Source organism: Syngnathus typhle, linkage group LG8, assembly GCF_033458585.1.
Source record: "Syngnathus typhle isolate RoL2023-S1 ecotype Sweden linkage group LG8, RoL_Styp_1.0, whole genome shotgun sequence".
NCBI lineage: Eukaryota > Metazoa > Chordata > Actinopteri > Syngnathiformes > Syngnathidae > Syngnathus > Syngnathus typhle.
Window position 1 is genome coordinate 6,132,739 of NC_083745.1, and position 55,619 is coordinate 6,188,357.

A 55,619-nucleotide genomic window follows, 5' to 3' on the forward strand; every position below is an offset into this window, starting at 1 on the left:
TTACCAGGCACTCAGACCTGTTAAATCAACAGACGGCCGTGTCTATTGTCCTACAGCTTGATCTGGAGTGTGTGTGTTGGTTTGGCAGGGCTGGTAGGTCAGGGTAAGGTTTGGACAGCATTGGATCCCAACTAATCCCACAAAAAAGCAAAGATAAAACCAAGTCCAGGACCTCCGGCGCTTTGAGTACACCCTCTTCCACCTGCATACTCACACAGACACCGTGTTGTGATTATCAGACATATTCCAAAATTACGTTTTTTAATTCAACTGACCATGGATTTAAATGAGTTTTTTCTAGAGTTTGGTTTTGCATTGCCTAAGAAAGAGAGGAAGACTGGCGGTGTAGTAGAAAGAAAGTTCCCACTTCAATTTCTCTGCCAGCATTCATAATTCCCGAAACACTGTGAAACGTCTGCACAGTCAACATAAGCTTTGATGAAGCTCCGTGTCTTCTTGACCTTCAACTCCTTCAAACTCCTCTGCGACTATTTCAGAGGAAAGAATTAAGCCGTTGGGCGTGAGTGTAATGCACACCGCCCATGTGAATCGACTTTAAACGGGGAGGGGGACAAAGTCAGAACATGGCAAAAGGTTTTGATTTATGGGGGTAGAACTACATTTGATATTCATTTCCTCAGCGGTGGCCAGCTAAAAAAACAGCCTGTAAATAGACCCGTCCTGACAATGGTGCAGTGTGGAGAGAGAGAACGAGAGAGAGAGACAGAAACTGCATGCGTGCGTCACTCCTATTTTAGGAATGCTTCGGGGCTCTTTCAGTCCAATTCAGGCCAGATGTTTCTGATTCGCTAAACACATATAATAAGTAATTATTGAAAACACCTTTCACTCGCCCAGTGTTGTGCGGTGCTTCATTTTGTGTAATCGAAGCTGCGGTTTCTCAAACAGGCACTGGATCCAAGACTTTATTGAAAGCCAGCTAAACTGCCCTGCAGTCAGAATTTCCTGATTCAAGATGAGAGAAAAGGGAGCTTAAAGACATATTACCAGTCCCGCTTTGGTGAGAAGATGGAGTGAGAGAGGGGCGGTCTGGAGTTGTTGGAGAGAAGAAGAGGGAAAGATCAGCAGATTTCATAGCCATCCAGGTGGAACAAGATGAAAAGATTGCTTCGAGATAGAAATGATGAGGCTGCTCATTCTTGGGAGGCATGCAGAACTGCTACGGAAATATTCACGAGTTACTATATTACAAAAAATACATAGTGGTAACATGGGTTCAGTTACCACTCAGTGATGTGAACGCATCTACCGGAATAGAAAAAAAAAAAAAATCCATGTTCATTCCATGCAAGGTTAAAATATATTTCTGAAAACACTACAGTATGGATCTCTGGTACAAATCGCAATTGTGCGCTATGGTGATCATCACTTGAATTATTTGTTGTGGTACAGCACGACATAAGAATCGTTTTGCTGTTAAATATAATTATAATAGACAATATAATAATATATATTAAAATATAATATATACTAAATATATGATAAAATATTATTTCTCAATGACAACTGCCACGAGTCTTGCCTTCAAAAGAAATGTCTAATTTGAAAATGACAGTTTGTGATGTGGCAATATGGAGTTTGAAATGGTGATCGCCTGCGATGCAAGTGATGGCGGACTCCTCCTACAACATTTCCACACAGAAATTACCCCAGGGGGACAACTTTCTAAAGTGTACCAAAATAAATCATCAAACAACAGTCTTGTTGCCTAAATAAAGCATGTGAATCATCACATGCTTGCTTTCTCATTACTAGTTATTGCTGTGTTCATGCTACAATACATAGAACAGATGAGTCCATACATGTAGTCGGTGGGATGAATTATTCTTGTCTCTCCTTGCACTGTACTTTTGGTTATCCCCCGTACGACTACTTTTACAAGTCGCTGCCGAGCTATGTTTGCACAAGCTTACATTTCTACAAATTGGTGTCTGATTCTGTGGGGGTGTCTGGGTTCCTGTTCTCCATGTGGGTGTTTGTGCACCGTGTGTGCAAGATGGGGAGTGAGGAAGAAAGAAAGAAGGAGATGGGATGGGGGATGACAAGCTGGATCTGATTATGGCTTGGAATGACTGGGAGGCTTTGCGGTGCGGTGCTTTCTCAATAGCACATTCCTGTGAGCAAGCCGAGGCAGGATCCAAAACTCCGGACCAGCCCCTGCCAGAGGGATTGAGGAAAATGAAACGGTCGAAACTTACATTTCAAAAGGCCTAGCTAGATGGAAGGACGGGAGCCGAAATAATGATTAATCAGTGTGCTGTGCTACATCCAGGAGATATTTTTTCTTTGGTCTACATTAAGGTTGGAACAAGGGTTTATTGTTTTGGGGTTATTGGTGGAGTAAACATGGCCGCTTAAATTGCCAACAGTGAGTAGAGCGACATTTGCAAACAGAAAGCAACTTAGCAGAAGCAATGTTGTCATTTTTGGTACGTGTGTGTTTGGCAGTGTGCCAGTCTGCTCAAGTAAGCACTTTGCAGTGACCACTCAGTCCGGAAATGCAAAACACTCATTAGCTCTGAAATAAATTCTTAGTAGACAGGCGCCCATGTGCTCGGCCTAAAAACTAGTGCATCTTCATTTTAGTGTGGGGCAAGTCTAGTTTTGTAATTCTGGCACCACGGTGTGTGCCTTTTTTTTTTTTTTTGCATCTTTGCCATTTTTAAAACTTCTCCTTTTCTGATATTTAGACAAAAAGACAGTTGGAAGTGGCAAGACTACCAAACATATTACTGAGTTACAGAAAAGAAATCAACTGCTCCGATCATTTAGGGGAAGCCCGCAACCGCATCAAAATCTTGTTTGGTTTGATTTAGCGTGTTCCGAGTGCATGCCAATTGGATGTGTGTGTCTAAATTGCGTAACATTATTGGGAGACGGCACTACCAGTTATCTCTGTGTGATGAAATGAACCAGGCACGAGCAAAGGCAGAGCTGAAAGGAGGAATGTCAAAAGTGATATAGTATGACTCCATCTTGGAATTGGCTCAGAGTTTGACCTTATCAGGGGTGTCAAATTCATTTTTATAGCAGGCCACGTAGTTATGGTTTCCCTCGTGGGCTCATTAATACTTTCTTATATTATCGCATACACGCAACAGAATCCAGCATAAAAAAACGTCAACGATTTTCTAATTTGTTTTGAAAGTGGGGTTTTAAATAAATGTTGCAGTACCTCAGTGTTATTAAAATATAAGACCATTTACAACTATTTTAACAAGAAATATGAAGTTGACACACGAGTTGTCTTTGCGGGCCACATAAAATGATGTGGCAGGCCGGATCTGGCCCACGGGCCTTGAGTTTGACATCAGTGCCTTAGTTGATTTAGAGGCTCCAAATTCATATTGCTGAATACACAATAGGTTGTCATCCTTTTTCTTTCTGCTTTTTCAAAAATATTTACACAGGTAGAAAATATCAGTTCTCCTGCAAAATGTAGGTTTCTCACCCATTTTTCAAACACAATGCTTAAAGATGCAAAATCACAAGGCCTCATGCATACACGCATTCCCCGTCGATGGCTTTGGGCATGGGTAGACGGAAAACTGACATACTGACACGAGTCAGTGAAAACCAGACGTCCCGTAAGGAAACCAGATAAGGAGGCCTTCCTCCCACTGCTTACTCATCTCAGTGCCAGGAAATGCATGTGTGGAGGGAGCTGGGGGAAGACCAAAAGGGTTTTCCAGGTCTTTGCACAGCCCTTTGTTCCTTCAACTACTCCCGCCACCATCGCTGCCGACTGTAAACACCTCAACGGACTTACAAAAGAACCCCCCCCTCGACCCGACCCGACCAGTTTACCGGGAAGTCAGTGTGAAAGCAAGCTTTTGATTTACTGCAAGGAGGAAATAACATTGACTTGTCCATGCACTGCTTTTGCCCTTCCCTCCACACTTACTCTTTGTTTAAAGGTTTGTTTACTATTCTCTCTATGGAAAATCCTTCAGGAATGTGGAGGAAGTGGGAGTTTCCTCCCAGTGCAAATTTTAATAGGTTTTGATGGAGGGGAACAAGAGAAGAAGGAGGCAACCTTTTCAATATTTCAAAATGCTTCAGGTAGCCACTGTGTGTGCACATGTGTGTGTTTGGATATGCGACGAGGCAAGCAGTTGCACAATCTGAAACAAGTCAGAGAAGAAAGCTTAGCAGAAAAATATATTTTCATGGATGCTACACTTCAATATTAAGCAGCCCAATAATTCTTGTCAATTTGACACACTTTCAGAACCAAGCAGCTGAAAAAATATTTACTTGGCTCTTTAATTTCACACTTGTTGGGTTGGAAGTGCCCCCCAGAGAACACTATTTGTATATAAGGAATGGATTTTTTTTTTTCCCCCTTTGGACTGGTGATGGTGATGCGCAAGCTCAGACTATTTTTGTCTCCTCTCCCAGAAGAACATTAAGGGTTTGATTTACATATGTGCGTGTGTAAAAACAGGCATAAACTTGATTGCACAACAAAACAGATGTGAAAGTTGATCTATTAAGCAGATGCCACTAGGATTATGTCTGCCAAATGCTTTAATTGGAGTGGCCTTGCAGACACCAATGACCCGCTCATGATAGGACAACTCGGTCCTTTTCTGAAGCTCTTCTTGAACTCACCATGATGATAAAAACCTGACCTTTCTTACCCTGATGCAATTTTATCAACTCTTGCAAACTTGTCTGCAATGCCAAACACCCACTAAAAGCCATTTTAATTTTTTGGTACAAACTCAAGTCTTAACAAAACAAATTTATATGAATAAAAACATGTTTAAACTTAGCAATATTGCATGACTTTGGTTTGTGAGCAATATTTTGTGGTTGATGCAGTCATGCTTGTCCACACACAGAGAATGACCCCTTGAAAAGAGGCTGAATCATCTATTTTAATAAAGAGCCTGTATTTCCATGCCTCTCAAATTCTGACACTGTCTTGACCACTAAAGCACCAAGGCTGCCCATAGAAATGTCCACAGAAAAATGGAGGCCTGCCGACTGAATCAATGCAATAGTGTGTATTTAAAAATGTGACTGGCAAGCAAAAAAAAATATAAATAAATAATAATAAATAAATAAAATAATCCAGACCTCTCCGCTAAAGTGGAGAACAACTTTCAAAACATCTATACACCAATACCTCGCTGCAATTGAAGGACGTCTGGGACCAAGTCAATTTCTTGCCTTCCGTCAGCCATTGTGGGCATGAAAAATCAAAATGTGGTATACCATGCTGATCACGACAGACATGTCAGTGGAACTTGGCTGCAGCACTTTTGCTCTGACCTACCAATTAGTGGATGGAAAAATGCTGACGTTATTGCGGGCGAATTTGAAATTTGAATGGTCAGAGGAACAGTCCAGTCCCATTGCTAATATACTTAAAGGTACACACTTTGAATGTGTTTGTACTGGCCAAAGGTGTGTGTGGGAAAGTTGAATAAAAATGTCTGACTGACGTGTGTGTAGATGTCTATGTTTGCAGGTGATGATTTGATCTTTGCTGTGTTTATGTGTGAATGGGCTCGAGGAATTCCAACTCCCCCCTATCAAGCAATCTGTTCATCTCTCAGCACTCTTGTAGGAGGACATGAAAGTCTCGAGCGGGTGATCATAGGACTGGTTTTTCTTTTTTTTTTTAGAAACAAGCCTATCATACTGGTATGCAGCGTGTCTGTCAACGCTCAGTGGACTAGGATTGTTTTGGACTATTGTTTAGATACTGAGATTCTGCTGCTTCTCCTTGGAGGCTATCTAGTTATAGAGTTATTGCAAAATATGGCAAATAGATATAATTTCTCCCTCTTTTCTTTGAAAATAATAAAATTATAGAAGTTATTCATGTATAACCAATGTACATCTTCAAATTAAGTACACATGACATTGTGATTGGTGACAACTGTACCAAGGAAAATATTATAAAATATATATCTATATATATATCTATAGTATCTGTGCTTTTAAAGTATGCTTGAGGCGCTTTATTCATTTATCCTCTCGTGAGGATGAAAATGGAGTTGCCCTACAGTGAATACAAATTTTTCATTGTTACACACCTTTATGGAATTTTGTGGACAGGTTGGGCAGTGAACTAAAATATTTCCAGGAATTCATTCTGATAGACTGATAAGTATCATCATTTGTTCGTTAGTTCCTTCGTTCATTCTCACCACCGCTTATTCTGTTCACGGCTGTGGGGGCCACCGAAGTCCAACATGATTAAAGGTTCCACTGACCAGAATAAGGGCGCCGGGATACAAATTTTTTTATCTCACAATCACCGCTTGCATGACGTCATCCTTGCACCAGCTGATGGTTGAATGTCAACAAACAAATGCGCTTTTGGAACAACTATGAGTATGTCCGTTTTATTGGCGAGCGACCTCACAATTCCCAAAACGACAAATGGAAGAAATGCGTCAAATCTGTGAACAATGACATATTGCTTTATCTCCACACGAGTGACTCCTGAGGGATTTCAAAGTAAGAATGTTTCTGTAGTAATTATAGACATAAAAAAAAAAAAGGGTGCCGATAACATAGCATGCAAAAGGTCAACATGCTGTAGACTGTATCGCACCTGCCTTTGTCTTTGCTTTCTCAACCGTGAACTGTTGTGTTTGAGTGTGAAGGCTGCCATTCAAGTTTTCTTTAAACCAGCGTCTGCTCCCACAGCATCTCACAATGCAGTGCTGATTGTCAGGGAAACTTTCATGTGCATTTATTGTTTTTCAACTGTGCCGTGTCTACAATAGCTGCCGAGGAGGGAACTTAAGGGGCACTCGGAGCCAGGTCATTTTCTAAGACAAAGAAAAAATGTTTGACTTTCATCACGCAATAACAAGGAAAATATATAACTTTGATCACAATGTTTTTCTTGATCACGTGGACACAAAACAGTAATGTGTCGACGTTAGGTTCAACTTTTGATCGGACTTTGCTAAAAAAAAAAAAATCAACTATATATATAAAAAATATATGTATTCTATAAATATCTGACATTCCATCACGAGTTAGTTTTATCAACACCTCTTGTAAGCATAATAATATCAGCTCAAAATTTTACCCATCTGTTTTCCATACCACTTATCCCAATCAGATTGACGAGTGAGCCTATCTCAGCAGACTTTGCACCAGAGGCAGGTTACACCCTCAACTGGATTGCCAGCCAATTTCAGGGCACATTGTAGGCAAACAACAGTTCAACTCATATTGACATCATCATCATCATCATCATCATAAATTAATTAAGAGTCTTCAACCTTACATGTAGTATGTTTTAGAAATATAGGAGGAAGCCAAGAGAAACTTTCGACAGTGCGTCAAACATGCTAACCAGTCTTCAAAATAAATGACATCCTGCAGTATTGGTAAACGGTGGTAGAGCAGGATATTATTCATCATGTTCTTTCTGCCAACCTCATGCCTCATCACGCTTGTGAATGTCAGTTGATAACCAGTAAAAGCGTGAGATGTGAAAACACGTGGCATCATCAGCCTTCAACTGCTGACTCAAATGTCCCAACTCAACAAGAGAAAATATAAAAGATGCATTTATTGTTCAGATTCACAGCTTCAAAGTATATCGAAATATGATTTGCTGTTGACGTCAGCATTTCCCACCATTTTCCTATTTGAGGCGGCCATTTTTGAAAGGAAATTTGGCACAGGTTTTATGGACGGGTGCCATTCTTGACTCCATACCCATCGTACATATCCATATACATGTTCACTTGATACTATTTCTACTTGTTCTACTCTTTATGTAACTACAATGTGTGTTGGCCGCATATGGTCAGGATGGCTGGAGCCCCAGACTGAAACAAATCATCACGATGACATCAGAGGACAAAGTGTACTCATAATAATGTTGGTTTCCATGTCTACGATTTGCGCCCAAGAGTGTGGCCTTCACCTCCAGCCTGGTCCCATCACACTGGATCAGTTTCATTCTGACCTCCATACTGACTTCAAACTATAATTTGACACTGGTTTCCTTATCTTTGCTTTTGGTTGTCCGTTAACTTGCTTCTCTTCACCCTTATGACTCTTCATTCCTGTCTGTTTCTCTTTTGGTTCACTCTTTGATGACTGTTTTTCTTGGCACACTGGTGGTTTAGTTCCAGTGACAAAGCAAATTTCCCTTCTTTTTTTTCCTTTCCTTACTTCATGAGTTATTCCTGGCCAATGTCTGTGTCCACAGGTGTTTCTCTGAAAAAGTTGCTCCCATTTTATTGACTTTCGTCCTCATTACATCACAGCATCAGAACATATGAATGAGTTTGATGATGTGCCTTTTTTCCATCAATCTGCCGCTTTCCTCAACACATCCTTCTGATTACGTCTACGTGAGTGTGCATCCGGTCAGGAGGTGTGTATCACTCCAGAATCTCTGGATTTAGGAAAGCCTGGCATGGTTTCTAAGGTTCCATGGAGAGAGAGAGGCAAGTGTTATGTAATTAGACCTAGTTCTATCAATGCTGCAGATGTGTGTTTTATCCATGCGTACGTGGGTGGGTGTTATGGTAAGCTATCCATCTCCAGGGCATCTGCTCTCCATTATGGTTTAAATGGATGTCAGATAAGAACATGACAAACAGATTTGGAGAGCCTGAGAGAGGCCGAAGCACACCCACTGGGGGAGCTAGAGACTCATTGCACAAAGGATAAGTCTTCCATTCGTCCTGCTCGTTTTTCAGCAAGGCCACACAAACTCAAATCATTTTGTCGATAATTTGTGGTGCCTGATGGGTTGGATTTGTCTTGAACAATACAATGGGTTGCAGCTGAGACGAAAATCATTAGAGAGTTTGCTTGTTGAACTTTATTCGCCTATTTGGGGTTAGTCTGAAGTCATGGATGCTACCACATGTCGGGAAATTGACTTAATCGCAACTGGATTTAGAGTGGACATGCAGTCAATATTCAGGTTGAGGTCAAAATTTCGGTTTCTGAAACATTTGTAAAAACCTGTTTACATGCGTCCGAGTTGCTCCTTCATTTAAATATCTTGATTCGACTCACGGACGGTTTTTAAAAACCCGATTAAGAGCACATTCAGGCTTTTTCTGCATGTAAATGTATTCCAGAGTCCATATATCAGAGTGAATTTGTGCACATCCATGCATGTAGACCTGTATGCTAACCGTACATTTCCGAGATAACGTATGCCAGATGTGCACAACTCTTCAATCCTCCGAGTCCACTTACTGTAAGTCCGTTAATAGTGCTTGACAAGTCCTGACGTGTAGCTATCGCGGCGGTTTATAAAGCAAGCCGAGGGAAATTTTTTTGCACTGCTCCCATGCAAAACATTGCATGTGTTTACATACTTCAGCTTTACATGTTCTATAATGATGGGTGAAATGAAACCTGTTGCAACATTTCAGTTGTCTTTGATTTATAGGCGTGTTGATTCAGCCAACAAGCAATTAGTGGAAAGCCTATTGGCAACCTCAAGAGGTCTCATAATCTACAGGGAACCATTGCTCATTATGTGAGATGATGAAAAGCATCAGAGCGTGTAAAGACGGACGGGGAAAGTATAATACTTTAACTCTTTGTGTCTGACATATTCTACAATTAAAGCAATAAGATTCAATAGGAATATATTGGTTGTTGACTATATGATGGCTAGCAGTTAACTTTTTTAACTCTTTAAGTGAGCTAATTTCTGTTAAAATTGCAGTTCGCTCAAGTGCTGTTGCTGCACATCAGTTTGCAGCAGGAATAAATAACAAATAATTAAAAAAATATATATAATAAATAATAGAATACATATATAAAATAAAATAATTATAAATAAAATAAATAAAAACTAAAACACTGGCCCTTCTATGACTGGCATGTGTGATCCATGCAATTACATAAAATAGTCGCCATCAGATTGCACTCAGAGTCCAGGAAGGACAAAAACATTCTGAGAAAAATCACAGATGGATGCTTTTTGTACATAAATAAACAGTGGATGTGTCCGAGGGTAAGAGGGCGTCTGGTCACCCCAATGAACACATGCAAGCAAGCTCACACGCTGTCACGTACTGATAACTCTCAGCTGCTCTGGACAACAACCAGCACTGTCTCGCAATGACAATAATAAATAATAAACTTGTTCAGTTTTATCACAATTAACTGTCTTACAGTCACCCCTAAATGCACCCGAGCATGCATACACATGCGCACACACACACACAGACACTCACACACACAGCCCTTGTTGGACCAGTTTACAATTTGGGTTTGGTTCTTTTGTGACTGTGTGATTGATGGCCTCTGGGTGTGAATGGTAACAAGCATAGCACTTTATTTTCCCAAGCACAAAGCCCTAAGATAGTGTCAAATAAACTGAAGCAAAATATTGTATTTGAAATAACTAATAAATAAAGCCCAATATTGGAAATTGAAAGGGAAAGAGTAGTGTACTTCCATTTCTCATCCCCATGCTAAGCCATTTTTTTCCATGAAAAAATATTAACAATTTTAATGGTTATATACTATATTTAGTTGTTTCATATGTATGAATAAACCTTGGTAATCGTCCTAAATATAGGCAGTCTCTTTTTTATAACTTTTTCTCTTTTTATAATTAAAGAGGGAAACATGCTTTCTCTTGAGACTTAATCCTATTTTAATTTTATTCATTTGAAATGAGTCAGGAATGCGTTTGTGTATAATACACATTTAGAAAAATGCCGCTGCTGCAGCAAAAAAAAAAGAAAAAAAAAGAAATAAGCTAGTTTCCTGCCATAACTGGGTTGGAAATGTTCTCTGAGTCTATTTTCTCTCAATTAATAAGTTGACTGTTTTCATCATGGCTACTGTACTATAACGGGCTCTATCTACAGCTCACAATTAGGCTAAGATCTTATCATGGCCTTGGCCCTCCATGTTCTCCTCCCAGCTCTTTTTCATCCCCCTTAAAAGAATGCTTGTTTATCTTTCACCCACTGCAGAGAAGTCAAGAACAAAGATACTTTTTGTGGTTTTGTTGGTGCATGTGACACTCAGAGTGTGCAAACATGAGTGCTGGTGGTGCAGAAAGTGGGTGAAATATCATTGCTGGAGGAGAAACTCGTTTGGAAAAGATGCAAACTGTCAGTGGATTGGAAACTTTCACAAGAGTACAGTCTTTCATGTTGGAGCATGATTTTCCTCTCTTTAAAAGCTGAACCCCTGCACTTCCAGTTGCCCCTGTCGGAATAGTTTCTCATGCATTTGCTTGGATGTTCGAATTTCCACAGACGTGTTACATACAACCGCTCACATTACCGGGTGCATACAAATTCAAAGCAGAAAAATTCAATGCCTATTAAATTTATTGCATTTACTTTTTGCACATATTTTTCACAGCGTAAAAAAGCAGAAAACAAATGTAAAAAAAAATAAAATCGAGTTCTCACAGACATGCAAGATGGATGGAATAGAACAGAATATGCATGCAACTCCATAGGGTACAACAATATCAAAGCAGATTGTATTATTATTATCGATGAACATTACCTATGGCAGGCTTAGTGATAGGCTGTGCAGTTCCTATATGGATGGGGGGGCAGGATTGGGGTGCATGGGGGTGGGCGATGAGTTGAAATAAGAAACAGCTGCTTGCTCTAAATTACTGGCGTTTTGTCAAATCTTTTGAGGAGAGGAATTGGAATTACCAAAGTCAAATGTTCTAATATAAAGGAATTGGTCTGCTATTATGATGCTACAATAATTACCTGAATTATATAATCAGGCTCAAGCAATTTGAGAAATCAATCCAAGGAAATGCACATCCAGGAAATGAGCACGTCTTAGAGTGTAAATAGTTTTAGCCATTTTTTTTATGGGTACGGCAGTGTTTTGTTGCCTGTGAAGAACATTTGTTTAGTTAGAAGCGTAACCAATTTTAAATTAGGGAGCTGTCAATGGATGAAAAAAACAAAAGCTGAGAAGAAAAAAAAAATACAAACACTGGTCATAGCCTACACAAATATTTGTAATTACCTAAATCACAGAGCACAAATTAAGAGGCGCTGATGAGTGAAATGTTTAGAGAGCTGCAAAGACCCTAACACAACTGTTAGTGACATCAGCAATAACCTCCAGAAGGCAAGAATCCAGGACACTGAGGGGAGTAACGTCCCAAAACAAACAAATGAAAGAGGCTGTAAAAAGCTGAAGAATAATCACAAAAGAAGAATGTAAACATTTGCGGAAGACTGATGAGTCTTGGGCTTCGTGCATTCAAGCATTGTATTTTCAACCATTTTCACAACTGTCAAAATAAATTTGGCATGATCAAGAAATGACTGACGTTCTCACACATTTTCCCCTCGCGTATTACCCCAAAATAAAATGTTGCTTCATATGTGAATATACAAATCTCAGCTACCGTTTTGCAACCGCTATATAGTTGATACATAGTCTGATTCAATTTTGATGGATGAAGGCTGCAGACAGAAAAAAAAAAAAAAAAGAAAATCACACGTGTACCGATATGTGAACAAAAGGTTCAAGTCAAGAATAAACATGGCTGTCCTTCAGGAACGATGAAGCTCAGAGTCAGAACCACCATAAGGAATTAAACAAATGATTGCAGTGTAAGATTCTTGGATTTGGAGCACAATTCTGGGGTTGAACCTTAATCCCTCACAAATCATACAAGCTTATTACTTTTAGTCCATTAGTGGTCACTTTATGGCCAAAACAAGAGACTCAACCTATACGTCCCCCCCATTTATTTTCAAGGCCCACACACTTTAAAATCCCTCATTCCACGCCAATCTGCCTCATACTCAACCCTATAATTGTAGTGGGGGAAAAAAAAAATCTGTGGCTGTTATTTTTATTGAATTCCCAATAACTTTACCAAGACTACAGTTAAGTAGAGCAGCCTGGGATTCGTGCCTCAAGTATGTGGGCCAATCTGAGGCCAGTGGGAATCTGGAGCCAAGCAGGGAGGTGGAAAGGTCATTGGATGTGTGTGTGTGTGCAATTTTTCTTATTGATTTATTTTATTTTTCATACGGCGCAGGGGGAAAACAAGGCAGCGTTGCCAGGTTTAAATCCACCCAATGGACAAATGGACACTAATAAACAGACTTAATCCGCTGGGAGTAGCTTTGCGTGATTTTGCGTGAGTGACGAAATGCATGTGAAGCGTGTGATTATATATGGCCGCTTATGTTTTACAATGCAACTTACTCTGAAAAACATGACCAAGCTTCATATCGCCTTCCATGAATTTTCACGGATCCTCATTGATTTGTTCTGCAACTGTTGTTTTTTTTGCTGTACAGTGACCCCTCGCTTTTTTTGCGCTTCATCTGTCGCAAATGCGCTACGTTGCGGGTTTAGAAGTACTATATGAGAATGTCTATAAGTATAAATGTAATTTTCAGGAAAGAGAAGGAAAGGAAGAACAAGTAGGCTATATCATTATGCTACATTGTATATCTTATGTCTTGTGACTTCCAAGTGTGTGCATGTGTTTCTGTGCCTGTGTTTGTGTGCGAATCTGCGGTAAACGTGTTCTGGTCAGTGTAACTCAATTTAAGCGTCAAACTATGTCATGAAATCAGGCCTGCTGTATATTTTACCCCTCTGCTCTCCAACGTTGGAGATACCGCAACACTTTTTTCATTTTCACACACGCACACACCAATGCAGCGGTTGCCCAGTGCGTCCCAGAAAGCAGGTTCGGTTACAGAGTTAAGTGAATGGCAGCGGTGACACGGTTGACACTTGACTCTACCGCTGTGGGCACTTTAGAGTTATGAGGGCCTCTACTGACTCCCCACCAAATGGATTCCCAGATAAAGCATCCTGTCTGAGCTGCTAGGGGGTCTGGATGTGGATGTATGTGTGTCATTGAGCAGGAGCTTCAGTTCCCAGCATCAGTGGCTCGGCCACAGCTGTCCTCTGTGGTCTTTTGACTATTCCGATTGCAGTTGCTCTGATCTCTCGAAAGACTTTCCCACAGTCACCAGCAGTTGCCTCTATCTTACTTTGAACACATTTGCCTCGGCCCATGACTCCAACTCAGGATGTGTTGCTGTTGAAAAGGTTGCTTAGTACCGTAATTTTCGGACTGTAAGTCGCGTTTTTTTTCATAGTTTGGGTGGGGGGGGCGACTTATACTCAGGAGCGACTTATATACAAATATATATATGTTTTCTTTCACTTTTTTGGGCATTTTATGGCTGGTGCGACTTATACTCCAGTGCGACTTATAGTCCGAAAATTACGGTAGTCGCTTTACTGATTACTTTAAAAGTCAAGCTTGGTGTCCTGCAGCTCTTTTCTACTTTAAGACGTTCATTCCTGTTGGGGGATTTTGGTTGGGTACTTTTGCCTATGTCGACTTACACTTTATAACATTGTGTCCTGGCTGCATCTGAGTTCAAAATCTACTCCTATTATATGTTAATTGGATAAGTAACTCTAATCTGATTACCGGTCTAGAAATAGCAATGCGTTAAAGTGTCGGTTGCTAAAAACATGGTCGGTCTTATTCGAGTAACTCCGAGGCCGAAGCTGCTGCACTATTTCCGAACCTGGAGGAATAAAGCGGTTTGACTGCTGATTCTCAAACAGCGTAGGGTGTTGTTGCTGTTGATGCAACTGGAAGCTGGGCTGCAACTCAGTGGCCATTACCACTAAAATAGTACTGTGGTTTCCTGGGTCCACAAAAAAAACAAGTTGCGTGAAAAGTAATGCAGCATCTGCCAAGTGAGATGTTTGATTCCTGATTGTAGTTTGGCAAGAATATCATGCCTCGTCTATAGTGTGCACAACCAAGGGCCTCTTCGTTGTGTAAGTGTTCTCTCCAACCCAACATGTGTTGTGGCTCATCAAGGCAGAACATGGAAACTGTGAGTGTCTGCAGATGTTGAGAAAGAGAAGATGAGGCTTTTTTTCCATGCTGGCATTTGGTTTGAGCATGTTTCCTCACACGCCACGAAAACTCCCCAGTAGACCTTCTTCAACTAAATCTCAGACGCTTTAGGACAATCTCATAGTCAACATACTTCCCATCTCTAAAGAATAATCGTCTCGGGGGTTGGCGGCTCCAAGCAACATCTGTGAACAGAACAGACAAAGACATAAAATAAAAACCTCAGTGTTTTTTACATTCATATATCAGGACTCGAGAACTTTCAAAATACGACTTCAAGCCAGACTGTGATGAAAATAACATATGCTATCAACTATTCTGACTAATCCTGAAATATGACAGTTGCCACCCGGGAATCTACCCGCAATATCACCATGTAATCGCATCAGTATTTGGATGTGCCAACACAGAGGCTGCTCCACCACACAGAAGACAAAATGCGTGGGAGAATAACTTTGACCTTGAAAAGTATACATAAAGCCCGCGGTGTAAGCCATCTCTCATCATTGTCGTCAGACCTACAGACATTCACACGCTGCCCCCCCCCAGGCACCTGTTTGTTTGTGTTAAGATTGCGGTCAAGCCAGACTGAGCAATAACGTTTACGGACAGGAGAGACCAATCTGTGCTGAAATGTCGCTGCACCTCGACAGCCGCATTGTGTGCGATTTCTCCAGCGTCTTATTAAAGGTCTGAATAACTCACCAGACTGTTTCTCGGATATTTGTCTCAAATTTATTTTGGATGTACTGACCACAAGTTTTGTGCAGCCAAATATCTGCAAAATCATTCTGTGATACATGCAGGCAGGCGTGGGAAGGTCTGAGGAACACTACATCCTTAATTCTTTGTTAGCAGAAATCTCATTTATCATCAACGTACAGTATTTACTCAACTTTTTATTCTCAAACACTGTAAACTAAATTTGACAGCGAATGTAAAATATTTGACAAGATAATCACATAATTTAATTTCAAATGAAGTCCATGTGTTGGCTATTTGACGTTAGCCTATTATATGATGGCCATGGTAGGACGTATCATTGGGTGATTAAATGAGCTTTTTGGAAAACAATTTGTGAACCTTTATTTGTCTCCTTTTGGTCTTTCGAGGACTTATGCAATGTCATATTGTTCCTATTTAGGGAAATCAAGTCAAATAAACTGTGACGTGAGGCCAATCCAACTGTTATGTAAGGAGAATGTTACTTCATAAAATGTCTCTTGGAACGGCCACACTATCGATTCACAAGCCCTGTATTTTTTTTTTTTTCCACCCTGGATTGTTTTGCCTCTGAGATTATTGATGATGGAAAATAAATGGAAAACAATTACATCAAGGATTCACAGGCAATAAGAGCAGATTTTCCGTATGAAGTTTTTTTCAGTCATTGTGTGGATAAATTCACGTCTCATGAATCTTAGGGTCGTTTGAAGTTAATTCCATCCATCCATCCATTAATTCCTTGTGCAAAAATAATCTCTCATGCATTTATATTAGATACTTAACCTACATTGCACACTTTACTTGTTGTTCCTGTCCCCACTTTTTTTTTGCTCCAGGCATCAAAAGATGAACACAGTATTCCAAAGACAAAACAATAATCAATTTGCTTTGTAGTGTGTTCACATGACTATAGGTCGAAACGAATGAGCAGAATTCTGTTTTTATTTCCTTTTTATGTGCCGACTGCATTGGAATTGGGGTTTGTTCTATGCATGTCTTTGGAGATGTGGCTCATTTGGGAGCCAACTTAAGTACATCTAACCACATCTGGCCTTTATTCTCCATGCCATTACTCCAAATAGGATAAATTATATAGAAAACAAATGACTCTGTTCCTTAATGAACAAGAGTGAATCCGAGCTGTACGAGTGGGCTACTTCAAAGTCTGCTTGTAGATTTTTTTTTTTTCTGGCAGCTGAGAAATGTGATGACACATGATGCTTGTGGCTTTCCATTCATTTGCAGCTTGAGAAAAAAAAAGTGGGCTAGTCAGCCACCTTACGGCCACAGTCATCTTATTTTCTTCCCAAAATTATGACCGTTGCTTAGTCTTGGAATCAAAAATGATCTTGTAAAATTTATATTTCCACAGTAGCAAAGGTTTGAAATGTTTCCTTCAATCAAGTGATGATCCTAACCGTGTTTATTGATTACGTAAGTATGACAATACCATCGACGGCTCTTTCCATTTGGAGCAATCATTCCTTCCTCTTTCTGTTTCCATTCAGGCCACTTCCTGCAGCTGAGCTCAGCACTGATAGCACTTTGGTGCATCCCACTGGCCTGACCTTTGCCCTCATGGAGCGGATAAGGAAGTGTCAGCGGGAACAGGCAATGTCACGTTGGGTCTCAGCCTGATTCCTGGCTGCTCCATTGCATTTCTGTTCCTGCCTGTATGGAATCCTCCACATGTGTTTCCTGTTGTTTTTCACACTTGGAGCACAGCACACCAAAGCAGGGCCCTTTCCCCTCAATCTTTGTTGGGCTTGGCCTCTGGGAAAGGCTTAAATTTAGGTGTGGATAATAGAGAGATATATCACCCTTGAACTTTTTTGTAACATGACTAATACAACTGAGACTCGTTATGATCATCCTAGCCTTTTACTGTCCATTTTATATTTTGAGATCATAATGGCTTACAACTTTGTAAAGTTGTGGGGAAAGATCCAACTCGGAGCAAAAAATATATAAATATACAATTAAAATGTAATTCAGCACTAAAATATGTGCCAACAAATAATACTTTCAATCACCTGTTTGATTATTGATAGCTTTGCCTGCCATTGGTTGTCAATGAGTTTAATATTGTGGCTTTGACTGAGGTTTTTCATGAACGCACAAAGCTCCAGTTATGTGCAAAGTGCATCAAACGCGTTTTTCCATCTGCCATTGATTAGCAGAATACTTCCTGGATCATGCAGGGTGATGTAAGACAGACGACGCAATTGCTTATTTTTCCATTCTATTGACAACATGGTGACTCAGCATCTTAACTTTGTCAGCATCGTCCAAAATTGATTTGCGTTTTGTTTTCCATGGACCATGGAAAAATTGTCTTTTTTGTGATGTCTGGGTGCACGAGTCACTTTAGTGCGTACTCATGTTTGATCTTTGACATAAAATAAAAATAAGCGTAAAAATAAGGTAAACAAGAAATAAAAAAGAGGCTACAAGGAGTTTAAATTGACTGCAATTTATCTTGTTTGGGCACGATTTTAGCATTCAGATTAGGGACCAACATTGAAGAGCAATTAATGATGAGATTAATGAAGCACTGTAAAAGACAATGGTAAAAACTAAAAACGTTGGACTTTATCGCAGTTTAACAGCTGGCTTCGTGATGGATTGTTGAAAAATACACAAAGTATCACAAAGATTTTAGCATGTCCCACTTTAAGAAAGAGTCGACATCAGAGAGTGGAAATTGGACTATTCTGACCTAATTATCTCCAGGATAGTGCCAAAGCCAGGCTGTTTATACGGCCTCTGATTTTTCCATAAAATATGGAGCTTGTAGAGACTTTATTAGAAGCAGCCGGGCTCATCTGCTCTCTCTCAGGCTGTGGTTCGTCTACTGGGACTACAGCTCTTTCAACTGAAAGAACAGCAAAACCAGAAAACCTCCCCCACCTTGACAGATCACGGCTCTCGCATTTCCAGGGTCTCAGAGGCCTCCTCTGCGCTGCCCCCCCCCCCCCCCAAATGTTTTCCATCAAGGAACTGGCATACTAATTTACAGTGTGGTGGGAAGGGAAAAAAGAAAAACCCTGACGTTTCAGCAATTCATTCTTTTCTCTCGGCAATCCCTTCTCTGGACTTGCCCCCGCTTTCCTGACACAGCATGAGTGTGCCAGCCTGTGACATCACTACTCATCTCCACAAGACATGTAAACATTCCAAACGGAGATGGAAAATGGCTTTCAAAGGGGATGTGCAACTCCCACGGCAGTTTACCTCCACCTCCTTTGGAATGGCGATGGGAGTTCATCTGCCTGACCGGGCATAATAAGAATAAGAAAAAAAACCAGCAGAATCGTCTGCATAGCTTTCTTTCATTTTTTTTTTTTCATTTGTACAGACAGTGGACAGTTTCTAGACGGTTTATCCCGCATTCCCAGATCTATCAATTTTAGACAGGAAAGACTTGGCCAGTGATTTGTATAATAGGAACTGAGATCTCAGCGCTGGGCTGCTCTCCTTCTATTGGCCACAGGTCTAGCTTGGCCATTAGCCAGCCAGCTCCCTGACACTCCATAGCATGGGAACATCCTGCCACATACGCAAACCACTCACATTATTGTAATAGATACATGAAACAGTACAGAAAACATTTCTTTTCGGAATATTTACTTCCATATGGTTCTCGTTTTACTCCCAATAAAGAGGCAGGTTGTTAGCTGGTATTGCAGCAGGATGTATATTTGTGGGTGCGTATTTGACTTGCACTCTAGCGGAGTGGCCTACAAAAAAAGAGATTAATGAATATCTGCCCTTGGTTTCTTCTGCAGTTGACTTTAAATCATCCACAAAGATATAAACACGCACATCTGCACACACTGCCACTTTATATCGCGCTTAAACACAAGCCCGGCGTCCCTCTTTCTTCCAAGCGTTGATTTATAGGCCTTCAGTCAGCGTGAAAGGCAGTCCACAGATGGAAAAGTCTATTTTATGTGGGGAAGTAGGTTCACATGTTGTCAGTGTGCTTTTCTGCTTCGTGTGTGTTTGCTTGCTTGCAGAATGCCCACAAGAAGAACAAGAAAGCGGAGCCCTCTTCAAAGCAGCAACAAGATGCCAAGTAAATGCTTTGTTTGGCTGCCTTTTTTTATTTGACTCATTAATCATAGTTCTTGTCCAACTAATCCTTCCTTCTTTCGCCTGATTGCAGGATGTGTGTGCGAGTGTGTGTGTGTATCCAGGAGGGTGGTGCAACTGCAGTAATCATCAGCAGGCAAAGATATGACCAGCTCTAAAGTGCTCAGCCAACTAATTTTTCATAAAAAGGGTTGGCTGCTGCTGTTTTGATCAAAGGAAATGAGTCTCATGCATGCTCAATGGATTAACACATTCCTAAACTCCTGAATATACTGGATAGCAGAGAGGACGAGCTGACCCATGAAAAATGACAACAATCCAGAGGGCATGGTCACAATTTTTTCCCTCAATGAAATCATTGTTACAAAAAAAAACCTGAAAAAACATGGAGATCGATGTCACTATCAAGCAATTTATCAAGCTGGAGTTCATTTGTCTTTAGCGGAGTAGTTGTGATTATTGAACTAATTACCGCCTTAATCTACTTTCATTACTAGGGTGTTGACACACACACACAAGTCCACAGGAAGGCAAATAAAACCAGCAGCAAATGAAAATAAAGCGTCAACAGCAAATAAAAAAAACATAGTTACTCCAAAAAGTGCCTGTGTGAAATCAAGTCAGCCTTGCAGAAGCATGAAATTCTCCTGGAGGTAACAATCCTTCAAAGCTTATCATGCCAAAATCCACAAAGTATGAGTAGAAACAGATGGAAAAGTGATATTACATATGTACTCAATGCGTACTGCATTTTTAACCTGAAAATCACTCTTATGGGATCAATAGAATATCAAGCCATCTAATGTTTTTATTGCCTCCATGCACAGAAGGAGGAACAGCAGAACTCGGAAGTCGCATAAGATCTTATACTGAGATAAATTTTGACAAATACTTGAAAAAAGTTGCACACAAATGCACATACACAATTTTAAATTCGATTTATACTCGGGTCTGGGTGCAACAAAATGTCTGTTTCATATTAGCTCTGCTTTATACAACCTAGTAGGTCATGGAATGAATCATTTGCGTAATAATTCTAGGGAGAATCAGATGATGATAACTTGGCTGTACAAACCTGCTTAGTGCCGGTGTCCAAACCACCCCTATCACCGTACGTATCTCTCCAATCTTTCAGAAACACCCACACACGCAGGCGCAGGCACACTCAAACACACACTGAGTGGAAATTCCCTCATCATGGCTCCCGTTATGATCATAACTGTTACGTCCAACATTTCCATACCAATGTTAACAAACATCAGAGACAGACAGGACAACGGCCAAACTTCGACAGATAAAGCATTTGATTCTATCACGCTGCCATCTTTGAATGCCTGAAATTGCAGCAGTGAAGCTTAAATGAATCCTGGAGGAGGCAAGGCTGACTGTTATGGTGTCGATGATGAGGTGTTGACGGAACTTTGCTGAATGGGTCGCGGTGTTTCTATGGAACTTTCTGTACCGTCAAAACAGCACATGTGCTCTGCCTTTTACTCCCCGCAAGGGAAGATCGGGTCCATTTAAATGGGCGTGCATGTGTATAACCAGAATCTGAACGCCTAGGGAGTGATGCTGGTTCTGATCGATGTACAGTATGACCCAGTATGGTTCTAGAACTTTTTTCCCCGGGAGGCCACGCTCAATCTACGCTCGGAACTTGCACGGTATGTTTATGAGTACCCTGACTGTAGTTGAAGTGATTTAATGGTGATCTTTGGACATTTGTGAGGGATTAGGTGCATAATCACAGTCACATGTGAGCTTGTCGCAGTGTGTCTAGACTGGACGGCCACGTTTTGCTCATTGTTTCGACTATCAAGAAAATCTTAATGCTTGAGACAACCTATTGTGCTTTAACTGACCCTTAACCGTGCATTTTGGTTGCAGATCCAGTCAATAAAGGGAATTATTGTTTGGTGCTTTAAAAGGGCCAAGGTAGTGTTGATGTATTAATATGGTGTCTTAAAACCTGGCAACCAGCTCAAAGTAAGCTTGTCTATTTCTGGTGAAATAAATATGACAGACTTAGATAGAATTTAGATAACATATTTGTTATACTGTATACAAATTCTTTTTTATAATAATTTAACTGCAGTCAAAATGTTACTAGTTTTCAACTACTTTACATACAATGATACAACTCAGAGATTGGCATGAACTATAAATTTAAAATGACATGTTGCATCATCAGCCAAGACTGCAATAGCCGTCATATATGTACTGTAGTTTGTTTCTGAAATATTTTCCCACAGATATTTCTTAAAATGCTCTCTGTAATATAACGCGGTGATGTAAGTGATTTGTCGAGGTTGAGCAATAGCGCGGACGTGCATGGGTGAGGCTAAACAGACGCTGTGTTCTTAAGACACTCATATACAAACTCAGAAATCTACATGTTGCTGCATTCCACAAGCATGAAGGTACTTTCATGTTTAGAGCAGACCAAACTGAGCAGGGGCTTCATGTCCTGTGTTTATCTGCAATATATTCCTTTCCATGACGACATCCAATTCCAGCAGTAAGAAACCAAACATTTGTTTGACAATTAGTAGGAGCAATGGTATAACACATACATTTATTTTCATTTGCAACTGTCATGGACATTCTTACTCATTAGCGTAATCGCTTAGTCATATACGCCAAAATTGCCCTGTTAGAAAAAAAGAAGAGATTCACACGAAGGTCATAGCAAACAAGTCTAAAAGGTCAAGTCTATTTGAGTGTCCAACTACTTTAGTGTCATGGCAGCCAGAGATGATGCAAAATTGACCCAGAATTTAGTGTCATGGCAGCCAGAGATGATGCAGAATTGACCCAGAATTTGACCACGAATAGAATAGATGATTATCAATTGTTTATATATCGTCGTTGTCAGGCAGAAACTCGAATTGTCAAAATGACTCCAAAAAAACACCAGCATGTTTTAGTCTCGACTTTGTTCAACTTGTATTGTCTTATATTACTATTGCACACACACATCAACATTATAATATGTCCAAACTAGCAGGAGGGATGAAAGTGAAGTTGTCCGCACTTTATTGTTTTATAAACCATAATATGTCGAGGATAGCGGTAGTTAATGTGGAGTATGTGTGTTAGTGTGTATGTCAGTACTTGCGTTAGATTGAGGGTTGAGCCAGCGCTCGCCTCGCTCCATTTCAATCGGACCCCAAGTGAAATAGAGAACATGTGGGAGCTTTTTTTGAACCAATACTGTTTAAAATCTAAATCCCCCCATGACTTCACACTGTCTCTCTACAAGTCTCTGCCCATCCTTCATCTTAGACTTTTGTATGCACAACTGTTCGCTCGGAACAGGCAGTCGACCTCAAAATTTCCATTCGGAAAAGAGATGAAGAAGCTAAATAAACAGATGATGGAAAAAACAAGTCAAAAGAAGAGAAACAAAACTAGCGTGCACGGCACTGATCAGGGGGCAGATGCTGTGCCAACTGTGTTATGGTTGGCAGACCTTGAAGTGCCTGATGGAGAGTTGTGGGAGGAGGGGAGAGAGAAAGAAAGAAAAAAAAAATACAACGCCATCGACAGGCTGCCATACAGTTCGGTTGTCAGCTGCTGTATGTTTCAACCATGGGAGAAATTTCATGTGGTTGCAATTTTCATATTAAAGTAATGGGGGTCTATCAGCGTTTGAGGTGTACAGCTTTCCACCAGCTGCTCTGTGCGTGTGTGTATACATTTGCACTGTTATTGAAGCTAACACATGTTCTCAGAGCTATACAGTAATTTACTTGAGTGTGATTCTCCATTTCGGTATTAGGGCAGCACGTTTGAATATTTGACTGTAAATTATTAGGAGTTTTTTTTTTTTAGAATTCCATGTGAGGTCCACTTCTTAAACTGTGGGAAATGATAGAGTGTGAAAAGCAAAAGTATGAAGTCAAGTTCTGATTTCCACTTCTCTTTAGTGGAGTGGATAATCCTCTTAGAATTTCTGTTAAATTGTTGCAAATGTTATTCACAACGCTTGTACATAAGGATTCCGAGTTTGAACTTCCCTTCCAACCAAAGTCAGCCATATGGGACAGGTCTGCTTCTGATATTATTTCAGACGGCAGAAAATATTTGGGGCAACTTCAACTCCCCATTATGGATCGAATACGATAAAATTAATCAAAGTGAATGAGTCAAGGGTTAGAAGGTGTGACCTTAAAAAGTACAATGGAGTCACAATACAATGGACGAGGTCCCAAAAAGAGGACAAGGGCAGAAAAACCTACAATACCGTATACGCTTGGTGACTTGTTGCAACATCTCATTTTCCTGGCCTTTTCATTTCCACTTTGTCGCTACTGCATCATCAAGATTTAGGCCCTTTGTCAGCTGCTTTATCACAAAATGCCTTCCAAGTACAGATCATTGTCTGGCTTCACGTTTGCTGTTGTAACAAAGGAATTAATTTCTTCTCAGTGGCCCCCTCCAAGCCTGTTGACACAGTGAGTCTCATGTTCAAATTTCCCATTTATCTCTCACCGGTGGTTTAAATCCAGCCATATATGTGTTTGACTGTTTGTGCTTGGAGTTCAGTGGGTGGTCAAACCTTAGTGAAACTTTAATCCCTCTATCACCCTCGTAAACATAGGAGGGTTTTGAAAAAAATGTTATACAAATCAACACAAAACTCTCCTTTATTTCTTTTCTTACTCTTTTTGGTGCACAAACCGATCGTTAGAATCAGATCATTGAAAGGTGATTTTTTTTTTTCTTGTCTCGATAAGTACAGATGTGTTTTATTTTGGTGTCGCCAAACATTGTTTGATATGATAATCAAAGCAAATGCAATGTTTGGTCTGCTTCTTATGCCCTCAGTGAAGGTGCCTTACGCAACGGACACTAAGCCTGTTTGGTTTCACTTGTCTTTAGCAAATCCTCTTGTTTGTCTCAGTGTGACGCACGCATTGGACATTTTTTCTCCAATGGAGCCGCCTCGCTCCATCTGTGGTAGGTTTGAGAATGTGTGTGACAAGGAGTCCCCTCATGAAAGACAGTGACTTGATCACTTAGATCAAGTTGTGTTATACGAGAGCAGCATTTGAGAATGTAGGTCATGAGCACTCTTGTTTGATCCCATAACGTAGAAGATTCAAGCAGTACAGGGTTTCACTGAGCTTAAATTTATTTTTCCAAGATGTGCATACCATATAACAGGAGATATTTCTCAATTAATTTAACACCTTTAATTTATTTGCTCACATAGAACACCTCTGTTGAGTTAATTTACGTGCACCGAGTCTCAGACGCTCTCCCCATCCGTAAAGGTTCCTGTGTAACTTGACTACGGGGGGGCGATCATCATTCCTCAGCTATTACCAACAAATCTCTGGCCAGTTGTGTATTTGGGGAGATGCAGTGTTGTCAGCTGGAGGGTTCTGGTTTCTCCACAGATGAGTGGAGAGGGAAATCAGTGACGCCTGTCAACGACCCCCAACGGCCCCCGAGTTTCCTGTCCAGGCATCGCTCAATGACCTCCATTACGTCTACCATTGAAGAACCAAAATGGCCTCCGCTCTACATTTCCACCTTGAAGTCTTTATCGTAATAGTTGCTGTACTGAAATTCAAGAGTTTTCATAATGAATGCACACTGAGGGCAAAAGCTAGCCGTGGTGGATATAGAAAAGATATATATATCCTGATAGAGGTCATTTACTATGAAAGGCAGCGGGGTTCTTTGTCCAATCGGAAAGATTGCAAATCGTTTCAGGGGTCTAATTTTCCTTGCAGATGTTAAAGATAGACAACTGTAATTTAAGAAGAAGCAGGGAGGCTTGGCCGGCAAGACGAAAGACACCAAGGGAGTTTTGGAAGACAATCACTTGGTCTGTTCATCAAAATGTCTCTTTTTAAAAAGAAGCACATGCAAGCTCATTTCAAGCATGTGCAAACTACAAACTGTTGAACACAAAGCAACCACATTTCCTTTCGCGAAATGATCGCTGCTGATGCCAGAGTGATTTTCATCTGAGCTGAAATGGAAAAGTAACATGAACTTGTAATAGTTCTCTTATGGCAGGGTTGCTCAACACTGGAAAACGATTGAACCAAAGACAAGCGGACCATTGGCATGTCTTTCTTTACTTGTCATCAACTTCAACCATTCGGTGACCTAGTAAAAGAAATGACTGAGTAATGTCTGTCTGTTACAATCTGCGAGCCAAGTCTGTTGCTCTTGTGCCAGGAGGTCTATCTTTGTCTTGAACTTTTCAACTTTGTATTTACTCAGGTTTTTATCCAAATATACTGCCATGATGCTAGTTGCTGTGGATGATTAGCGGAGGAAGCCAAAAGTTTTAAAGGACATTCTAGATTGCATGTTACAATGTGCATTTGATTTATTTGTGGAAAAGTTTTGGGGCTGAGTAATTCATTCAACATTCTTTTTTTTCCTGCTTATTCGGCTCTCAGTTGTGGGTGTAGCAATATTTTAAACCCATTAACCCGCTATGTCCACAGATATTATTATAGATATGGTATTGGCAGCACATTATATCATGACTTATTTTTACAAGAAACTTATTTTTACCCGTGTGTTCCCTAATTATATATCATAGACAGTATGGTGTATCAATTTGACATAGATGATCTTGCTATGATTTCCAATTTTTGATTTTCAGGGGTTGTATGTAGTCTTGTGGTTCATGTGTTGTCATGCATGTTAGGTCATTTTATTTGTATTTTTACCCATCAACCCAGTCTCTCGTGTCTTCCAACCAGCCACTCGTGTCTTGTCCAGGTGCTCCTCATTCTCTCTTCGGTTTGCTTGTAATTATTTCAATAGTTTCCTTTTGTCTTGGTCGCGTCATTGTGTTTACTACTTCTGTTCCCGTCGCAGTCAGTCACGCTTTTCCTGAGTCATGTCTTATTTTCATTCCGTAGCGAGTTTATGCCCAGCTTTGGTTTGTTAGTTTGAATCTCATTATCTACAATTTGGTTTTTGATTGCTCCCAGAACCTTGTTTACCATTTTGTTGATTCAAATTCAAGTTCTTTTGTAAAAGCACACCGGCCTTGCCTTCCTGCTTCCCTCTATTTGGATCCCAGTCATGGAAAATCTTCACAGATTTTCTTTGTAGTTGTCGGGATGAGGCTAGTACAACACAACTCCGATGTATTTACTAAAATGGGACCACAGACCAAAAACATCCAGTGTGCCGTTGGCCAGGTTATGGCGCAAGATCCTACTATGACGTGTTTTTTTTTGTGTGGCAAAAATACAATCAGTATTCCATTCAAGTTGATTTGGTCATCCAATTGTTAATGTCAATAAAGATAGTGAATGAGGATTTTGTGTGCAAGTCCAAGCCTAATTTCATTGTCATTTTCATCAAAGTGAGATGTGAATTCACTTGGATGGAATGTTGATTGATAAACACTCATTTAATTACTGCTCTCCATTGGAATCCCTTCACCTAACAATATCACTACTGTCCTGCCAGCATGGCGGAGGACTATAATTAACCATTGATGACCAATCCAGTGCCTATTACGTCTCGAGAGTCCAGCTCACCCGTGACACTAATGAGGACCAACGGTATTAAAAAAAAATGAAACAAGTCCAACAATCTTTTGACTGCAACTCAACCCATCAAGATCCCTCTTGTATCTACAAGCCTTACATGCAGGTATGAATGCAAGATAAAGGAAGACAAACATACACATGCACAAACACGCATGCTCACAGAAACATGGCCGGGCCACACGTTGCCTACTTTAAGGACCCTCTCGTATCTACAGCGTTAAGTGAAACCACATCCTCTCTGATTGAATCTGTAGTCCTGCTGGGTCTGCAGGGTGGCTGTGCAAACAAACCGAGCCGGCCCATTACAGCCCGGCCTCTGTGGCGTCTCGCTCTTTCTCCAGCTCTCTGAAACACGAGTGCGTGAATACACAGACGCACACTCATACACGCACATATCCCTAAAAACAAACGCTTAAGGTCATTTGGGAAGTTGCATTTAGTGGGGTGAAATCCTAAACCTTCACATGTTCTCCGACCTTCTTTATCTAAGTCGAGAGTTAACTACATCACAAATACCCGCACGGACCTAATAATTTTGCAATATTTATTCACATGTTCATGCATGCCTCTTTGGCAAAATCTGCAATGTGTTTCTTGGCAGGTCGCCAAGGCAATGGGAATGCCGTTAAATTGCGTATGATTGTTACACCAATTTGTTTGACAGAAACTGAATGTGACATAACAGAGCGGTGAAATGGTACAAGAAAGGAAGATCTGCTGTATGCAAAATCAGAGTGTGTAACGTGACTGGGCATGATGAACCCTGTTATTTTCCCACAATGTTCACTTGGCTGTCTTTCAGCTTCAATAGTATGATCGTGCAGATTTAGGCAACTTTTATAATTCACTGATGAAGTCAACCCTCGAGCTTTGTTTTCATTAGCCCTCCACCGTTCCTTTTATTGACTCTTCAACCTTTCTTAGAGTTTTGCTTGATTGCACTTCTAATCATTGAACCCTGTGAGGCAACAAAAAGAAATAGAGCAGAGTTACTCGTTAGATTGGAAGAAAAAAAATAAAGTTTGCTTCGTAAAGTCTGTACTGTTCGGGAAATGTCAATTTTTGAAGAATAATGGGCCTCTAAAGCTGTCGGTAAACATTCAGACTTTGTTGTTAAGAGTTTTTTCACCTTTGGGTAACAATGGAAGCATAAATACAGTAATTATATGACTAGTATTTAGCACAGCGGCTAAGGTTCTGAGATTTGAAGAAGTTGAAAACCTGCGACTTTCTCTTTAAAAGTAACAAGTATTTGATTCTAATCTATTGTATTTTGTGGTTTGTTTGGTTGTCTATTCACTTTTTTTGTACTGTGCCTCCACCTGTAAAATCAATTTGCCAAGGGATTAGAGAATTCCAAGGTAAATGAATCTGCATAATCTGCATTGTTGTGTTTGCTAATCTACGGGTACCACTGTGACCTCTTTTTTTTTTTTTTAAACTGCTTACAGTGCACAAGGCTTTCAACACAGTCATGGGAAAGTGTTGTCTGTGAAAAAAGTAAGGAAGATGAGTCAGATGAATCAGAGCAACGAGGCATCATATCTTATTTGCACAGTGGTTTCCTCATTTGTCCAACAAGTGATATGCAGGGCAAATGTTGTCATTTTTGGAAATCACGAAATGTTTTCTCTTCACTTAAATATCCTCAAAGCCTGTTTCAGTTTTTTTCTCTTTGGTCTGTTTGATTGTAATTGACTGTTGTGCAAAAGCAATGGAATAAACAGGTCAATTCCATAGTCCATCAAGACATATATTAGGTATTTGTGTTTGGAACTTAAACGCTCAACAAAAAAAAACAACTGAAAGATGAGGCCCGTAAGCTAAATAGATCTCATGGCACATTAATTAAAATCACATTTCAAAAGATGATTCGACATGTGTTGTATAATTAAATAATTAGCCACAGAATGATGATAATCTCATGTCACTTCATCACTATGAGTAAATGAGGTAACTTGGTGTATAATCATAAATTATTTTTTTATCGCAAATAAATCAAAGACTGGCTTGACAAAATGAACCCGCCTCTTTTTTTCTTTTTTTTTTTCTAAGTTAAGAGTAACTTTATCTGGTTACTCTGCAAAGATGTCATGGAAAGAAAAAATAGTCATGACACTTCACCTGCTCTTCTCACATTCCCTGCTTAGCTCCTTTTGGCTATGGTTAATACAAACACAGTGGATGAAACTAAATTTGTGCCAATAGGAAGTGGGATGACTATTGGTGCAGAGCATGAAGATTTGAAAACAGACTATGGCTATGTCCATGTGGTGCTCTCTTTCTCTCTCTCTCTGTCTCGCTCTCCCTCTCATATGCATGCTAGCACAATCCTAACCTCACGTTAATATAACTACACACGATAGATAGGGCCACCCAAATGTTCAGTGTGCTTCTTTCATTTTCTGAATGGATTGTTTCGTGGTTTCACACAACATCTCCTTTCCTCCAAGATGGTCTTCTTAAAATAGTGGAAAATAGAAATGCTCCACTGCACATGAAAACACACAGGCCCACCCAAAGTCTAATGTTAGCAGATTATTGAAACTTTGTTCCAACTGTGTCGCTTTTGCATAGACAAGGTCCATTGATGTGGAGATTAGGGGGCTTCTCGAAGAGAGAATGGATGTCTCCATGATCTTCTGTCCAGAAGGTTAGAGTTGTGGTGTCCAATGCAACTTCATGACCAGCTCAACACAACAACAAACCAAATAGGTTGCAGATGTTGTTCCACTTGACTACCAAATTAGTTGTAAACTCAGAAGATGTAGGGGGGGGGGGTGATCAAGACCTCGGGGTGGGGGTAAAAAATGACTTGAATCCGCCAGTATATTTCATCGAGCAAATGTGCAAACATTTACACGCATTTCTTGGACTGTAGAAAAATCTATTTTGCCACAAGGGGATTTGAACTGTCAGCAGTCCGCTGACACTTGCTTCACTTTGAACATTAGCTGTGTTCACACACCACACAAATCACGAACCTTAACCTGACAGCACACAAACCTACTGTTCAAACAGGTTTTTGTGCACACACATACACAAACACGCTAGCTTTCAATAGAGGGAATGCTGTTTTCGGCACAAAGTGAGAATACAAATACTGTGTGCGTGTGCCAAGCTGTTGGTACGCCTGGTTTCACTCAGCATATGAGCCCCGTGACCCCCCTTAATGCACATCAACACACACACACGCACCAAATTGAATACATACAGTATGTACTACAAAGTATCTCGAGTATTCTGTATCTAGATATATATTTTACTTCTTCTCTTCCCTCTGTTTTAATGACGTGTGTGCGCACACGTGTGTGTGTGTGCGTGCGCGTACGTGTTGGTATGGAGAGAAAAGCCGTGGTGACATTAAACACGGTTGATGGAGAGAAGGCAGAATAAACAAGGTCCTGAGTAGAAAGGCTGCCCTTCAAACACTTCATTCAGAGAGCATAGTAGCGGGATCAACTGTGTTTATCAGAGCGCTGAAGCTACAGAGACAAAGAGGCCTGGGGAGATAAGGGGGGGGAAAGGATTTAAGGAATGAGTATTTGAATATTCAGGGAGGAATAAGGCAAGTTTTTTTTTTTTTTTAAGGTGGTTATGCACTTGCTTTCTGCATATTCAATAAAGCGTGGGCTAAAAATGGCTCCATCACTTTACATTTAAGCCATATTTTACACTAATGCAAACGTTGGATTAAGCATGAGAGTGAGGCCAAGCATGACTAAAAGGGATCTGAGGAAAAGATAAGATGTACCAAAGTCAAATTCCTTGTTTGGCATGCTCAAACATGGCCAATAAAAATCTTGAAATGAACGGCTGATTAAGAAAAAGCTTTAAAGCTGCGATATCTTTCTATTTTCCATCATTGTCTGAGATAAAGTGTATGTACAGCGGCTTTATTGTGTGCGTTTAACTCTGAACTTATAACCCAATCATAACGTGTCCCTCAGCAGTACAGGAAATTGTGCTGGAGTTTCGAGTGTATTACATGGACTCCAGTTCAAAGGCAGGACCCAGAAAAGAATCAAAGAAACGTGAACATATATGAGACTGGAATCCATCTCATAGCATGCATGAGAGTGTTCTGATGCTACCATGCAACAAGTGCAACGTGAGCTCATAAATCACACAAGTCTTAGGAGTCCAAGAACTTTTTTCCATTTTGAGTCGAGCCAAGATCATGTTGAACTGACCTTTTTTTTTTTTTTTTTTTTTCATTTTTGACCTTTTATTGTTTTATTTTTATCATTGTTATATTTATTGTTATATTATTTTTATGATTTGTATTCACTTTTATTGAAATGATAAATGTTCTTGAAATCAGTCATGTGTGGAATGACTCTGAGGACGTCCACTAAACACAAGCAGTTGCTCCTCTATGTATTTGTGTCTGGCAACTACCCGAGTGCCGTGTCACTTCCTAATGAGTTCTTGCTCTGTTTCACATCACAATCAAGCAGTCCGTGATTTATCCAAACTTGGTCGTGATGGCGCACATAAGGTTCTGCTATTGAAAATCTTGAACAGGTTTAACATGTAGGATTTGCGGCTCCACCATTTTCCCAGCAGTCGCTCAACGTAACTGACAACGCACCATAATTGCACAGGATAATCATCTCGAGGCATCCAATAATTGTGCCTTTGCTCAGAAGCGCACACACAAATATCATTGTGTGTTCAGCAGTTGGGAACAGGGACCTAAAAATATGCATTTTTACGAAATGATCCATTTTCAAATGTACCCATAGTCAATACTGTATTAAATCATAACCAGCGTGAATACAACCACCACAGATGGGTGAAATGAATCTTGCACCAGCATGCAGAGATTCATCATAACGCAGATGGAACAACGTGATGCCCACAAGGGATATTAAAATTTGGCATGACACAAGCACGCATGAATCGACAAGTTGCTCTTTCAGCTTGTACGAGCTCACTCGTCATGCTGACTCATCCTTTGCTCCGGGTCACCCCCACTCACCTTGTCTCTGTCATTCTCACCACTTTGTCCTGCTCTAATGCAGCATTAGCAATCAAAGAGTACTCTAATCTCTGCTGGCTGCAGACACACAAACCTCCTTTGTTTCAGTGCAGAGAATCACAGCTCAGTCCAGACATGGAGAAAAATCTCAAGTTTGTAAAATAAACCCCAGAAAATATTTTTGAATGTTCTGCACTGAAGCCACTTCTCGTCACTTCAAATGAAATCCATCAGAAGGCTTACTTACCTCCAGAGTAATCTGTAAAGCTTGCACATTAATGACTTGTGCATGTGCGTGTGTGTCTGTGAACATGCATAGTTTATCCACAGTTCAGATCTTGAACTAGTAACACGTTATAAAGTCAGACATGCAGGCTGTGAAAATATTTGGTCCGACTCCAGAATAAATATAGGAAATGCACTGTTAATTTATTTCTGCTTAAGTACACCCAAGGCCATGTGCCGAGTGGACTGTTTTCATTCTCCCTTATGCATGCGCGTGTGTGTGTGTGTGTGTGTGTGTGTGTGTGCATGCATGCGTGTGTGTGTGCAGAATGGGCCCTTTCAAGCTGCAGAATAATATTGTTCGTATCCATCCAATTATTTGAGTGTGGCCTGCAGACACGTTTGAATGTTCCGCCTTATACTCCGAAATTATTCTCAGAAATCCAACTACTGTACACGTTTAACATTTACGCTAATCCGACTGCAAGGTTGCTCAATTTATTTTATCACACACCCATCCATTTGAGATGCACACTGATTTTCCATCCTTTTTTTCTGAGAAGCCATTGTTGATAGGAAGTTGGGCAATAGGACTTTTTTTTTTACAGTAAGTCTTGATAGTGGCACTGAATCATTTGTTAACATTTATAATGTTTGCTGACGTTATTGCTTAAATTACGAATAATGTGAAGCTTGAACGAATAACAAACAGAGACGGGGTTGCTAGCAGGTTAACTGATTGCAACCCAAATGATTGCTTGGAAGAGTCCAAAATATTTAGGCTTGAAGAGAAATAGATTTTTTGATGATGCCCATTCAGGTAACTCAAATAACAGCATCATTATTTTATGCTCACAGGTTCCCTAATCCCCGAAATCAACATTGGTTCCACTTCACCGAGATGATAAAGCACAGTACCAGTCACTCTTCTGTCTCAACATGTCCAGACTCTCATCCGGCTATGTAGCAGGAAATTACCCCAGCTTTTTTTTTTTTACAGAGCAAACCGCAAGTTTGTTTGTGTGGATGCTTCCTTACCAACACAACTTACCGCACACACCCACACAACCTGAGTAGATATACGAGCATACAAACATGCTTGCACAGACTTGCACAGATACCCACAGGCAGCGATAGCTGGAAGATAGCTGGAAGGCTGAGCCAACTATCGTGCGTATTTTTAGGGTCTTGTCTGTATTGTACTCAAAAGTCTAGCAAAGATTTGGAAGGTCTGATGACAAACCACAAGGTCTTACGACATGTTTCCCGTTAATGCTGCTCCATACAATAACTAGGACATTGTGTACAGTACTATTGTGTGTCTTGGCCAATTTTATTTTTTTTGGACAGCATATCTCCCTTCCAGTAATTTGTTGACTTGTTGAAATTCTAAGCTTTGGTAAATAAATTGGGAGAGCAATTTTTTTTCTACGTCCTGGATAATGGTAGGTTTAATTTGCAGTTTAAGTGATGGAACCTGGCTTGCGTAAGAAACGATAATAAACAGACTTTCATCAAGCCTCAGATGATTAGAAACTATTATGACAACGTCAGGGCTGTTATCGCCTCTTCAAGGTTGAAGGTTGCTTTTGAAAAGCCCTTTCAATTCTATGCAATAAAGTAAAACTAACACAAACTGTCAGAAATGTGGGCCCATTTTGCTTTTCAAAGGACTGCAGATGGAAACCTAGAATCCAACACATTCAGTTTATACAGGGTGTGACAAAACAGATACATATATTCTCCACAGGACTCAGAAGGACCCTGCAGAGGAACTGGTCCATTTGCCCCTTGGATGTCGTTTTATTGTGCAAGTGATGTTGTGGCTAGTCGCTGTGTCCATTTACATTAAATAGAAACTTAAAATATTACAAAGAATCGTCCATCTTCAACTGCTAAGAGGTGATTCCGTGATCTACTACAGGAACGTCAAAGACCTGAAGGAGGTTATCTGACACCGATCCCCAAACGTTCTTTTCATCCATGTTCCTTTCATTTCCATCACTAATATTAGCTCTTTGTACGCTTGACTCCATCCTGTGATTACCTAAAACAAGGACGTCTTTCAAGGGACCCATCAACAGTCCATCTGGAAGAATTTTCATCATTCCAACAGTCAAACAAAATGTGAAGGCTAGAAGCGTTCAGCACAGGAATGGAAACACAGATTGAAAACACACAAAGAAAAATTGCGGGAAAAAAAATAGAATATTTTTCCGTGGATATTTGAGTCTGCTGTGATAGTTAGTGAAATGGGCAATTTTATTCTCCTATTGATCATATTTTGTCTCACGTTAATTAAATGTTAACGTAAGATTTGTTTTGGCTCTAAAAGACTAAATGACATTTGTGAGACACTCTCAGTAAGAAGCGTTTGTTAATCTGAGTGACACATTTGTCTTTCACCGATGCACTCTAGACCTGTGAGAGGATCTTGCCAGAAGTACAGATGTTTCACCTAGTTCAAGTGTGTAGTCATGACACACACACACACACACACACACACACTCGGTCCAAGCTAAACAGCCGGTCAGGTTTTGATTTCAGACCTGCTGCAGCTTTTAATGGCTAAGTCAACATCAAGTCAACAGCCGAGCATTACAGCTGGTGAACGTTGGGGCAGCCCAAAGGTGGGCCTTTTATACACTCAACCACTTGTGTGTGCGTGTGTGTGCTGAAGGATGTGGTGATGGAATTCAAAGCATTGTTTGCCTTTGGCTTGGAGCAATGTTAAAGACATTTTGCTTCATAAAAATCAAAGGTACCTACAATATCCCTTGGCACATTCAAGTGTTCAAGTGATGACTACGAAGATTATGGAGTTTCCTTTTTAAAAAGGTATTATACCGTATTTATACGATTGTATGAGTTTTGATCGCAGCTTTCGTGAACACAAGACTCAACTTGAATCCGTAAAGCTTTTGCCTTTCAGCACAAAGCACATTTCTGTCAGTTGCTCAAGATCCCAAGCCTGCATCTGTCAGACATTTAGCTGAACTGTCTACCAGTGAAATATCACCAGAGGCTAACAGAGCTAGGATGGAATATTTGGTCTTGCACCTTGGGAGTCCAAGTATGTTTCAGGGTGGGGGGGTACCCTTGCCCCCGCAGCCCACCCTCTAGCTGCGCCACTGAATCTACTTACTTACTCCCCAGCTATCAGCTCAATAAGATTGACATATCACCTTTGCATTTGCCTTTTGTTAAAAGGTCTTTGACAAGACCCATTTGTCAAGTGAACAGGCTAACCTCAAAGCCACCTCTGCTATGGACACATTGGTAATGTCAGTCAACTTTTCTCCAATCACAGCTGACGTATTACTTTCTTTATTGTCTGTGTCGGTGACTCACTTGATAATAATTGTGGGCTAATATTGAGCTCATAGTTCTTAGCCCTCAGTTGTATGGCACATATTCCACTTTCATTAAAGCTTTTCTACAGTCATAAATAGGCTGTTTCTGAAATGTAGCAGTCCGGGCAGCACTAAATACGCACTTTTTACAGTTGTATCTGCACTGGATAATTCCAGTACATGCTGTTTAATAGATACTTTTATGGCACAGCGACACCCACATCACGGTCTATTACTTCTCAACGTTAACAAAGAGTCCTTTAGTAGAGAAAAATGAAATGCATTACAATACCGTATGTTGTGAAACTAACCTGATGTAAATCCAATCATAATTCATGTCGTAAAAACTTAGAGAAATGAAAACATATATTCGTATTGATATTTTTGTCATACAACTGGTTAGGAAGTGCGCTGATAAAAAAAAAAAAAACATTGAAGTGGCTCATCCCTGCCCTATATGAAGCAGAACAGAATCTTCTTGGCTGACACCCAGATGGTAAACGAATATCTTTCCTTCCCTCACTTTCGATTGACTTGTCTCACTCCTCGAAATGAAACAGGAGAAGGAAGAACAATTCCATCAGCAGGAATGTCATCCGCGACACTGTTTTGCATGCGCAATTTCTCTGGGATCGCATTGGTTTTACTGCTAGTGTGCGTTTTGCTGACGACAGGACACACTGACACATATACCTGTTTCTGCAAACGCAGTGTAAGGATGTATGGATGTAGTGATTACACACCGCTGAGAGCCAAGTCTTACTCTATAACTCACTCAAGCTGTTTTGACGGGACTGGGCCATTATGTTGTCGACCATTGCTGGGGATGGAAACATATACTTAACTTGCGGCTGCAAATCTTGACAGTATGTGTGTGAGTGTGTATGTTTGTGTGAGAGAAAGAGAGAGAGAGAGGTCTTGGAGGTCAATGGTTGGTACAGAATATTTGTTTATGGGTGTGTACGTAATGAACAAGTGCACATGGAACGGCTGCTGGCTCAGTTAATGAGTGTTCTAGGTCAAGAGGTGTGTCTTTTTAACCTACACGTACACAAGATTGACAACAATAAGGTTCATTCAAGAACCTATCTTTATGAATGTTGGTCTTAGTTGAATCGCTTAGTTTGAAAATATCTGCCCATCAGTGTTTGTTCAAACCGAGGTCAAACACATTCTGTTTGATTTTTGTGTGTGTTGTGTTAGCAAAGGACATCATCCATTGGTGATATTTAAACGCAAGCCGTAAATCAGACTTGTTCAAACTTGTTTTAATTACCAGCCACTTCATAATTATGGTAACCCTCAGGGAGTCAGTCATAACGGTGAAACCACACAGATAAGATTTAATTACGGTTAAGTACGAACCTTTTTATGTTTGGTTTTATTTTTGGTACAGTAAAGGAACAAAAGGCAAAATAATCCGCCTAATTTTTTGTGTAAGTAGAAACAATTTATTTTTGGGAAATGACATCACCACTTTGTCTCCGTCATAGGAAATGAAACATGCAGACAAGTACAACAGTTGGTCGTACTTTAAACTAAATGAAATCATTGGAAAATATGTCATTTATATATATATATATGTGTCATAAAATATCATTTGTGTACACAATATGAAATACCATTCAAATTTAGGGACACCTAACAAATGGAATATTAAGAACGCTGCTTCTAATTACTATATTGTTGAATAATCATCCATTGACACATGTGGAATTGTGCGTCTTTCGCCAGCCATGCAAGCCTTTATCAATAAACAATATACTGTGTCCCGTGCACATTTTGCTTCCCTAATTGAATTGATCAAGAGGACAGAGTCAATGGAAAAAACTCCTACAACCAAAGATGAGAGGATTTTCAGAGTCATTATTGCTCCCACATTTGCTGGTTTCACTCAAGCCAGGATTTCTATGTTGCCAATACTTGTTAGATAACTTGATGACGTAAGCTAGAAAGCAGAAAAGCAGCAGATGAAGAAACACAAGGGGGCAGTCTAATACAAAGCATTAGAGATGCAGACAGCTCGTAAACCAAATGAAAACTAGCTGAGGCTCATATTCTTCTTAACAAAAAACCTTCCACAACTTTTCTTGTTAATGCACAGGGCCATTAATATGGAATTAACTAATGTGGAGCCAGCAATAATTGATTTTTATTGGATTTACAATCCCAAAAGTAAGTGACGGGTCGCTGAATCAATGTGATGCCCAAAGACAAAAATGTATCTTCTCAGTATTTTAATGTTCAATATTCATTCTGCAATCTGCACCCCTTTATGATTAGAAAAACAGCACCAGCTTTTCCTAGTCACATCCTCTAACTTAAATTCCATTGGATCTGCATATAAAGGCTGTGGTGGTTGTAGTGTGGCCTGGAGGAGGGCTAGCCCCCCCCCCATCCTAGCCCACCCTCCTTATTGCGAAACCTTGATGTGGCCACAGAGGAATGAGGGCCACAGCCACGGATGTAGCTGCTATAGCATGCTGCAATATGATTCACAAAACAACACCAGGCGCCTGCAGCTATACTCAATCACAACGTGCTGTTTGAGTGTAAAACTTTGTGCCTTTTTTTTTTTTTTACGTGTACACTGATTGCCAGAATGCTACTGTCATTTGATACAACACTTCTGTTGATGCCAACACATTTAGTCTTGAAATCAGTGTTATATTACATTTGCCACCTGCTCTGTGAACATTTTAGTTCACATTTTTACCCCAACTATAGATGCATCTCTTTTTTTTCCAGCTTCATCAACAGCAACCTGATATCAACAAAACCGACGTGATATACTCAAGCCTAGTTTTTCAATTTGATAGAATTGAAATATATATATGTAAATAAATAAAATAAAGTAAAAAAAAAAAAATATATATATATATATATAAATAAACCAAATGAATTAACATGCACATTGTGGCAGTTACTGCCAACTCTTTCCAACCCTTCGCCCCCACACCCTTTCTTTATCACCCAGCCTGTTTCATAAGTTCATTCATGATTAGGCGGTCTGCTTGATGAAAGTTGAAGTGGCTGGTACAGGCAGGTGCCTGTAAAAAGCAGGCGGGGGGAGAAAATCAAAGCAACAGATTTATTGTTTAAGACTGGACAATGTAGCTCAAAAACTCAAGGCGCCCTGGTTTCACACATATGTTGGGGATTGACATTTTTGAGCCCCGGGGGAATGGTCAGAGCTGACAGGAAGCAATCAGCGCTTATGTCTCTTGTGTATATGTTTGCCTGTGCATTGGTTCTCACGCATGCAGGGAAGCTTTCAGCAACTGGTGAGAAGGAATTCGACTCCAGTAGCAATGAACCCCAAAGATTTACTTCCCCTCTGCCTTCACCCCCCCTCCTGGATTTCCCTTCTTCCTCCCTTCCCTTCACTTCTCTTTCACCTCTTCATCGTATCACCCTCACACCACCTGCCCTGGTGAGACAGCTGCAGAACACATTATGTGCTGTGGGAGCGAGTGAGTGAGTGAGAGATAAAAAGAAAGAAAAAGTGAAAGAATGGAATCAAGCAAGTGAGAAATGGAGAAAAAGCAAACTTGATACAGTGGCGGTGACATGGAGTATTTCTAACGCTTCCTTTTCGAAGTAGTATTTACATCTGGTCTCAAAAGAAAACCTGTGTCTTACTGGGAACATCTGGCCAGCAGGTCCACATCATAGTTAAGAGGAGAATACTGATTCAAAAGGACAGACACTCATCGACATCCGAACATCTCACCATAAGAATGTTACACTTCCTGTGTGTTCAGCATTTGCTTGGCTTATGGCGGAGGATGAAAATCTGATCTGAGTCCGCTGCCAACTGAGTGCTCATTTCACAGTTCCTCAATTTCCAAATTGCCTGCTCATCATGGAAAAGGAAATTTCTTGGATGAGAAGAAAATATATAGGAAAAAACCCACTGGAGCCATGTTCCAATTTTAGATCCAAATCACTCTCCTCCAATCTTCTCTATTATTTTGGGCATACGCAAAACATTCGGCTTTTGATTTACGAGCGACTTTGCGGGGTTCATCATGAATGTGTGTGTTCACATATGTACGTCCGTGCCCATATTCTCATTCATGCCTGTTCCGCTCGGTCTGCAGTGTACACATAACCTTCACGGTGCAGCTGCTGCCACAACGTGACTCGAGCCACCAGCGTAACTGACTTCCTAAGCATAATAAACATTCAATCATGAGCCCAAGTCATCATGTCATTATAATTACACAATGTCTAAAATTCTGGAGAAAAAAAAAAGTGGTTTGTGTCTACCAAATGACTCAAATAAAAAATTGGTTTGAAAAAAAAAAAATTGTTATTACTCCCGCACTAGTTTTGCTTTTGTGTGTTTCGTTCTGGAATTTGAGTTTACCACTGGCGCCAACGGGATGTTGCGAGACGCAGCGTTGTGAATTTGAAAGCCACTACGGGCTTGCCTTAATAGAAACACGGCACGCCGAAATCGGTGCAAAAACAAAAGTGCAAATGTGTATATTTTCAACCAAAACAAGGGTGTGCTGAAGTTCTTTCAAATGTACTCCTAGCTCAGGTAGCTGCAACTTGTAGTGAAGATATTTTGGTTGGCGGTTATCTGTCTGTATTTATTTGTGTCATTGTCAAAAACAGTCGTATTGTCTGAGCATATTTGCAGAGTGTTAATGATTGTGGAAGTGTATACTTTGTGGCTCCTTCATTAAAATGGTAACCGGGCCACTCTGACAATGAATGCTCTGTTCTCTTTATGTTTGAACTTTTCTTTCTTTCTCTGCTTTTCCCCTCTGTCGCAATCGCTTCTCATCTCTCTTTTCCAGTTGCACTTAGCGAAACCACAAGCCCACAAACACACAAGCACATTTACTTTTACCTTAAATGTCTTTTTCAAATTCTCTTTTATGTCAAATTTTCTTTGGATAAACTGGCTTAACTGTCAGGCCTCTTTAGTTTCACCTTTAACACATTTCAACTCTGTATGAACCATGCAGTCATAAATCACATGATACACAAGCACACTAATGTTGCTGAATTACCTTTATGTGCTTACGTACGTATGAAGATGGCTATCCAAGTGACCCTAATAGTAAAAAAATAAAAATAAAGAAAGGATTTATTGCTGATTTTTGCTCTTATGCTAGTTTCAGAATGTACATTTCTTATTTCAACCATCATGACAAACAAAAATTGAACGACACAAAATATTGGGTGCTGAATCAACCACAAATCTTATTTGCTTCAGTGAAATGATTTGGATGATGTTGGAAGTGTTATTCTCTAAAAACCATCTGCCATTCCTGTTTGTCTAGAATCCTAAAAGTGATAACAATTTGGAATCATGTTAGCTTTGGGATTCATTTTAAAGTAGGAAAAAAAACAAAGACTATTTTGGATACATACAAAAATGTCTGTGTTTCCACATACTGTATGACACATTGGTGTATTTTGGCTTAAAACACCAGTAAGTTCTCCAACTTTGAAATAATCAGCGCTGTTGGACCGTGAGAGCGTCTGGGCTTGGTTTCTGGTTCACCTGTCCCTGAGGATCAGGAGTGGAGCTCAGACTGAGGCAATGGCTAAACGAGAATCGTCGGGGTTGTGGTACCCCTCCAGAGACCGCTAATCTACATGTAGTGGCGTAACAAAGATCAAAGTCCTTGACACCCGTGGCTCCCTTGGGTCATGTAGCTCTGAATCCTAATGCCGTCATCCACCTCCATTACTCCAACGTTCCCGAGCATCAAAGCTATTGATTGTGAAGGAGAACCAGGTGGAGAACTGGTTTATGTGTAAGCTTTGAGCTCTCTCAGCACTGCAGCTGGGCAGCTTATCGAGCCGCCGCCACCACAATAAAAATAATGACGCTTCCGATTTTCAAACTGTTGTTTCCTCTTAAACAAAAGTGCCCCTCGTCGTGGCATAACCATGTGAGTCACACAAAAACATTACACACCCGTGACTTGAATTCTTAACAGTCATTATTCAGCCAAAGGCATCATGAATAGCACATGCTCACGTAACAGACACTCCACTCCCAGTCAATCAATTGCCATTAAAAAGGAAATGATGTAATGCATTGTGTCATACATAAAGACTCATAATACTTTTGGCCATGAGGAAGCAAAGATGAAAAACAGAATCCTGCAAACTGAGTGTGCTGTGCTCCCATATGGCTGTCACACACACACACACACACACACACACACACACACACACACACACACACACACACACACACACACACACACACACATACGGAAAACCCTTAGTCACCTACATTTCCACTTTGCAAATTACAGCCTGAATTACAGCGCCCACCAATCATAGCATGCATCTGTCACCAGCTAGACGATCATTGGTGTTCTAGGATACTTGCCGCCACGCAAGGCTGTTGAGGCAGATTTAAGGTGGTCATTTGCAGCTCAAGCCTATAGTTAAGACCATGGGAAAAGAAGGTTAGCCATCTTTGGCGCCCTGCGGACCCTCAAAGAACTCCTGAGGATTGCAGGGTTCCCAAAATGTATATACAAAATATGGTTTGTTTCACATTGTCAAACTATATTAGTATGTTTTATGGGTCCATCCAAAGAATACGTTATATAGCACAATTACATCCCGAGTGGCAAATGCCAGAATTGATATGCATCATATGCAAAATAAGAGCCTTGTAAAACTTTGTATGTATAGGATTTGCCCGCAGACCACAAGGTAGTAGCTCCAAATACTGTCGGGTTGGGAACAACACAGTTTGGGAGAACCACAACAAAAGTGGCAAGCAGAAGCCAAACAATTTACATCAAGTTATTTTTACATGTCATGTTTACATACTATACTTCCAAAATACAGCATGCCGTCCACACAGGACCGCAGTCAACTAAGTAATGAGTATGATCACGATTCTCTCGCACTTTTGGATGAGACATTTGTTACTTTTTTGGGGGTGTTTTCATCAACGCGCAAATCTGGGTTTTTATCCTTAAAGAGTTTTTGGAAAAATATGGCCAGGGTCACTTATTCGCACTGGATGGGACAGGTAAAAAAAACAAAACAATAAAGAAAAATCAACGTTAATATTTTTAGCTGCTAACACTGGTTAATTAATATCCATTATGCTTGGTCATTATTTTATCATCTGTGACTGAAGTTTAGGTTGTACAGAGAAGACGATAAGAAGAACCCAAAGGGAGTGAAGTGTTGTACCACATATGCCGAGCGAAATGACGATGGAATGTCTTGCTCGTGTTTCGTAGTGCGTGTGGGTGTGAGGTCACGGGTGCGGCCTTCAAGTGTTTGTGCTCGGGGAAGGTCTGGACAGGGTCAAAGGGTAAACCGTGGGGTAAAGGGTGCGAGTTCAGACAGAATAGAGTGTTGTTTGATGTTTGAAGAGTTGGATGTTAAAATGTTTGTGTGCTTGGCGAGATGAGTGTTACAACCCGAGGAAATTGTATCAATAAAAAGCTCAACTCATGAGAGAAAACATCTACGTTTGTTTATTGGAGAGCGTAACAAACGAAGCATCATGGAAAATGTAATCAAAGCAGGAATAGACACACAAAAAGGACAACACACACATGTTGCGTGTGTTTGTGTGTCGCTGTCAGCAGGCCAGTCAGATAACCAGCGGCCTCCTCCTGTCAGATCTCACCGAGTGGCTCACTTGTCACTCCAACCTGTAGACGCCAACATCATCGCCACTAGCACTGAGTGTTGAGTCATCGGGCCTCTGGATAATATCCCACAAACACACCCTTACGCACACAATCACACATTGACTCCATCCCAGAGGGATTCTCCACCTCTAGAAGGTTTCCTTCTTCTGATGTTGCACCCAAATCTGAACGAGATCACCTCCTGTTGTGATTCTTTGTCCCCCGCAGCTGTTATTTGTTTCTGATCAGATTCTGGTTTGTTTCTTGACATCAGCAGGTCTGCATGTCTTGTTCATTCAAAGCTCTCGGAAAGGTAAGCAACATGGAAGCAGATAGCCAATCCAGACCACCAAAGAGATGTCTGACTGCAAAACTTTGGATGATAATTCAGGAATAAGAAATTCCTCTTCATTGTTAGTTTGGTCAGTTGGTGGGTAAAAGTATTACTACAATTACTAAAAGAAAAAAAAAAAGAAATTTAGGCTGGTTGAAGTTAAACAGAGTCAGCATTTGTTGCTAAAACACATACACAGTGGTCCAGCTCTCAGGTTGCAGTGATTGATGACTTGAGGCAGGGCTTGGCTGCAACCACAGACACACAGAAACACACATTACTCACCCTAAAGATAAGCAAATGGTCCACAAGCCGCCAATGGCCCCTAAGTGGTTTGCAAACACAGGTAAAACTGGCCTCCGCTGAAAAGATTTCATTACCTTGCCTCAAGCTACCACCTCCAGAAAACTAAAAGAAAAAGTTTGGAAATCTGATTGTAAGTTATAAACTCTGTTTTTCTCTGTGCCCAAATGAGACGTTTGGGAATACTTATAATAAAAAAAAATATCGGTATTGTTTTTGTGATAACTCATTCCCAGCACTCACTAACATAGGTGTCAACTTTGTTTTCAGCAAACCGTTTTACAAATTTTACGCTGTCCGGTTAAGCAGGTTGATCTGATATATATATATTTTTTTGCTTTGGAATTTGAAATGTCAGAAAAAAAAAGAAATATATTCTTTGAGTTCCTGGACCTAACTTTCTGTACCCCACACTCCCAAAACTGGCTACTATCAGCACCAACAATTGGCCCAACAATTAGAAAGTGCTTTTTGGATTTGCACATTTTAACCATCAGTAGATTCAAATCCTCCCTTTAATCTATGGCTTGCAGGAGACCCTCCATTAAAGCTAATTTAAAAAAAAAACCAGAATCTGCTGCATATGTTTAGACGATTATTTTTCTGCGGTGCAGATATTCATCTCCTCGGTGCAAGCACATGTTGCTTTTGAAACATCTCCAATGGGGACTTGTCCATCCTTCTCTTACAAAACAGGAGTGAGCAAGCAGATGAATAAGCATGTATGGTTGGCCTGGTACCAAACCCCCACCCCCTCCCTCCATCCATCCATCACAATCAACACTAGCAGTCGACCCGATAGGCCCCAAAACACTCGGGGCCACGACTTGATTGTTAACACTGTGAAAACACAGAGGAAAGAAAGGCTGGATAAGGGGCAAAGAAGGGATACCGAGAGCATGGGGGTAGTTTGGGGAGAGGCGGAATAGCAGAGGGGGAGGAACGCCAGAGGCCCTATTTCCTCTCTAATGGCCCCCAAATGAGGGAATATGACGGCATGTTGCTCTGTGAAGCAACTGACCCGAGGGAATGCAAGTTAGCCACGCCCACCTCCAGGTCTTTATATGACCTGGACAATACACACATGCGCCCATAGAAATAGAGGAAGGCAGATCCACATTATTTAGCATACATTTCAATATGACTGAAGACAAAGATGAATACCTATGACAACAATTCGAGTCAGAATAGACGGTTGATAATTGTCTGCCGTCTACTTTTCAGAAATTAATTATCAAATGATTACATTTATATAGGGTACTATTTGAAAATGTTAGCGTAAATCGCAGCCATGTTAGTTGTTATGAGTTATGGTGTCCATTTAAGGTACCAAATATATTTTTTGGGCTCATTCAGGGCATTTAAAAGTTCTATCTACTATCGTTTCTTGAAAAGCATTTGATATTTTCTGTAGTTCCTGACATCCTAACTTTTTTTAGTGTAATATGGGTCACCTTTTTTCTTATTGGGTTAGAAATGATTTAGAAAAATAGTCTGAAAAATAGTCTGTCATCAGGACCCGGAAGTGGATGCGTATGTACTACGGTTTAATGTGTTTTTGCGTAACTTGAATCCATCATTGTGCGTTTGTCTCACCCTCTGTCATCCTGGCACTTTCCCCTCCTCTCTCGTACGTATACGCTTTTTATTGGGAAGGAAAGCAGGCTTACTTGTTGAAAAGGCCAATGTGATGAGTGAGAGAACCTGTTTCACCTAACAGAGAATAGATATGCAGGTGTAGCCTGTGGGCCCCCCATCTTGTTTTTATACAGACAATTGAGCGTAACAAGTCCCAACTATATCTTCTGACAGCCATTACAATTTCAATGATCGTGTGGAATTGTGATTGTATGGGGAGATTTGCCATGCACTCTGTGCGATGCTTCTGTGTGCGTGTGTGCAAAAAATCAGTGCGACAGCCTGCATGTTTAAGCACACGTGACTTTTGAAAAAATGTTCTCTGCTGCTAATGTGTGACTGAGCTGATAAAAACAAAATCAGATGTACAGATCTACTGTATGATGCAGAGTGAAAGCAAAAACAACAACTTTGTTTTCTTCTGTTGTATGCAAGCTGGCTATGCATGGGAAATATGACTAGTGATTATCAACGTTACCTGACAAGCTCTACCTGTTTGTGTGTTTGTATTTGTGTCCTCCTTAAAGAATCCCAGCACATTCCTGTCACTCACATCTTCACAGTGATGAATGTGGCAAGTGGAAATTGCACCATTGCATCTGGAGGTGGCTGACATCAACCACCTGCTGGAGGGAACTTCTCAGTATGATTCGAACGTGTCTTTAGGCTCTTTCTGTGTGTGGGCATACATGTTTGTAAATCATGCGGCAAAAGAAAATGAAGGGGGAACCACAATGGAAGCAGAGTGCAACAAATGAGGCGGAGGGGGAAGCAAAGCAACTTGCCACAACACCTACCCGAGGTGTGACACTCTTCACACTAATGACACACTAATTATTGCTTGGCTGAAATAATTGAAGTGAAGCAATTTAAGACGGAGTTTAAGGCAGTAAGCCTTCACCAGAGGGCTAATTTCCTCTGAGAGCAGAGGGGCCACAAGGAGATATTCACCCTGTAAAAGAATCTGCAGGTTACTGCATGAGCACTGGTGAGAATGTACAGTCCAATCCAGATGTGCAATACATATAATAAACTTAAGAGTTCAAGTCATTTACAATCCATAATATAACCTAAACAAAGATGATATGGAGCATTTATTCAGAGAATGAGTCGACTCACAAGCTGCTCGGTGACCTGACGGACAGCGATTACCCAGAGGGCACAACCAAACACCTGGATGAGGCAGTTTGACAGAAAATGCATCTTCCCTTAGCAGTTTGGGCTCATGGTCTTGTAGCAACATGCTTGTCTGTGCAGGCTTACAAAGTTTTCCAAACTCTTACTCCACAGTAGGGGAGGGGGGGCTATGAGCAAGTTGCCCTTTGACCTTTGTCCACCATCTTCAAAATCCCCCAACAGATTTGGTCATTTCCTTCCAACCCCGTGTGCATTTTTCCAAGGAAAGACTATTTTCAAGAAAAGCTCGAGTGAAGGCAATGCGACACATCTCGGGTAAATTACTGCAGTCAATGTTCAACTTGAGAATTGAATGGAAAATGACATAATTCAATAGGAAATCATGCATTAGTGGGGAAAATTACATTTGGATCAATGGAAGGTATTGATGTCAAAACAAATGGCATAGTGTACTGTTGAGATAGAGAAGAGAAGAGAACAGAGGAGTTGACAGAGGAGTCCAACCAGTGTGGAGGCTCTTTGTTTGGGCTGAACTACAGAGGAGCAAAGCTTGGCCTGCTTTTGGGATCTGTGGGTCAGCCAAGACTTGTGGATGAGCCAAGAGTGCACAAGCGGCTGGTCAAGCCCGTACTGACACAAAGAGGGCTTTCTCTGACCGACTGAAAGTCGGCAACGACCCGGGACGTGCAATGACAAAAGGGAGGCCGAGATACAAACACACAAACACCAACGAGGAACATCTCACACAAACATTTCAAGCGAAACTATCCGTCTGTCCGTCATCTTTGGTGATGAAAAGTACTTTTTGTTTGTGTTACAAATGTTGCCAGCAATATTATGTAACAAACAAATCCACTTTGGACAGTTTGTTGTCAGTGTCACGTCTTGTTGTCTACTTCCCAAATTGTTTTTGCAGGTGTTTGATTTGTTGCTTTGTTCCCTTTGTTTTTTCGCCTTGTTTACTTTTCTATCCATGGTATTGTTTGCCTTTTTGTTTCGTTTTTGGGGCATTGAAAACATTTGTGGTGAAAAGGAATATTTAATTTCACTGCAGAAAACTTCCAGTTATTTCTTTCCATCATGCTTTAACCCTAAATGAAGTGAGGTCTGGACTGACCTGGGTTAAACACAGCCAGCCCCCCTGCCCAGTTAATGTTGCTTGATTAAAGCCTAATTGGGAGCTATGGGGTATATAAAGAGCAGCCCCTGTAAAGATGACCTTTCACCTTTGAGCTTTAGCCCCTTTCTCCCCAAGATCAGAGCAACCTGGAGAGAAACACTAAAGGATCCAGACGCCTGTGCGAGTGTACGTCTGTGATCTGGCCTGTGCATAGGTGGGCAAGTCATGATTGTGTCCTGTTGACACGGCGCAGCCTTGGCTTCCCTGCTGTTTTAACCGAAAAATAAAACACACACGTGCTCACATGGGGAGAGGCCATGTGAGTCAATCATTATTCTATAAATATAATAGGATAGCCATGCAATATTTAATAATAGTTGGTGTAATAACTCAGGAGGAATCTAGTTACCCCCCCCCCCCCCAGAACAAATTTAAAAGCCACACCACGCAAGCAATTATGCTTTCACGTTTTTATTGTACATGCAGTAAACATTCACAGGGCATGGTGAAAACTTTGGAAACTCCCGGCTTTAATAGCTAATTGGAATCAGCTAGCCTGGGGTCCCGTCAATCTGATGAGACTCGATTTGTTGGTTCTTCTTAACCATGATTGGAGTTCATTCGACACATTGAGTGGAGGAAAAAAGGCACAGCTCAGCGCCATCAAAACCTCAACTCAGTTAAGTATAATACTGTAAGGTACAATATAATTTGGCCTACTTTGCTACACAAACACACACACACACAATAACCCTCCTAAATCTGGTGTGAATAAGTATGAGATGACCAAGGTCACCTGAAGTGTGTCAGTGTGTGTGTGTGTGTGCGTTCATAGCTAGTAAAATGGTAGATGGAAGGTAAGGTGATGCACTAGGGGACATGGGGTGAGCAATCAACCCTGGGTGAACTCCACTCATTAACACACACACACACTCTCACGCACGCACACACACACACTCACACTCACATGCATACACATACACTCACTGTCTTGGGCTAGAGATAACTGAGTCAAGGGCTCTGGGGTCAAAGTTCAGGGCACTGGCTCATGGGCAACACATGGAAGGGATCAAGAGGTTCTGGATTCCATAAAGCTCGAACAGGGACGGACTTATTTATGGCCACACGGAAAACATCAGACCCTTCTCCCTGCGGTCAACTCCTTGACTGATAGATATACAGTAGTGATAGAATCTAGAAAAAAAACAATGTCTGAAAAGCTTCCTTTCTTTCTTTTTACATTTGCTTGCCAAAAGATTTCATCACCGTTGCTCTCTGACAGGATATTCAGTGTTTTCTCCAAAAGTCAACGAAAAGCATGATACAGTGACAGTTTGTCTGCATAAGAGTCATGAGGGGGCTGAAAATGAGCAGGATGTTGTGACAAGTGGTGGTTTGGGTTTTGCACCACATAAACTTTCAAGAAACTTTGCTAAAGTTACCAAAAATTGCAGGCTAAAAGGCACATGGGTTAGCCGATGTGGCAGTAAACATGAAACGTTTCATGGACTGACTCATATGCACGTGTGACCTTCAAACACAACTTTGCACCTTTCACTTACTATTCTTAAAATATGGAAGACTGTTTATTTCCTGTTTTACTGCTTGCATTGTGCCTCCGTGTGCATTTTTTAATCAAACAATGCACATCTCGCCACTTATTTTTTTAGGAAATGAAGGAAACGGACAACATCAGTCTTTGTCCAAATCATGTGACCTGCAAAATATCAAATCCTAAACTTTCCCGAAAGTCACTTTGCATCAAATGTGAAACAGCTGGAGTAGAAGACAAGATGGTGTTTTTAAAAAAGCATAAAGAGAATGACTCAACAATGGCCATCTGGCTCAACTGTTTTACTGTAGTTCAGCAGAGGGAAGACACCAGTCCAAGTCATTATTATGTGAATGTGTGTGTGCGTGCGTGTGGGCGGAGGTGTCGCATGAGCATGCCTGTGTATGTGTTGTCATGTCAATGGAGCTCATCACTTAAAGCTCCCGAGACAATAGCAGTGAGATAATGAAGACAGAGGCCAATAACAGCTGACGGAGAACAATGCAGCGGTAATGGCGCTGGCACAGAAAGTGGACTTTACTGCTCTTCATGGACACGCTTCCTTCCTGTCCTGCTTTATCAACACACAGGAAAGAAAACAAGCCCCGCCTCCTCCCCCGCTGCTTCGGAGTGACTTAAGTGTCTTTTCACTCCTCACCATCCCCGTCCTCCACCTTCTCATTATGTCTCTCAATTAACAATCGATGAACATTTCTCATATGTATGATGCATTCCTCTCGGAACACCGACAAACGATTGTGTTGTCACCGTTATCGTTTTCACCGTACACAGGAAGAAGCCGTCCCATCCTTTCTTTTGCTTATCAGCATGTTTTCATTCTCCACAGGAAAGTTGGACTCTTTTTCAATGAGGGGATACTGCATGCTGGTCATATCCAACTTCACTTCATGTTCTTCCTCTTTATGCCTTATCTGTGCTTACCGTCGTGGTCCATGACCCGGGTGCACAGGGGAAGGCCTACATTGGGTTAGCGTAATACTGTGACTCTTCTTACATACAGGTGGTGCTCCTTTTTTTCTAGGATGCCATTGTGTGTGCTTTCTGAGTCTTATTTTGTATATTTTTATTGATTTTATTTAATGATAATGTAACGGCAAGGGAGTACCGAAAGGTTTTGAAGAGTTTCCTATCCGTAAACTGCAGAGACATTTAAGGATGTGGAAGTCATAAATACAAGTATCCTGATTTTTGATTGACTTTTTACATCATCTCTAATTATTTCACATCATCAAATTTGATTATCTCGTAAAGATAAGAGAAGTCAATGTAAAAGGCAGTTAACTGACAATGGTTTTATCTTGATGGTAAATAAAGCACTGAGGGACAGACAGAGAGACTTAATCCTCGCATGGAGAGTGAGACAGGCTTTGCATAAATACTGAGAAGTTCAAACAACATCACTATGCATGAGCCGACATCTCCACAACAGAGAAACGGCAAAAAACAACAGACCACTGTGGTGCCATTGTCTTCTACACCCACAAAGGCCACGCAACTACATTAAGAAAATCAAATCTGCAATATTAGGAGACTAAAGTGTGGAGGGGGGGGGGGGGACACCAAAGATCCATGATTTGCGTCCCACGGACAGAAGATACATTTCATCCCTCTCACTGTTAAACCATTGTTTACGTGGCTGATTCCCAGCTCAGTTCCAGTTGGCCCTCCATGGGCCAAATTAGTTCTAATGCCAACAGCTTAGTTGGGCCTGAACAAACAGCTGGCTCTGTGTGGGGCCGTAGGGGTCCAAAATGGCTGAGCTGTAAGTGAAGCTCAAACTCCACAACATTCCCACAGTCTTGGTCTGAAGCAATCTGGCCTAAAGAATGACTTTAGAAGGCTAAACATGGAGTTGTTATTCTTGTTGAATGCTACAGGGAAACTGGATGTCTGGGTGTGTTGATAGTCATTTGGAAAACATGGCAGATGTTTTTTGAAATTCCATGGAACTTATATTTGAAAAACAAATACAGGAATAAAAATGCTAAACATCTGTATCTATCTCTTCCCATCATACAATTTCATACAAGTGAGAGCAAAGGAAAGCTTTCTCAATGAATTTCCAAGATCATAATAGTCTCCATTTGTAGTCATCACGACTTTAAAGAACATCAAATACTAAGCTCCCAGACAAGGAGGTGGCATTTGAACTAAGCGACAGATGGGCAAAAGAGAAGCCAAAAGACAAAAACATGCCAAGGGGAAGGACACAACACAGGAAAGTAACACAACGTGCAAAGAGTCAGGCAACATGTGCTGCTGCCAGTCTCCTGTTTAATCCCCTTGGATTTTTCTCTGCTTCTCGTTCCCACGTTTGCAGTGTTAATTGATAAACACAGCGAGGGAACAGGACTCCATGACTAATCATTCTGGCTGCTGTTGAGTGCATGTGCGTGTCAGTAACGTGCGTGCATCAGTCAAAGTGCCAGTAGATACCGTATGTGTAGCTCCAGACAAAAAAAACAACCTTAATTTGTAATATTTTTGACATCAGTATTTCTGAATGATCTTGAACTGCCCAAACAAACATCAGTGTGCATTAGAAAAAATCCATTATGAGCAGATATGATGTCCACCTGACATTTATTGCCAACATAGCAATTATTTCATTTGGTTGGTACCAGCATCAGCACAGTCTTTGACTCCTCCCTTGGCACCAGCCAATCAAAAGCTAGCATTAGGAACACACCCCGCTCGCTCACCCTCCTGACATTCACATAAACATCCAGGGACTATTAAATGGTGCCTTAGTCATACTCCCAACCGCAGGGTTTACGCCCCCACACACTCTGACTCATTCACGACCTCACTGCTGACTCACAATCGGGAAATAGGCGAGTTGGGTCAGATGTGACCGCAACTTCATTGCATTACTGAGCAGTGAAAAAAGAAATAATGAAAGAAAAACTAGTGTGGAACAAAAGTTGTTTTTCTACTCTTTTGCATTCTTTGCTATTTTAAATGAATCACAATAAAAAACAAAAACAAATGTAAAATGTGTTCAGTCTCCTAAACAACATACTAGATGAAGAAATTAAGACATTAGGTGTGCGTTATATTAATTTAGTGCAATTTGTGGACAAATAAGTGTTTTCAAATGGTTATATGCATGCATGAACAGTTTACGTGAATACAAAATGATTCTAGAAAATATGCTGTGCATCAGAAGGTAAGGTCAGATGTGTTCGAAAAGCAGCTGTTGTTTTGCAGTCAAAATTGAAGGGACAGAAGAAGAAACCATTTTTATGGCTCTTGGGGTGAAATCCATAAATCCAGGCATCCATCAACCAGCTGAAATCCTCAACCGCTCCAACCATCCACGGTGAGTCACTTTGAGCTGCAGCTTAAGCAGATGTTGTGTACCGGTGCTTACCGAACTTCTAAGTCTCTGAAGAAACAAGAACAAAATGACCTCAACAGCTTCTTTGGTTGATAGTTTGATTTGAAATAGCTGACTGCCACATGTACAGATGAAAAAATAACTAACTAATAATAAAATAACCAAGAGAAAATCTGCAAATCACAAAATGCAGTGGAGTTAATGCTTTTTTTTGTCTATTCATCTTCTAAAGTGTATTTTTTGTGTGTCTTCACTTTCACATATAACAATCTCCTATGGTGTCGGAGATCTAATTTGTGCAAATCTAACACTATTTGTTCCATCCTGCCTGTGTTCTATTATTCACTTCCTTCCAGCAGTTGGCGGACAAAGAAGTCAGTGAGACAGACAGATAGACAGTCACCCAGTTAGAAGACTGGCCCGCATTACGACTAATTGATGCAATCATAATAAAAGGCCCGTAAATCCCCACCATTAGCTTGTTAGCAACGGGAAAATGAGGCTGGCTTTTATCACTCCTTGACCCTGCTGCTGCTGCCCATACCTGCAGCTGTGACTTCACACACACACTACTTTCCTTTCCTTGTTGTTCCTGATACCTGTTCCTAGCACTTCATGAATCTGAATGCCACTTCAGAATTCAACATGCAAAGAGATCACTATTTGTTATGTTGTCTTTCTCTGGACATGGTGTCGTTCCATTACTTGAGGGAAATTCCCTTATTTTCTGGTCACAGTGGCTGGCTCTGAATAGGCCGAGTGGAGGTTGTGTGTTAGCTGGCCAATAAAAGGCTGTTTTGTTGGGCTCCTGTTGTTTGACAGTGGAGTTGTCCTCCCAGGACCCATCTTCAGCCAGCCACACCCACTCTGCCTTTCATATGGTAAGGATTCCCAAATGTCTTTAACACTCACCCAATTTCTTGGGCACTCCCAAGCAACGGGCAGGAGCGATTCGCCGCCTGCCCCCCACTCCGCCATGGCAACCGCCCACCGCTACCCGGGCAACTGCTTCTACTCCAATGAACCTGCCCCGGCAACTCCTTTTGACTCCCAATCAGTTCAGGTTCATTTCTGACTCCCTCGCTGGAGGTGGGAACAGAAAGAGAAGAATAGGGAAGGGCCGAGATGTGCGCATATGGGGTGTGCATGTTATGGTGCCATTAACACCCTCTATAACTTACACTCAAAAGTTGTGGAGACGTTTGGCTAGCCCCATCAGGGAGTCGATCGTATGATTAATTTGCACATTATTTTTGCTCGATACCGTTTTCCACTTGGGACTGACAGTAGGTGACACTTGAAAGAAAGTAATGCTTCAGATCAGGTCTCAGCAATAAATAACAACCAACTTTTTTCAAATTAAAAGCATATTTACGGACCAGTACTCAGTGCCTCATGTTAGTTTATAGCACAGCCAGATTGGGCACTGGTCAAATAAATGTCGGATTTCCACAGGATCCGCACTTCTGGATTTGCATTTGAATCCATTTGTGAATAGCTGGAATTATGCCTCTGTGAGTGGTGTCCAACTGAGTTTTTTTTCCCAGACTGTCTCTTTGCCCATTCTTTTTCTCATTATTCTCAACTCTCCCCTCTTCAGCTTTTGTTGACCAAAGCAAGGCCACATTAGATAAAGATCACGCTCACTATAAAAGGTCCTTGCAGGCATCATTCAAGCCAGATGTTATGGATGTAAAGAACAAAATGTCTTACATTTACATTTGATGAGGATGAATGGCTAAAATTGCAACAACAAAAAAAGAAGTCCTGTTGCTTAGCTGAAGGGAAATTCCCTGCTCAGCTCTATTTGACTGATTGACATGGCATGAATATTCATAAGCACAGCCCCACCAAGTTTTCTCACAGCTAGAAGTAAACTGCCAGGCGAGAGAGAGAGAGAGAGAGAATCGCTGTTGGCTGCTCTTCATGTGGAAATTTGGGGGCTTCTATTCAACTCTCAGCAGGGATTTTAATAAATGACTGTGGATGGAAGGCTAACAGGTCATGGGTGGTGTTGGGTGAATGGGTGGGCTTGAGGGGGTCTTGACTGAAAGGGAACAAGATTAGAGGATTTTTCCCGGCTCAGTCTTTTGTCTCATCCAGCCTATACGGATGAATTAAGTAAACCAAAAGCGGATGATGATCATGAAAATGGAGAGTATATTTAAGAAGACAAAAACAGATGCAAAAAGCAGGATGACTTTTTCCACGTGTGGTTTAAAATTGCTGAAAAACACCAGAGTCGTTTAGGGGCAAGTTGACCGGCTACAAATGAGTGAAGAAAGTGAGCGAAGGCACACATTCCTGTATGCACTTTCATTCTGCAGGATTAGAGCGACTTCTCGGTTACATAAAAGCGATGAAGTGAAATCCAAGTTTATCTTCCTCCCCCAGACTCTTCCGGTATTGCTTTTCATCTCTTTCATGCATCATTATTTTTGTTCAATCCTTTCATGCTTGCAGCTATCCAAACTTAGTAAACTTCAACCTGAATGAAGTAAATATTGTATAAATATGAAGTGTTTTCTTTATAGATATAAAACATGACATTTACACTACAGGTAAAAATACACAATCAAAACTACTGTATTATTTGTGCTTTTAGTTTTTCACCGACATGCATTTGAATAAAACAGCAACCACTGGATCTGCATTCTGTTTTGGTCCATGACATTGACATTGTTTTAGGTTATACTTGAGTTGTCAAAAATGTTTCCAAT

At 40.8% G+C, this 55,619-nt stretch overlaps 2 long non-coding RNA genes across 3 annotated transcripts; both read left to right on the top strand.

Moving 5' to 3' along the window:
* Positions 1 to 2,150: 2,150 nt before the first annotated feature.
* Positions 2,151 to 18,554, top strand: LOC133158637 (uncharacterized). The gene is made up of 3 exons (XR_009715256.1): positions 2,151 to 2,322; positions 16,992 to 17,053; positions 17,128 to 18,554. It is a non-coding gene; the product is annotated as an uncharacterized LOC133158637 (long non-coding RNA).
* A 97-nt stretch (positions 18,555 to 18,651) lies between these two features.
* LOC133158638 (uncharacterized) lies at positions 18,652 to 34,097 on the top strand. Of its 2 annotated transcripts, XR_009715258.1 has the most exons (3): positions 18,652 to 19,697; positions 19,788 to 21,378; positions 33,320 to 34,097. It is a non-coding gene; the product is annotated as an uncharacterized LOC133158638 (long non-coding RNA). The 2 variants fall into 2 exon arrangements; XR_009715257.1 differs by having other exon boundaries at positions 18,652 to 21,378.
* The last annotated feature ends 21,522 nt before the right edge of the window (positions 34,098 to 55,619 follow it).